This window comes from Salvelinus alpinus, chromosome 6 (genome assembly GCF_045679555.1).
Source record: "Salvelinus alpinus chromosome 6, SLU_Salpinus.1, whole genome shotgun sequence".
NCBI lineage: Eukaryota > Metazoa > Chordata > Actinopteri > Salmoniformes > Salmonidae > Salvelinus > Salvelinus alpinus.
In genome coordinates this window covers 36,107,947-36,180,035 of record NC_092091.1, presented here as the reverse complement: position 1 = coordinate 36,180,035, position 72,089 = coordinate 36,107,947, and the positions used below count along the sequence as shown (strand labels likewise).

At 42.5% G+C, this 72,089-nt stretch overlaps 2 protein-coding genes across 2 annotated transcripts; one reads left to right on the top strand and one right to left on the bottom strand.

The window, feature by feature from the left end:
• Positions 1-37,265: 37,265 nt before the first annotated feature.
• LOC139578639 (regulator of G-protein signaling protein-like) lies at positions 37,266-51,539 on the bottom strand. The gene is made up of 18 exons (XM_071406508.1): positions 51,447-51,539; positions 51,155-51,316; positions 50,046-50,928; positions 49,591-49,780; positions 49,419-49,481; positions 49,025-49,244; positions 46,982-47,195; positions 46,527-46,717; positions 46,161-46,278; positions 45,797-45,884; positions 45,516-45,645; positions 45,144-45,273; positions 38,827-38,965; positions 38,527-38,651; positions 38,112-38,257; positions 37,760-37,919; positions 37,571-37,612; positions 37,266-37,373 (listed from the first exon to the last, which is right to left on the bottom strand). Exons 1-18 carry the CDS (start codon positions 51,481-51,483, stop codon positions 37,319-37,321), a joined length of 3,093 nt encoding a protein of 1,030 aa, XP_071262609.1. The 5' UTR covers positions 51,484-51,539; the 3' UTR covers positions 37,266-37,318.
• Positions 51,540-61,339: 9,800 nt separating this feature from the next.
• On the top strand, positions 61,340-66,196 carry LOC139578642 (glutamine synthetase-like). Its single transcript, XM_071406512.1, has 7 exons — positions 61,340-61,504; positions 62,127-62,315; positions 62,974-63,135; positions 63,344-63,490; positions 63,637-63,764; positions 64,948-65,147; positions 65,371-66,196. The coding sequence occupies exons 2-7, from the start codon at positions 62,150-62,152 to the stop codon at positions 65,687-65,689; spliced, it is 1,122 nt and encodes a 373-aa protein (XP_071262613.1). The 5' UTR covers positions 61,340-61,504; positions 62,127-62,149; the 3' UTR covers positions 65,690-66,196.
• Positions 66,197-72,089: the final 5,893 nt, after the last annotated feature.

Genomic DNA, 72,089 nt, shown 5'->3' with positions numbered 1-72,089 from the left:
TGTTTTTAACACGTATATCGAATAAAATCAGAGCCGGATATATCTAGCGCCTATAACAACAGCTTTTCAGAACGCTATCCTGAGGTCTGTCTCGCGTCATGACGAACGTAGAAAAGATTGCACCCCCGGTTCCAAGAGCTCTTATACGGCCTCAGATCTACCCAGACACCCCATTCCAATTCTCACTGCCTACTGACATCTAGGGGAAGGCGTATGCAGTGCATGTCGACCCATAGATTACATGCAAATCTATAAACTGACCCTGGAACAGAGCCCCCGATTTGAGATTTTTCAGTTCCTGACAGGAAGTTTGCTGCAAAATGAGTTCTGTTTTACTCACAGATATAATTCAAACGGTTTTAGAAACGAGAGTGTTTTCTATCCAATAGTAATAATAATATGCATATTGTACGAGCAAGAATTGAGTACGAGGCAGTTTAATTTGGGAACGAATTTTTACAAAGTCGAAATGGCGCCCCCCTATTGAGAAAAGGATAACCTAACAAATGAAGAACTCTTAGAGATAAAGTACAAATACTTTTGATTGTCCACCTCTATATCAAATTTCAGTCAGTCCGCCCAGCCAGCCCGAGCCGCCTGCATGCCCGACCCCCACCAGTCTAGTCAATACCTCAACACAACTTCTTTACCATCTTTTTATGTCTCAAGGAAAACAAAAGTTTAATAAAAGCACCCATACACCTACACATTAACACACAGAAACAGTACACCCTTCATATAATTCATATCATAGGCCTAATAGTACTGCTCTTTTTACTTGCACACAATATAGCTGGGTCACCCCGTCCTGCCCCTAGGGGTCCACAGCCCTGCAACACCCCAACCCAACACACCCCACTCAGCTTTAGGATCTTAGTTAAACATTCATTATTTGTTTCAGGTGTGTTAAGCCAAGGCTGGAGTGACAACCAACAGTACGACAGACCCCCAGGGCCAGGACTGATTAGCCCAGCAGCTAGGGATTGCCTAAATAGGTATCTCCCCTGACATGGGCATGTTTTCAATACAGACTCCTTTTGTTGTACAGTATTCCATATAAGACATCCAGGCCTTATGAAAGTTGCACAGTGTACCCTTAATCTTGTAATAAATCAAATCTAGTGATACATTACTTCACATTTCTTCCATCCATTGTGGGAGGATAACCAACCTTCCAATTAATAGCAATGCATTTCTTAGCCGCTATAAATGCTAGTTTCTTCTGATAACGGTCTCCAGTGTCAACATTTACAAGCAAACAAAAACAGGGAGAAGGGAGAATCTGCAGACATGCTGAGATAAAATAACATACTCTGCCATAATTCAGCCAGTCTTCACAAGACCATAACATATGCAAATATGTCCCCTTTTGTGTTTTACATCTCCAGCAGAAAAACTACATTTCTGAGTGCATGATATTGAGTTCCACTGGAATATAGTACATTCTATGAATGGTCTTAAAATGCAGTAATTTATGTCTGAAATGTTATGAACATAAATGGGCATTCTAACATATCTGTATTCATTCATCATCATCAATAAACTTGCCCAGATCTTCCTCACATTTTTGTTTGACATGTTTTGCGTCATAGGGATACAGTTTGGAAATCAACTTTTAAGATTTGTCAGTCTCCCTTAAAATAATTTCAGTCTTTGAAGCTTCTTGCTTGTCCAGTGTTTGCTGCACAGAGAGAATAAAGTGTTGTATCTGCAAAAGTTCACCTCTGCGCCGTCACAGACTGGTCTCCCCCGGGTTGCCTGATCCTGTTGAGACCCCTGTCACCATCTGATCCTGCTCAGATGAGGCATGACAAAGAATTACCTTGGTGTACATTATACATTATATAATCCATGAATAGAAACATTGGTTCAATAATTGAAATGGCCATTATTCCCAGATCCCAAACTGTAGCCTACCCATCAACCCAAGATGGAACTTTGTATCCATTCACTGATTTTTATAATATACTGCAAAATTCACCTGAGCTCCGTAGACTGGCTGTCTGACCCTGCAGAGACATCTGTCACCATCTGATCCTGCTAAGACATGATGAGCATAGTGTTGTGTACTGACCATGACAGTGAAGCCTGTAGAGATGTTTATACTGTGTCAGTGTGAAAAATAAGTAATTAGCTAGGGAAACTGACAGATAATGTTACATTGGCATACTGACTAATAAAGACTCACATTGCGCTGAAAAAACAACTGAATATCAATCTTCAATTGTTTGGCTGCTGGTTTCATTGCTTGATTCAGGTCTAGTCTGATTGAGGAAAAATAATAGCTAAAGTTAGTGAGCTAGCTAGCTAACATTAGCCAACTTTTGGCTAGTTCCAGCTAATGGTACAATGGTACATAATAACATTTACTTCTGTTGAAACGGAACAAAAGAAAGGAATATGTTCTGGGATTCTTCCGATGGCATTGAGGAGTACACCACATCAGTCACATGCTTCATCAATAAGTGCATCGATTACATTTACATTTTACATTTAAGTCATTTAGCAGACGCTCTTATCCAGAGCGACTTACAAATTGGAAAGTTCATACATATTCATCCATATTCATCCATCGATGACGTTGTCCCCACAGTGACTGTACGTACTGTACATACCCCAACCAGAAGCCATGGATTACAGGCAACATCCGCACTGAGCTAAAGGGTAGAGCTGCCGCTTTCAAGGAGCAAGACTCTAACCCGGAAGCTTATAAAAAATCAAATCAAATCAAATGTATTTATATAGCCCTTCTTTCATCAGCTGATATCTCAAAGTGCTGTACAGAAACCCAGCCTAAAACCACAAACAGCAAGCAATGCAGGTTTAGAAGCACGGTGACTAGGAAAAACTCCCTAGAAAGGCCGAAACCTAGGAAGAAACCTAGAGAGGAACCAGGCTATGAGGGGTGGCCAGTCCTCTTCTGGCTGTGCCGGGTGGAGATTATAACAGAACATGGCCAAGATGTTAAAATGTTCATAAATGACCAGCATGGTCAAATAATAATAATCACAGTAGTTGTCGAGGGTGCAGCAAGTCAGCACCTCAGGAGTAAATGTTAGTTGGCTTTTCATAGCCGATCATTAACTTCACTAGGGTAGGGGGCAGCATTCGGAATTTTGGATGAAATGCATAACCAAATTAAACTGCCTGCTTCTCGGGCCCAGAAGATATGATATGCATGTAACTGGTAGATTTGGATAGAAAACACTCTAAAGTTTCCAAAACTGTTAAAGTAGTGTCTGTGAGTATAACAGAACTGATTTGGCAGGCGAAAACCTGAGAAAAATCCATTCAGGAGTTTTGTTTTTGGGGGGGGGGTTGTAGTTTTCCATTCAATGCCATTACAGTATCCATTGACTTAGGACTCAAATTGCAGTTTCTATGCCTTCCACTAGATGTCAACAGTCTTTAGAAATTGTTTCAGGCTTGTATTCTGAAAAATGAAGAAGAGCAGTCTGAATGAGTGGACCCTAAAGTGTCACAGAGCTTTTTCATGCGCGCGACCGAGAGAGTGCGTTTCTTGTTTACCTTTTAAATTGACAACGTTATTGTCCGGTTGAAATATTATCGATTATTTAGGCTAAAAACAACCTGAGGTTTGAATATAAACATCGTTTGACATGTATCTATGAACTTTACGGATACAATTTGGATTTTTTAGTCTTCCTGTTTTGACTGCGTTTGAGCCTGTGGATTACTGAAGAAAACGCGCGAACAAAACTGAGGTTTTAGGATATAAAGGTGGACTGTGGACAGCAAGGAGTCATCATGCCAGGTAGTCCTGAGGCATGGTCCTAGGGCTCAGGTCCTCCGAGAGAGAGAAAGAAAGAGAGAAAGAGAGAATTAGAGAGAGCATACTTAAATTCACACAGGACACCGGATAAGACAGGAGAAGTACTCCAGATATAACAAACTGACCCTAGCCCCCCGACACATAAACTACTGCAGCATAAATACTGGAGGCTGAGACAGGAGGGGTCAGGAGACACTGTGGCCCCATCCGATGATACCCACGGACAGGGCCAAACAGAAAGGATATAACCCCACCCACTTTGCCAAAGCACAGCCCCCACACCACTAGAGGGAACGCTTCAACCACCAACTTACCATCCTGAGACAAGGCCAAGTATAGCCCACAAAGATCTCCACCACGGCACAACCCAAGGGGGGGCGCCAACCCAGACAGGAAGATCACGTCAGTGACTCAACCCACTCAAGTGACGCACCCCTCCTAGGGACGGCATGAAAGAGCACCAGTAAGCCAGTGACTCAGCCCCTGTAATAGGGTTAGAGGCAGAGAATCCCAGTGGAGAGAGGGGAACCGGCCAGGCAGAGACAGCAAGGGCGGTTCGTTGCTCCAGAGCCTTTCCGTTCACCTTCACACTCCCGGGCCAGACTACACTCAATCATATGACCCACTGAAGAGATGAGTCTTCAGTAAAGACTTAAAGGTTGAGTCCGAGTCTGCGTCTCTCACATGCGTAGGCAGACCATTCCATAAAAATTGAGCTTTATAGGAGAAAGCCCTGCCTCCAGCTGTTTGCTTAGAAATTTTAGGGACAACTAGGAGGCCTGCGTCTTGTGACCGTAGCGTACGTGTAGGTATGTACGACAGGACCAAATCGGAAAGATAGGTAGGAGCAAGCCCATGTAATGCTTTGTAGGTTAGCAGTAAAACCTTGAAATCTTAACAGGAAGCCAGTGTAGGGAGGCTAGCACTGGAGTAATATGATCAAATTTTTGGGTTCTAGTCAGGATTCTAGCAGCCGTATTTAGCACTAACTGAAGTTTATTTAGTGCTTTATCCAGGTAGCCTGAAAGTAGAGCATTGCAGTAGTCTAACCTTCTCACGCCCTGACCGTAGATTGCTTTGTATGTTTCTATTTTTAGTTTGGTCAGGGTGTGATGTGGGTGGGTATTCTATGTCTGGGTATTCTATAATGTAGGTGTAGGTTTTCTGTTTCTGTGTGTTTGGCCTGGTGTGGTTCCCAATCAGAGGCAGCTGTCTATCGTTGTCTCTGATTGGGAGCCATATTTAGGTAGCCTGTTTTCCCACTTTTGTTTGTGGGTGGTTGTTTCCTGTTTAGTGTTTTGTTTCACCTTTCAGGACTGTTCGTTTGTCGTTTTTGTTGTTTGTCAAGTGTTGTCGTATTTTATTTAAAAAATATGACCACGCTGCATCTTGGTCCTCCTCTCCTTCTCCAGATGACAATCGCTACAAACCTAGAAGTAACAAAAGCATAGATACATTTTTCTGCATCATTTTTGGACAGAAAGTTTCTGATTTTTGCAATGTTACGTAGATGGAAAAAAGCTGTCCTTGAAACAGTCTTGATATGTTCGTCAAAAGAGAGATCAGGGTCCAGAGTAACGCCGAGGTCCTTCACAGTTTTATTTGAGACGACTGTACAACTATCAAGATTAATTGTCAGATTCAACAGAAGATCTCTTTGTTTCTTGGACCTAGAACAAGCATCTCTGTTTTGTCCGAGTTTAAAAGTAGAACGTTTGCAGCCATCCACTTCCTTATGTCTGAAACACAGGCTTCTAGCGAGGGCAAATCCTGCTATGCCCTCCGACGAACCATCAAACCGGCAAAGCGTCAATACAGGACTATGATCGAATTGTACTACACCGGTCCTGACGCTCATCGGATGTGGCAGAGCTTGCCAACTATTACAGATTACACAGGGAAGCACAGCCGAGAGCTGCCCAGTGACACAAGCCTACCAGACGAGCTAAATTACTTCTATGCTCGCTTCGAGGCAAGTAACACTGAAACATACATGAGAGCATCAGCTGTTCCAGACGACTGTGTGATCGCGCGCTCCGCAGCCGATGTGAGTAAGACCTTTAAACAGGTCAACATTCACAAGACCACAGGGCCAGACGGATTACCAGGACGTGTACTCCGAGCATGCAATGATTAACCGGCAAATGTCTTCACCGTCATTTTCAACATCTCCCTGTCTGAGTCTGTAATACTAACATGTTTTAAGCAGACCACCATAGTCCCTGTGCCCAAGAACACTAAGGTAACCTGCCTAAATGACTACCGACCTGTAGCACTCACGTCTGTAGCCATGAAGTGCTTTGAAAGGCTGGTCATGGCTCACATCAACACCATTATCCCAGAAACCCTAGACCCACACCAATTTGCATACCGCCCCAATTTATATTACACTCCACACTGCCCTTTCCCACCTGGACAAAAGGAACACCTATGTGAGAATGCTATTAATTGCCTACAACTCAGCGTTCAACACCATAGTGCCCTCAAAGCTCATAACTAAGTTAAGGACCATGGGACTAAACACCTCCCTCTGCAACTGGATCCTGGACTTCCTGATGGGCCAACCCCAGGTGGTAAGGGTAGGTAAGAACACATCCGCTGCACTGATCCTCAACACAGGGGCCCCTCCTGTACTCCCTGTCCACTCATGACTGCACGGCCAGGCACGACTCCAACACCATCATTAAATTTGACCATGACACAACAGTAGTAGGCCTGATCACCGACAACGACGAGACAGCCTATAGGGAGGAGGTCGGAGACCTGACCGGCATGGGTCCTGTGATCCTCAAAAGGTTCTACAGCTGCACCATCGAGAGCATCCTGACAGGTTGCATCACTGCCTGGTATGGCAACTGCTCGGCCTCCGACCACAAGGACTATAGGTGGTAGTGCGTACGGCCCAGTACATCACTGGGGGCCAAGCTTCCTGCCATACCAGGTGGTGTCAGAGGAAGTCCCTAAAGGTTGTCAAAGATTCCAGCCACCCTAGTCATAGACTGTTCTCTCTGCTACCGCACGGCAAGCGGTACTGGAGCGCCAAATCTAGGTCCAAGAGGCTTCTAAACAGCTTCTACCCCCAAGCCATAAGACTCCTGAACATCTAATCAAATGGCTACCCAGACTATTTGCACTACCCCCCCCCTTACACTGCTGCTACTCTGCTATTATCCATGCATAGTCACTTTACATTGACTCTGTACCGGTGCCCCCTGTATATAGCCTCGCTATTGTTACTTTACTGCTGCTCTTTAATTATTGGTTACTTTTATTTCTTATTTTTGGGAGATGGGGGTATTTTTCTTAAACTGCAATGTTGGTTAAGGGCTTGTAAGTAAGCATTTCACTGTAAGGTCTACCTACACCTGTTGTATTCGGCACGTGACAAATAAAATGTGATTTAATTGGATTTTTTAGAGCTGAACTGTCTGTGGTAGCTACTAGCTAGCTAACTAGCTGCTAACAGTAGTAGTTCATTCACTTCAGTTGAGAGGAGATGAAACATGAGCTAACGTAACATGTCAGTTACACTACTAGCTCAGCACTGGGAATAAATACTTTTTTGTCTGTCAAACAACAGTTACTTTGCCAGCTAGATCAGTCAACTAAAGAGTAGCCAGTTTCTGCTCTGCTTGCTTTTAAAACTCAGAGAAAAAGCATTACACAGACAGCAGCTGCCTCTGTTCATCTCTCCAGTGCTGGTCCTATAATGTAGCCTTTCAGAAGCATTGCCTTCACACAGCCTGTCAACACCCTCTGCTCTGTGATGTCCATGCTGTCCTGAATCCAGCAGTCTGAAACTAGAAGACAGCCTACGACATGGTCCTAAAGCACACTGGAGCCGGGTTTTGTATAACAGTGCAATGATAAAACTTGAAGGACAAAAATGCAATTTCAGAATGTGTGGGGGGGCTCATGTCCCCACCGGTCCCCATTGAAAGTTGTACCCCTGGGCCTGTTATACAGATAGTAAAGTGGGTGCATGATTTAATATTAGTGTAGGATGCACAAACTGTCCCCACATTATGGTTAATTTTCAGTATCCCCGCCCACTCGGAGTTTGGCATGTCTTAAATTACTATATGGTTCGCACGCTGAGAGGAGTATGTTCATGGTTTGCTTGGGGGAGATAGGTGTACGTTGTAGAGGTAAGTGGCAGAATGCAGCCTATGAATGAATGACTAAGCTTTCTAGTGAGAAAGAGATGCGCATTTATTTTGACAGTTTATGATAGACAGGCTATAGCGTACAGCCTATAGGCGCCGAGACTCTTATTGAATAGGCATCTCATTATAGTGATTTTAAGGATCATCAGGCATTTGACTGCTGTCATGATAGTCGTTTATTTTAGTGGCGTGTAAGCAAACATTATTATTGGGAAATATTAGATACAGAATACATTTAGCCTACAATGGAGTAAAATCGGATGAAACATTTCGATAAACATGCATTATAGAGTCTGTGTTATAAAGTGTGTCATAAAGTTTGTCGCAGGGTTTCACTACAAACTAAGAGTTGGGCAACCTGTTGGGTAGACCCGACGCAAAGTTCCTATGTTGTCCGTATGTATTGATGAAAACCATACGTCACCTGTCTGTCGCGAATGTTGAAAGAAATTCAATTTGAACCTACTCTGCAGATTGTCAGCCGTTCGTAAATTCACTCTGTCCATCTACTCCTATATCAGAGCACTGAATGTGCCAGAGCGCGGAATAATTGATGAATTTACGAACGTGCATTACCGGTAGAATCTGACCGGTGTCAGTAGCCTAAAGGTCTGCAGAAAAAACGTCATTAAATTATTGCCAGCAGCACAGATAGTCACTAACGTTCTAGATAACATCAAAACAGCCTTACCAACTCTGCTAGAGCAAGTGAAATGGTCAGAGTTACGTTATCTCTCATTTGTGTCTGGAAGTAGCTACTGTAACAAGCTAGCCAACTTTAGCCAGTTAGCTTGGGTGCTTGACTGCTGTTGAGGTCAGAACGCTCGAATCAACCCTACTCCTCGGCCAGACTGAATTTACGAACAGACAATCTTGATAACGCTCTGAATGTAACGCTCTGAATTTGCAAGACCCAGAGCACTCTCTGATACACTGTAGGCAATTTACGAATGCAGACACCGCTGGAATGCGGTTTTGAAATTATAAACTGGGTGGTTCGAGCCCTGAATTCTGATTGTCTGACAGCCATGGTATATCAGACTGTATACCCTGGAATGTAATGAAATTCCAAAGATCTGGAAATCAGCATTTGTCCTACGACTTTTAAAAGGCGGAGATCCAACTCTTAAATAATTATAGGCCAATCTCAAAGCTGTCACCCCTGGTGAAAATACTTCAAACCCTTGTGAGTGAACAGCTAAAATAGTTTTTATTTACTAACTATTTTATCAATCTACCAATCGGGCTTCAGGAAGAAGCATAGCACAATTACAGCAGCTATGAAGGTTTTAAATGATATCATTGAAGCCCTTGACAAAAAACAGCACTGTGTCTCACTTTTTATTGATCTCTCTAAGGCTTGTGATACAGTTGATCATGCTATAATAAGGCAGAGATTGTCGAGTTGGTCTTTCGGAGCATGCAGTTGCATGGTTTGCTAACTATCTGTCTGATAGAACTCAGTGCACTCAATTTGATGGGCTCATGTCTGTTAAATTGTCTGTCTGTAATGGTGTGCCCCAAGGCTCTGTACTTGGTCCTCTCTTATTCACTATTTATATGAATAATTTAGACAAAAATGTCCAAAATGCGCAACTTCATTTTTATACTGGTGATAATGTTATTTACTGTTGTGCCTCGTCTCTTACAAAAGCTTTCCAGAACTTGTAAACTGCTTTTTATACTGTTCAACATACCTTGTGTCAATTGAAGCTTATCCTCAATACTGACAAAACTAAACTAATGGTATTTTCTAAAGCAAGAAATAGACCTCTGAACTTTTCACCTATTATTACCTGTCAGGGCAATGCGATTGAGACTGTAACCTCATATAAATATCTTGACATTTTAATTGACGACGGCCTCTCTTTTAAATTGCATATTCAACAACTTACAAAAACATTGAAGCTGAAATCGGGATTTTATTGTAGGAATAAGGCCTGTTTTTCTTTTGAAGCCAGAAGGAGGCTAGTATCAGCTACATTTATGCCTTTACTAGACTACGGGGATATTTTATATATGAATGCTTCCGCTCAGTGTTTAAGATCAATTGACACCCTTCACCATGGCACTTTGAGATTTATTTTAAACTGCAAAACCCTTACGCACCACTGCACTTTGTATACCAGGGTTGGCTGGCCTTCTCTAGTCACTCGTAGGCTCAGTCACTGGTATACTTTTATTTACAAAGCCATTTTGGGTTTACTACCTTTTTATTTGGGCATTTTTATTGTTCAGAAATGTGGTGGGTACTCTCTTCGTTCGCTGGACTTCATCCTGCTAACTGTTCCAAATGTCCGAACTGAATTTGGTAAAAGGGCTTTCATGTACTCTGTATCATCATCTTGGAACGCCTTACAAAATACTTTTAAACTGGAAGAACTTGTCCCGATTGGTATTTTTAAATCACTGATGAATGATGTTGAGACTGATTCCCTGACCTGTCAATGTTTTTAATTAGCTGTTTTTGATTTTGTTATACTCTTGTGAATTCTAGGGTTTTTACTGGATTACTTGTAGTTTTTCATGTTGTTTGTCTGTAATTTTTGTAATGACTATCTTGGCCAGGATGCTCTTGAAAAATAGATTTTAAATCTCAATGAGCCCTTCCTGGTTAAATAAAGGTTTCATTTTTTATTTTATTTTTATTTTTAAATACCACGGGTATGACAAAACAATAACGTTGTTGCTCTAATAACGTTGGTAACCAGTTTATAATAGCAATAAGGCACCTCAGGGGTTTGTGGAATATGGCCAATATACCACGGCTAAGGGCTGTATCCAGGCACTCCGCATTCCGTCATGCTTAAGAAAAGCCCTTAGCCGTGTTATATTGGCCATATACCACACCCCCTCCTGCCTTGTTGCTTAATTATAAATTGGGTGGTTCGAGCCATGAATGCTGATTGGCTGACAGCCATGGTATATCAGACCGTATACCACGGGTATGACAAAACATTTATTTTTACTGCTCTAATAACTTGTGGGGATCGTTTTTTTTTTACAGAGAGGAAGAGGGTATGCTGCAGACCCACATTTGGAAGTCTGTTTATTAATATCAGGTGTGTCATTTCAGCTAAATTTAGGTTATGGCAAAGTGACAGCCCCCCCTCCCCTCCCTATTTTGAATAGGCTACGTAAGGTGTAGTCTCCCATCTGCATTCCCATGTTATTTCCAACAATTGGGATTTGAAGGTCAAGGTTAGTAGGTCAATTCCCACTATGATAATGCTATAATTGGATGTAGAATATTTTGAGGTGTTCAGAGATCTGTTCATTTTGTTTCTGTTGACCATATTCTTTACATTCGAGGATTTTTATGTGGTGATTTTAGGACGCTAGTGAGTGCTGTGTGTTAAGACATATTTTGGTAGGGTATTTCTATAACTCACGTCTAACTCATTATAATAGCCTTTTTTTTCTTCTAAAATAAATGTAGATATCCTTTGGGCCTACAGAATTAGCCAATACAGCCTGAGATTGGTTTGGATGCGGGTTTGATAGACGTCATCCATGACACAATTGTAGCTTACCATCCGGATAGTTAATAAAAGATGCATACTTGAAGAGAGAAGTTCTCCTGATATTTTTTAGACCTATCCTTGCCAGTCACAATCAATAAATCGGAAGCCTTTCAACATTAGGCTACAATATTTTCTGCAGATTGTCTTTGGCTATCAGTCTACTGCACATGCACATACACACACAACATGAGAAGATTAACTTGGTCAAACATTTTATTTATAAAAGGTGATCAGAAAGAATGTGTCGGTAACTCTGCATTATAGTATAACTTATTTATTTTGAACGAAAGCCACAACTAGTACACGAATGAGTCACTTTATGCTGACAAATATCACACTTGACTCGAGCCTGGGGAATTCCTGATTCTACCTGGATTATGTTGGATAGGCTTCCATTAAAGAACACCCTCTGTTCTGTTAGACAGGTAACTCTTTATCCACAAATTTAGCAAGGGGTGTAAAGCCATAACACATACGTTTTTCTAGCATTAGACTATGATCAATAATGTCAAAAGCCGCACTGAAGTCTAACAAAACAGCCCCCACAATCTTTTTATTATCAATTTCTCTCAGCCAATCATCAGTCATTTGTTTAAGTGCTTGTCCTTGCCTTTAAGTGCTGTGAGTGTCCTTGCCTATAAGCGTACTGAAAGTCTGTTGTCAATTTGTTTACTATAAAATAGCATTGTATCTGGTCAAACACCATAAAAAAAAAAAAAAGTTTACTAAGGGTTGATAACAGGCTGATTAGTTGGCTATTTAAGCCAGTAAAGGGGGCTTTACTATTCTTAGGTAGGGAAATTACTTTTGCTTCCCTCCATGCCTGAGGGCACACACTTTCTAGTAGGCTTAAATTGAAGGTATGGCAAATAGGAGTGGTAATATCGTCCGCTATTACCCTCAGTAATTTTCCATCCAAGTTGTCAGACTCCGGTGGCTTGTCATTGTTGATAGACAACAATACTTTTTTCACCCTCTTCCACACTCACTTTAGGGAATTCAAAATTACAACGCTTGTGTTTCATAATTTGGTTTGATATACTTTGATGTGTAGTATCAGCGTTTGATGCTGGCATGTCATGCCTAAATTTGATAATCTTGCCAATGTGATGAATGAGCAATCTGATTCAATGAATGATGGAGCGGAGTTTACCTTTTTGCCCAAAATTTAATTTAAGGTGCTCCAAAGCTTTTACTATCATTGTTTATGTCATTTATATTTGTTTCATTGTGTAGTTTCTTCTTTTTATTCAGTTTAGTCACATGATTTCTCAATTTGCAGTACGTTTACCAATCGGTTGTGCAGCCAGACTTATTTGCCATTTATTTTGCCCAATGCCTCTCAACCATACAATTTTTCAATTCCCCATCAATCCACGGGGATTTAACAGTTTTTATAGTCATTCTTATTAGTAACTGGAATAAACAATTTCATTAAATGTGTCAAGTGCAACATCTGGTTGCTTCTCATTACACAACACGGACCAACAAATATTCAACAACATAGGAATCACTACAAAACGTATTGTATAACCTCTTATACACAATATTAGGCGCAGCCTTTGGAACTTTGGTTTTCCAAGATATGGCTACTATATTGTGATCACTACAACCGATGGGTTTGGATACTGCTTTCAAGCACATTTCTGCAGCATCAGTAAAGATGTCATCAATACATGTTGATGATTTCATTCCTGTGCTGTTTGTAACTACCCTGGTAGGTTGACAGTCAGATCAGAGGCAGTAGGGATGACCACGTGTTCTGTTGATAAGTGCGTGAATTTCACAATTTTCCTGTCGTGCCAAGCATTTAAAGTGTAACGAGTACTTTTGGTTGTCAGGGAAAACGTATGGAGTAAAAAGTACATTATCTTCTTTAGGCATGTAGTGAAGTAAAAGTAATAAAAAGTAATAAAAAGTAAAGTACAGACACCCCAAAAAAACTCTTAAGTAGTACATTAAAAGTATTTTTACTTAAGTACTTTACACACCACTGGTTACAGTTTGAAGCTTTCTCTTGAGGGGGCAGCCTGATGAAAGCCAGTCAATATTTAAATCATCCAGAAAATATACCTCTCTGTTGATATCACATTCATTATCAAGCATTTCAAAAATGTTATCCAGATACTGACTGTTAGCACTTTGTGGTCTATAGCAGCTTCCCACCAGAATTGGCTTTAGCTGAGGCAGATGAACCTGTAGCCATATTACTTCAACAGTATTTAACATTAAATCCTCTCTAAGCTTTATAGGAATGTGGTTCTGAATATAAACGACCACACCTCCACCTTTAGCATTTCTGTCTTTTCTGTAGATCTTATAACCATGTATTGCTACAACTGTATCATCAAATATATTATCTAAGTATGTTTCAAAGATTGTCAGAATATGAATGTCATCTGTTACTAGCAAATTATGGATTTCATTAACCTTGTTTCTTAAACTACATATATTAACATGGGCTATTTTTAGCACTTTTCTGGGATGCTTTATTATTATCGTGACAGTCTACAGAGGTAGACTGTCACGACTTCTGCCGAAGTCGATGCCTCTCCTTGTTCGGGTGGTGCTCGGCGGTCGTCTTCGCCGGTCTTCTAGCCATCGCCGATCCATTTTCCATTTGTCTTGTCTTGTTTTCCCACACACCTGGTTCTCGTTTCCCTCATTATGTGTTGTGTATTTAACCCTCTGTTTCCCTCATGTCTTTGTGTGGTATTGTTTATTCTGTTTCATGTATTGCGCACGTTAGTCTGTTGTACTGGGTTATGTTAACCCGTATTGTTATTTCGTGTTCACTTTGCCGTGTGTTTTTGGTTCGCCAAAATAAAAGGCTCCGTTGGCTACGCCATATCTGCTCTCCTGCACCCGACTCCTTTACAACCATTTACGCATACCTGACAGAATACCACACCCATTATGGAGTCAGCAGGAGCAGGTACCTATGGTAGCAGATGAACGTCTGTTCCACCTGAGGCAGGGGACGAGGAGCGCCCAGGAGTTTGCACTGGATTTCCGCACCTTCGCCGCCAGAGCGGGATGGAGCGACAGGGCCCTCATCGACCACTACCGTTGCAGCCGGCGTGAGGATGTCCGTCGGGAGTTGGCCTGCAGGGATACCACTCTTATCCTCGACCAGCTGGTGGACATGTCCTTTCGGCTGGATAACCTGCTGGTCACCCACGGACGTCCAGAGAGGGCACTGTCGATTCCATTTCCCAGCACCACCGCTCGGGTGCCTATGGAGCTGGGAGGTGCTGCGCACAGGGAGACCGGAGGAGGGGCTGTCACGTGTACCATCTGTGGCCGCAGAGGTCACACTGCTGGTCGGTGCCGTGTTGGCTCCTCTAGGGTTCGAGGAGACAGGTTTCATTCGCTCCTCTATATCCCCAGCTGGTGCAGGCTTCTTCTTCTTCACCAAACTGGACCTCTGCAACACTTACAATCTGGTGAGAATCAGGGATTGCCAGACTCCAGCCACCCTCGTCATAGACTGTTCTCTCTGCTACCGCACGGCAAACGGTACCGGAGTGCCAAGTCTAGGTCCAAAAAGCTTCTTAATAGCTTCTACCCCCAAGCCATACGACTCCTGAACAGCTAATCAAATTTGCATTGACCCCCCATCCCCAAATTGATTTTGACACACTCACTCACTCATCCCTGTCGCATAGGGCAGCAACAAAGGCTCTCTATTTCTGTCTGTCTCTGGCCGTCTTCTCCACCATGCCCCAGCTCTAGTGATGTTGTTGGAGCTCTGTCTCGATTGTTTTTCGCCACAATGTCTTGGGCCTCCCCCTTTTACGTCTGCCCTCTGGATCCCCGACACACAACACAGGTTATTCGGATTCAGATGCTTCAGAGCCTGTTATGAGGCGCATACAAACTGCTTGCCTCTTCTCCTTTGTATTGTGGCAGTTTTTCCAGGAGCACTAAAACTTTAATAAACCCTTCATAGATGCTTTATAGGCATTTTATAACACTTACTATACTCACATTTTGCATGTGATGCACTCAATTACAATATTGTGAAAGCTTAGGAAATATAGCGTTATTGTTTGAAAAGTACATTTGTCTTCACTGTGATGAATAGAACACTGTATTTGTTTTTGTGTTTTTCTTCCAGGCACTTCCAAGAAGGTGAGCTCAACCTCAAACCACATTCACCACCTCTATAATATCCAATATGGCTGAAGGAATGCCTTCATGGACCTCCGACAGGTTTGTTGATAAAATGTACATTTCAAAGAGAAGTATCAGGAAAAACGTAATGAACAAAATGCATTACGTTTCCCACGTGCCCTCAGAGAATGTAACAGTCAGCACTGCTTACAAAGTGGAAAGTGACTCTAACCCATCTGATACTGACGATACCGACTCCCTCTCAGGTAGTAGCTTCACTGGGATGATTTATTTAAACCCACAAACACCTACCTGGACTCTAGCTGAGAAGTTTACTGAACTCAACTCTGGAGAAGACAAGAGACTGTCTACCTATCAGGACCTCTGTGGTCCTCCAGGTTCACCCACGGCCATTGAACATAATATTCCCAATAGGAGAGGCTCTACTGGCGTGTATGGGGTCTACTCAGACTCATCACAACAAGAGGAAGGCAACATCAAGAAGGTTTCTAAAAGGAGACTGCAGAGGAAAGTGTCTAGCGGGAATCCTTCCGATCTGAAGCTGCGTCTGGTGAGAGAGATCAGTCCCAAACCCAACGAGGCTCCGTCTGATGTGCGTTGTGATGTGCGTGAGATGTTTGATGTGTGTGGGAAAAAGGGAAATGGGAAGAGTGGAGTATCACTAGTAATTCCCCCTCCATTAAACAAGGCTGTGGCCATGATTGATGCCTGTGAGAAGAATAAGGTGCCTATAGTGTTTACTGCCATGAAGAAACGTGGTGTAGAGGGAGACACAGAGAACCGGCCCTATAAGTGCACTCACTGCAACTGGGCCTTTAAGAAATCCAGCAATCTGCAGAGTCATCTGGATACTCATAGTGGCCTGAAGGCTCATGTGTGTGACTTATGCGGCAAGGCCTATTCCCACCAGGGCACACTGCAGCAGCACAAGCGCCTGCACACCGGAGAGAGACCGTACCACTGCCCCTTCTGTGACAAGCCCTACATCTGGTCCTCCGATTACCGCAAGCACATCCGCACGCACACCGGAGAGAAGCCATACGTGTGCGAGACCTGTGGCAAGGACTTTGTGCGCTCCTCGGACCTGCGGAAGCACGAGCGTAACATGCACACCAACAACAAACCCTTTCCATGTACGCAGTGCGGCAAGACCTTCAACAAGCCGCTGTCCCTGCTCCGCCACGAGCGGACCCATCTAGGCGAGCGGCCCTTCTGCTGTTCCGTTTGCGGGAAAGCCTTTGCCGTGGCCAGCCGCATGGCAGAGCACCAGATGGTGCACACCGGGGTGAGACCCTACACCTGCCTGGTCTGTTCCAAATCCTTCACCAAGTCCTCCAACCTGCTGGAGCACCAGGCCGTGCATAGTGGCATCCACCCCCACAAATGCTCCCAGTGCAGGGTGGTGTTCACCATGGTGTCTCGCTTGGTCCGTCACCAGTGTGTCCATACCGGAGAGAGGCCCTTCAACTGCACAGGCTGCAGCATGTCCTTCAGCCGCACAGCTGCTCTGAAGCGCCACCAGGAGGATCTTTGTGTGCCGGGAGGATCTTTGTATGTGTGAAGTGTGACAAGGCTTTTCAGTGTTCCTCTCAGCTCACTGAGCACATGCTGAGCCATGACTCTACTGTTGCTGATTCTGCTGTCGGAAACACAGACGACTGATTGATGCTATTGATGTTTGGGAGCTACCCGCTCATGTAGTACACACTGTTGGTTTAGTCAACCTTATTGATCTTTACATGCTAGGGCAACATCCTGCTAGTCTGCTAACCTTTAAGGATCCTCTGACAATGCATTCAAATGCATTCAAAAAAAATATTATATTTAATTGTTCTAATGTGAAGCCTGAGTTTGGCTGGGGAAAAAAGTACAATTGTTTAGGCAGATGTATGACGCTCAGAAATTATATGTAGCAAATTTAGAAAAATGTTTGATGTTTTTGCATGTACATTGATTAATGAATCTTATGCTAGTCAAATACACAGTTGAAGTCGGAAGTTTACATACACCTTAGCCAAATACATTTAAACTCAGTTTTTCACAATTCCTGACATTTAATCCCAGTAAAATATCCATGTTTTAGGTCATTTAGGATCACCACTTTATTTTAAGAATGTGAAATGTCAGAATAATAGTAGAGAGAATGATTTACTTCATCTTTTATTTCTTTCATCACATTCCCAGTGGGTCAGATGTTTACATACACTCAATTAGTATTTGGTAGATTGCCTTTAAATTGTTTAACTTGGGTCAAACGTTTCGGGTAGCCTTCCACAAGCTTCCCACAATAAGTTGGGTGAATTTTGGCCCATTCCTGCTGACAGAGCTGGTGTAACTGAGTCAGGTTTGTAGGCCTTCTTGCTCACACACACTTTTTCAGTTCTGCCCACACAGTTTCTATGGGATTGAGGTCAGGGCTTTGTGATGGCCACTCACAAATACCTTGACTTTGTTGTCCTTACGCCATTTTGCCACAACTTTGGAAGTATGCTTGGGGTCATTGTCCATTTGGAAGATCCATTTGCGACCAAGCTTCCTGACTGATGTCTTGAGATGTTGCTTCAATATATCCACATAATTTTCCTTCTTCATGATGCTGTCACCCCTGTGCTTCACGGTTGGGATGGTGTTCTTCGGCTTGCAAGCCTCCCCCTTTTTCCTCCAAACATAACAATGGTCATTATAGCCAAACAGTTGTATTTTTGTTTCATCAGACCAGAGGACATTTCTCCAAAAAGTACCATCTTTCTCCCCATGTGCAGTTGCAAACTGTAGTCTGGCTTTTTTATGGCAGTTTTGGAGCAGTGGCTTCTTCCTAGCTGAGCAGCCTTTCAGGTTATGTCGATATAGGACTCGCTTTACTGTGGATATAGATACTTTTGTACCTATCTCCTCCAGCATCTTCACAAGGTCCTTTGCTGCTGTTCTGGGATTGATTTGCACTTTTCGCGCCAAAGTACGTTCATCTCTAGGAGACAGAACGCGTCTCCTTCCTGAGCGGTAGGATGGCTGCGTGGTCCCATGGTGTTTATACTTGCTTACTATTGTTTGTACAGATGAACGTGGTACCTTCAGGCGTTTGGAAATTGCTCCCAAGGATGAACCAGACTTGTGGAGGTCTACAATTTTTTTCTGAGGTCTTGGCTGATTTCGTTTGATTTTCTCATGATGTCAAGCAAAGAGTCACTGAGTTTCAAGGTAGGCCTTGAAATACATCCACAGGTACACCTCCAATTGACTCAAATTATGTCAATTAGCCTTTCAGAAGCTTCTAAAGCCATGACATCTTTTTCTGGAATTTTCTAAGCTGTTTAAAGGCACAGTCAATTTAGTGTATGTAAACTTCTGACCCACTGGAATTGTGATACAGTGAAATAATCTGTCTGTAAACAATTGTTGGGAAAAATGAATAGTGTGATGCAGAAAGTAGATGTCCTAACCGACTTTCCAAAACTATAGTTTGTTAACAAGAAATGTGTGGAGTGGTTGAAAAACGAGTTTTAATGACTCCAACCTAAGTGTATGTAAACTTCAGACTTCAACTGTAAATAACATACATATTTCAAACCTATTCCAATCTGTTACATGGACTTATTGCACCTGTTACTGAAATGGTTGTTCCAGTTTAGATGTTTAAGGTAGTCTCAAATCATAGTCTTACCTAGCAGTAATTCATAATGCAGGCTGCGGGTGGATACAAATGCCAAATGTTGGATATGCCCAATCTGGCTGGATTCCAATAGCAATTACACATCACTTTGCAAGCCAGTATAATGTGACGTGGAGGCCTGGTGTAGCATGTAAACTATGAGCTTTAGGCCACTGAAATACATATTATCTTAAAGAATAACTTTAATGACTACATGTTCACTTACAAACTCACTTGGTGAAGGCCACAGGATTGAAAAAACAAATGAATGCAACAAACATGTCTCTGTCACTAGCAAACAAAGTCATGGGTGGTACTGGTAACTCTAAAATTGACTCAAAAGGCCCTCTGGGAATTATGCAAATAAGGCTTTAAACCCTACAGCAGGGCCGAAACATTTCTGGTTTTGGAATTTTGTATGGTTCTTCAAAGAACCATCTCCTTTATGGATCTTCAGAGACTCTAAAATCGTTCCCCTATGGTATCGCTCTCAAGAACCTTATTTGGTTCAAATTTATGCCTTTATTTTTGAGTGTAGGTACGCGAAGGCTAATCTGTTCGGGAGTGACTGTACACAAGAGCGCCACTGAGACGCACACCTACAGATGTAGAAACTTAATTTGATCACCCTGTTGCAGTGCAGGAAATGTAAAACGTGTAGAGTATTTGAGTTTAAAAAGGCTTCTGAAGTTTGTAATTTCCACTTAGAAATTTTCCATAAAGAAAGATTTCTTTCAGAAGATCAACCCCTACATAAATGTCTGTTAATTCTAATTCACATTTCCTGTTGCTGCAGGACTATTGTCCTGCTGTAGCAAACTATCTCAAATGAAGATCCTACATCTGTGTACATCCCAAATGACACCCTATTCCTTATACAGCTTACTACTTTTGACCACAGCCTTATGGTTCTTGGTCAAAAGTAATGCACTATATAGGGAATAGGGTGCCATTTGGGATGCACACATAATGTATGAGGTGGAGATCAGTCCCGGGGGTGCAGTTCTGAGATTACCTAATCATATGGTAACAATCTGAATCTTTGAAAGTACAGTATTGAACATTATTTATTGAATTTGTGTTTGTTACAAAAAATAAAATAAAAAATCTTTGTTTTTGTACTTTTACCTGTGTGTTTTGGTGTTCTTTTGATGGACAGTTTGGACACCTAAATTGCCAAGGGGAGAATAACATCAGAATAACATTATTATTATATACAATTCTTGCCACCAACAGAATGATATATATATATATGTATATATGGGGCATAGATGCAGAGAGCCCCATACCTTTTCTGAAAATCTAGACCAGCAAGATTGAATGAGATGGACCTCCTTTAAGCAGTTTACAATACTGATGGGCTTTGAGCTCTCAGCAGGGACTTTCATTGTGGAATACTATGCCAGTAGTTTGACTTACTTAGACCATGGTATCTGTTGTGAACAATGGTCCCCCAATACCTCTGTAGTTAGCTGGTTCTCTTCATCTTATGTCATCTTATCCACAATTTACTCAATTATACAGTTTTGATACCATCTGATACAATCAGTACCATCAAGTCACCTGAGAACCTTTAGTAAGCGACTCACTCATTATTTCTACACATAATCATGAGATTGAGTTGAATGAAAACTAGAGCAGAGTCATTGTGTGACAGACAGGCTACAGGTTAGTTCATTGGGAGTTCATGTGATACTACAAAAGTAGTATCACTGGGCCCCATTTATGCCCAGTGCTAACAAGCACCATTCGTCTATTGTGTCCACATTCTGATTGTAACCACATTTGTAGACAGGTGTAGATGATCAAAAGACACATTGTGATCCGATCTTCCTTACCTAATCCGGAGGTCGACAGATCTGGACAGTGGAAACATTTAAATCTTCATTATCCCTCCTTCTAAAATCATTGACAGGCAGCACCATTGATTTATGACATCAATATGTGTTTTACAGTGGCGGTCGCTGCCGTTTAAAAAAAAAATCATGAGCATGGCCTTATTTCTATTACAGCATATTCAAAGGTTTTTATTCATATTCCATTCACCCAGCTCAATGTAACATCAATAGGTTTAGGCTACTACATAATACTTGAATTTGCCCTATACCCATCACGATGTTGCTGCAACCTAGCCTACAAATGAAAGTTTATAACGTAGGTGCACAGGTCGAGAACCAAACTGGAGTAATCAAGGTTGCAGACAGTGACACATTCAATACGGCCTTGCACACTCTTGCCTGCATCTAGCTGATCTGGGGTGTAATCATTAGTCCAAACAGTTGCAAAACCACAACTTAAATGAGTTTATATTGGACAAATTCAGGTCAGTCCATCCCTGTTTCATTCTGTTTGCTTCCGTTTAAAAAAAAAAAATGTTTTGCAACAGAATCGGCGGAATGAATACACGGCTTGATCACCCGCACACACAGTTCACTTTTATAGCAGCCACATACAGCATCATCACTTTACTCATTGTATTATTCCTTCTCGCATCTACGTGCTCTCCTCCTCTCACCTTTTCCCTTCGCTTGTGGACTTCTATGCACAACACAACAGCTGTCTGTGACCAGGCGTAAAAACCTCTCCAAGCCAGACCTTCATCATACCTTAACCACTGACTGCACCTCAGTCTACATCGTTATCACCATATTAGCTAACATCACAGTCAACAAACTAGAACTAATGCGTTAGACTTGCCGCGTTCAAAACAACTGGTAACTCGGGAAAACTCTGGCTTCCAGCTTCAGTGTGTTCAAGACAACTGGGAACTATCTCCGACTGGGAAAAAACAGTTTTGAACGGTCATCCAACTCGGAATTCCAAGCTGGAAACTCTGACATCTTTTTAGAGCTCTCACTTTCCGACCTGAAGATCACTGACGTTCTGATTTCACCTCGTTCTTTTCCGAGTTCCCAGTGGTCTTGAAAGCACCATAAATCCACAATCCAATCCATGTGTACAATCACGCAGTACAGTGTACCACAAGCAATTTAGCAGTTACACCGGCAGGCCCTGGTAGCAATAAATTAATAAAACCGAAAGCTTACCTTGACTTGGAAGAGTTGCAGTGTTGGATAGCCTTAGACAGCTAGCTAACATGAATAACATTCCTCTCTGTTGAGTCAGATTGTTGAGTGAAAGGTAAACTAAGAAAAAAAGACAAAAAATGTATCTTTCTCTCTGCTGCTTCTCCTTAATTTTTGAAGAAATTAATTTGTTCAAAACTGTTCAACAATTGTCTTTCTCTCACTTTGAGTCAACTATTTACCAAACTTTATGCACTGCAGTGCTAGCTAGCTGTAGTATATACTTTCAGTGCTAGATTAATTATCTGATCCTTTGATGATTGGATGGACAACATGTCAGTTGGTGCAAGAGCTCTGTCCTCTACAAGTTGTCATAATTACTGTGTAAGTCTATGGAAGGGGTGAGAACAATGAGCCTCCTAGGTTTTGTATTGAAGTCAATGTACCCAGAGAAGGATGTCCTCCGGCTACACCATGATGCTACCCTAGAGGGTGCTGTTGAGGGTACTGTAGACTTTCGTTTCAAAACAGTGTGTTTTAATCAGTTATTTGGTGAAGTGGATATATTTTGTGTAGTTTTATCTAAAAAGGATAGCTTTTTTAATGTGTCACTATTTAATTTTTTTCCCGAAATTCACTGAGTAGGATGGTCCTCCCCTTCCTCCTCTGAGGAGCCAGCACTGGTGTCTGAAAATAAATAAATAAATGTTATTTTGAAAGAATATCCGTCAAATAATTTAGCATACAGGGAGGGACCAGAAAATCTGGTACCAATGCTGACACAGTGGACAATTAAGAGACACCTTTTAATGTGTCGGTGCATATCTGAAAATGTGGACGCAATCATAATGTGGACAAGATCAGGACAAAGGATTCATGTTAGCACCAGGTATAAATGAGGCTTTTATTTTTTCTATTTTTTTATTTTACCACTATTTAACCAGGTAAGTTGACTGAGAAAACATTGTCATTTACAGCAACGACCTGGGGAATAGGCTCTAATCACGTCCTAGTGTGTTGATACATTAGTGAGAAGAAATAACATCGACACCTGACGCCCTTGCACTCTTGCCCAGGGTTGCACTTTTTATGTTTGTGTCTGTGGGTCAAGAAATGTTGTGTGAATATTTGCTAGATGTCAGAAGAATGCAGAATGTTATTTTAGTTGTCAAGCTGCCCCCACCCCCCCACCATCCTCCCTTAGGGTCTTCTTGACATTTTAAAAAGCTTTACACACCAATTTATTGAAACAAACCTTTTTAAATGTAATATTTTATATACTATTTGAAGACCAAAGGTCTAATGAATATTGTGGGTATGATAAAAAATGTCTAGAATTGGTACTGTACAAGCTGCAATGGACCTGATTTCTGTAGCAGATGTTGCAGTATGTGTATAATTGGATTTGAATAAAATAGGAGAATTTAAATAAAAGAGAATAAAACAAGTTTTCATTAATTTAAAAAAATATATATAATGTAAACATTATAGACCATTTTATTTAAATAGCATTTACATTTTTACCATACAGACTGAAATCATGAAGAATAAAATATGATAAAACACGTTTTCATTTAGTGGAATAATTTTTTGGTTCTGAGAAGTCTGGTTCAACTATGACACAGAGTTACATAGGCAATGGGGCTTGTATTATATAATGTCTACAGTAATCCTATAATTGCTTATAAGATATATTGTAAAATATTTCTGACAGGAGCTGGACATTTTAACCTGGCAACACACCAGTATCAGATAGCAAATAAGTCATCTTAATTTAGTTTTTTCTCTTGCTGATGATCAATGTTAGTGGCAGGTTTAATTTCTCAATCGACATTACAACATATACATTACCACCAACATACTTTCAATGTACACACGTGCATTTACAGTTTAAGGGTCACAGAACAGAATCTATTGATCTGGTGATGGGCAGAAGACCCTGAAAATAAAGATGTCAAATAAAAAAGAAATAAAGACTCATAGTTATTTGCATTTTGTTTATAAGGGTTTTGTGGAACCTACTTTAGAATTATCAGCACCGTACCCATCTTATTTGTTTACCTGTAAAATACTCTCATGCTGCAACACAGGATTTAGGTGTAGTCAGTGTTCACCCCTTAACACTTGTAGAAAAGCCCAAATGGAACACTATCTCCTATATAGTGCACTACTAAAGTAAGTGAAATATAGGGAAGTGTGTTCATTTGGGACAGTGTAACAGGTGGGGGATACGTTGGCTGGAAACTGGATTTGGGACAGTGTAACAGGTGGGGGATACGTTGGCTGGAAACTGGATTTGGGACAGTGTAACAGGTGGGGGATACGTTGGCTGGAAACTGGATTTGGGACAGTGTAACAGGTGAGGGACACGCTGGCTGGAAACCGGGGCACTATTCCCAGTCCTAGAGCCAGAGAGACAGGAGAGTTGACTAATGGTAAAAGGATATGTCACCAGGCGTGTTGAGAAATGCTTCACCCATGCTTAAAGTGCACCATGTGGCATTTCAATTATGGGCGGGCTTGTCCAATGTAAATTACAATTTTCATAAGATTCAATTTCACTGGGCCTTAACCTTATTTCTGTAAAACACAGTGGCAAATAATTGTCTATCATAAATATATATAATAACATGATTGAATAACACTTAGAAGTATTGGTTGACACCAATATCGATAATTTAATATGATATCGATATTGTTTGATATCGATTTGAGCAAGGCATCTCGTGATATCGGTTTAGTCTTCCTGTTAAGGCCCAGTACAATCAATAATGTGATTTTCCTGTGTTTTATATACATTACCACAATATGAGGTTGGAATAATATTGTGACATTGTGAAAAGAATGATAATGCCCTTTTAGTGCCTGAAATTTCTACCTGTTTTGGTCAGCCTATGGTCAGCCTATTAATTAATTTACCAGACGGTAAATTAGTTAATAGACCAATAAGAAAGAGAGTTCCAAACAAGACTATTCCTGCATGTGCAACACCCTCTCACAGACATTCTCACAGGCTGTCAACTTGGCAACAGTTGGGTAGGTTTTGGCTGCCACAACATTCACACCTGGCTCAATAGACAACCAGCAAGCAGTTGTCTGGACTGGAGTGGTGGAAGTGAACAGAAAAGTCTACATTCACACAGTTGCAATATATTAAAAAACAATATAATCTCGATATCAAATGAAAAAAATGCAACTGATATTGACCCCCTGGAGTCGATTGACGCATTGGTGCATCACTCTGAGTAACCTAATAAAGAAAATCCCCATCAACATCCGTCAGTTTAAGTTAGATATAGTTTTCTTTGCATTGGATGCATCTCAATCCACTGTATCCGCAGATGTTGTACTTCCACATCTGTGGTGAAAGGTGGCAGAGCTAGAGCGTTGTTCGTCAGACAATGAGATCTCCAGAAAATCGGTCTTCTCGTGAAAACATCTGTAGCGTCCGAACTAATGTCACCCTACTGTGGAAAGGGGATATTCTCACAAACACAATGGTGTTCCCCGTTTTGTTCTATGACCCCTACACGTGTCACAGGACTCGTCTGAAGGTAACCGGTACCGGTTTAAAATAATCAATGGAAATATGAAGGAACACTGTAGTTTTGTGCCTACCCGAAAAACTGGTTAAAAATGTGTAATATACATATATATATAAAATATATTACATAAAATATATATATACGTATATAAATAACTACCAGGAAGTTTGAAAAGAGAGGCTGAGTGGGTGGGGAGCTTATATTAATGAGCTTGGCTTTACTGACAACTCTTTGAAATGCCTATCCAAGCAACTTGGATGCAGTGAGCAGTAAAATCATCTCAAGGAAATGTGGTGATACACAAAGCACCTCAAACAACATTTAAATGAAATCAACAATACAGTTGAAGTTAGAAGTTTACATACACCAAATACATTTAAACTCAGTTTTTCACAATTCCTGACATTTAATCCGAGTAAAAATTCCCTGTCTTAGGTCAGTTAGGATCACCACTTTATGTTAAGAATGTGAAATGTCAGAATAATAGTAGAGAGAATGATTTATTTCAGCTTTTGTTTATTTCATCACATTCCCAGTTGGTCAGAAGTTTACATACACTCAATTAGTATTTGGTAGCATTGCCTTTAAATTGTTGTCACGTTCCTGACCTTATTTTCCCTTATTTTGTATGTATTTAGTATGGTCAGGGCGTGAGTTGGGGTGGGTTGTCTATGTGTGTTTTCTATGTTGGGATTTTGGGTTCGGCCTGGTATGATTCTCAATCAGAGGCAGCTGTCAATCGTTGTCCCTGATTGAGAATCATACTTAGGCAGCTGGGGTTTCACGTTTGGTTTGTGGGTGTTTGTCTACCGTGTTAGTGTTTTCACCACACAGTACTGTTTCGGTTTTCTGCACTTCGTTTATTGTTTTGTATTTCAGTGTTCAGTTTCGGTTTTAATAAATTATCATGAGCACGAACCACTCTGCATATTGGTAAAGATCCTTCTCGCCTCTCCTCGTCAGATAAGGAGGACGAAATAGACAATCGTTACAGAAACACCCACCAACAAAGGACCAAGCAGAGTGGAAAAGGGCAGCGACAGCAGCAGCAGCAGCGGAAAAAAATCCAGGACTCATGGACGTGGGAGGAGATTCTGGACGGCAAGGGACCCTGGGCTCAGCGAAGGCAGAGAGGCGCTGGTATGAGGAGGCAGCGCGGCGACGCGGTTGGGAGCCCGAGAGTCAGACCCAAACATTTCTTGGGGAGCCAGGAGACCTGAGCCAACTCCCCGTGCTTACCGTGGAGTGAGAGGGCGTCGTACTGGTCAGACACCGTGTTATGCGGTGGAGCGCACGGTGTCCCCAGTACGCGTGCTTAGCCCAGTGCGGGCTATTCCACCTCGCCGCACTGGTAGGGCTAGGTTGGGCATCGAGCCGGGTGTCATGAAGCCGGCCCAACGCATCTGGTCTCCAGTGCGTCTCCTCTGGCCGGCGTACATGGCACCAGCCTTACAAACGGTGTCCCCGGTTCGCCAGCATAGCCCAGTGCGGGCTATTCCACCTCGCCACACTGGCAGGGCTACGGGGACCATTCAACCTGGTAAGGTTGGGCAGGCTAGGTCCTCAAGAGCGCGTGTACTCCTTCACGGTCCGGTAAATCCGGTGCCACCTCCACGTACCAGTCCTCCGGTGGCAGCCCCCTGCACCAGGCTGTCTCTCCGTCTCCTCCCTACAGGTGTACCCGTCTGCTCAGCGCCGCCTGTACTGCCTGCCTGCCCAGCGCTCTCTGAGCTGCCTGCCTGCCCAGCGCCGTCTGAGCTGCCTGCCTGCCCAGCACCGTCTGAGCTGCCTGCCTGCCCAGCGCCGTCTGAGCTGCCTGCCTGCCCAGAGCCGTCAGAGCCGTCCGTCTGTCCCGAGCCAGTAGAGCCGTCCGGCAGCCAGGAGCTGCCAGAGCCAGCCAGCCAGGAGCTGCCAGAGCCAGCCAGCCAGGAGCTGCCAGCCAGCCAGCAGCTACCAGAGCCAGCCAGGAGCTGCCAGAGACAGCCAGCCAGCAGCTGCCAGAGCCAGCCAGGAGCTGCCAGAGACAGCCAGCCAGCAGCTGCCAGAGCCAGCCAGGAGCTGCCAGAGCCAGCCAGCCAGGAGCTGCCAGAGCCAGCCAGCCAGGAGCTGCCAGAGCCAGCCAGCCAGGAGCTGCCAGAGCCGCCAGCCAGCCAGGAGCTGCCAGAGCCGCCAGCCAGCCAGGAGCTGCCAGAGCCGCCAGCCAGCCAGGAGCTGCCAGAGCCGCCAGCCAGCCAGGAGCTTCCAGAGCCGCCAGCCAGCCAGGAGCTTCCAGAGCCGCCAGCCAGCCAGGAGCTGCCAGAGCCGCCAGCCAGCCAGGAGCTGCCAGAGCCGCCAGCCAGCCAGGAGCTGCCAGAGCCGCCAGCCAGCCAGGACCAGCCAGGAGCTGCCAGAGCCACCAGCCAGCCAGGACCAGCCAGAGCCGTCAGCCAGCCAGGACCAGCCAGAGCCGTCAGCCAGCCAGGACCAGCCAGAGCCGTCAGCCAGCCAGGACCAGCCAGAGCCGTCAGCCAGCCAGGACCAGCCAGAGCTCTGCATATTGGTCCGATCCTTCTCGCCTCTCCTCGTCCGATGAGGAGGACGAAATAGACAATCGTTACAATTGTTTAACTTGGGTCAAACGTTTCGGGTAGCCTTCCATAAGCTTCCCACAATAAGTTGGGTGAATTTTGGCCCATTCCTCCTGACAGAGCTGGTGTAACTGAGTCAGGATTGTAGGCCTCCTTGCTCGCACACACTTTTTCAGTTCTGCCCACAAATGTTCTATAGGATTGAGATCAGGGCTTTGTGATGGCCACTCCAATACCTTGACTTTGTTGTCCTTAAGCCATTTTGCCATAGCTTTCAAAGTATGCTTGGGGTCATTGTCCATTTGGAAGATGCAAGCTTTAACTTCCTGGCTGATGTCTTGAGATGTTGCTTCAATATATCCACATAATATTCCTTCCTCATGAAGCCATCTATTTTGTGAAGTGCACCAGTTCCTCCTGCAGCAAAGCATCCCCACAACATGATGCTGCCATCCCCGTGCTTCACGGTTGGAATTGTGTTCTTCGGCTTGCAAGCCTCCCCCTTTATCCTCCAAACATAACGATGGTCATTATGGCCAAACAGTTCTATTTTTGTTTCATCAGACCAGAGGACATTTCTCCAAAAAGTACGATCTTTGTCCCCATGTGCAGTCGCAAACCGTAGTCCGTTTTTTTATAGCGGTTTTGGAGCAGTGGCTTCTTCCTTGCTGAGCAGCCTTTCAGGTTATGTCGATATAGGACTCGCTATACTGTGGATATAGACTTGTGTACCTTTTCCTCCAGCATCTTAACAAGGTCCTTTGCTGTTGTTCTGGGATTTTGCACTTTTTGCACCAAAGTACTTTCATCTCTAGGAGACAGAACGCGTCTCCTTCCTGAGCGGTATGACGGCTGCGTGGTCCCATGGTGTTTATACTTGCGTACTGTTGTTTGTACAGATGAACATGGTACCTTCAGGCGTTTGGAAATTGCTCCCAAGGATGAACCAGACTTGTGGAGGTCTCCAATTTGTTTTCTGAGGTCTTGGCTGATTTCTTTTGATTTTCACATGATGTCAAGCAAAGAGTCACTGTGTTTGAAGGTAGGCCTTGAAATACATCCACAGGTACACCTCCAATTGACTCAAATTATGTCAATTAGCCTATCAGAAGCTTCTAAAGCCATGACATCATTTTCTGGAATTTTCCAAGCTGTTTAAAGTCACAGTCACGTAAACTTCTGACCCACTGGAATTGTGATACAGTCAATTATAAGTGAAATAATCTGTCTGTAAACAATTGTTGGAAAAATTAATTGTGTCATGTACAAAGTAGATGTCCTAACCGACTTTCCAAAATTATAGTTTGTTAACAAGAAATGTGTGGAGTGGTTGAAAAACGAGTTTTAATGACTCCAACATAAGTTTATGTAAACTTCCGACTTCAACTGTATCAATTTGTTGTATACATCTACCATTTTGCCTGTCACTTGTAATGCAGTTTATGGCAGCACTGAGTGATTTGTTGACATGACAACTGTGTCAGAGTTTGAACGACCCTTCCCCCCTTCTGTTCCATGCTAACTGAAGACATAGCTAGCCAGTAACTTGCTAACACCAGACACACATATGTATCTTTGCTATAGATGAATATGGTAAACTTTTTATTATACTTGCTGACACACTACAGTCAAATTTTGGCACCAGCAGAGTAGCTATCTAGCTATATAAACCACGCCCCTTTGCAAACACGCCTTCTCCGATGTTGGCTACAAGGTGATACTTATTTAAAATAGGTGTAGAAAATATCATGTTACCATTGGTGTATTAAGCTTAGAATGAAGGTGATGTCAACTTGTCCCCTTAATAATAAATCAGTAACTTTATGATAAAACTTTATCAATGTAGAAGCAACAGCCATTTTTCATGCTTTGGTCATCATAATTTGATCTGGTTTCCTTCAAATATCATCCAATTATTAAAAACATGATTTTGACTGTTCATGTCCTTTCATTAAAACCTCTTAATCTCTACAGATCGGTGTTCCACCCACGGGACGGTGGAGCTAATGTAGAATAAGTATTTAGACCCGTTGCTATGTGACTCAAAATAGAGCTCAGGTGCATCCTGTTTCTATTGATCATCCTTGAGATATTTCTACAACCTGATTGGAGTCCACCGGTAGTAAATTCAATTGATTGGACATGATGTGGAAAGGCACACACCTGTCTATAAGGTCCCACAGTTGACAGTGCATGTCAGAGCAAAACCCAAGATCCCGATGGTCACTCTGACAGAGCTCCAGAGTTCCTCTGTGAAAATGGGAGAACCTTCCAGAAGGACAACCATCTCTGCAGCACTCCACCAATCAGGCCTTTATGGTAGAGTGGCCAGACGGAAACCACTCCTCAGCAAAAGGCACATGACAGCCCACTTAGAGTTTGCCAAAAGGCACCTAAAGGACTCTCAGACCATGAGAAACAATTCTCTGGTCTGATGAAACCAAGATTGAACTCTTTGGCCTGAATGCCAATCGTCACATCTGGAGGAAACATGGCACCATCCCTACGGTGAAGCATGGTGGTGGCAGCATCATGCTGCGGGGATGTTTTTCAGCGGCAGGGACTGGAAGACTAGTCATGATCGAGCGAAAGATGAACACAGAAAAATGCAGAGAAATCCTTGATGAGGTCCTGAGCACTCTGGAGCAGGTTCTCAGACTTGGGCGAAGGTTCAACTTCCAACAGGACAACGACCCTAAGTACACAGCCAAGACAACGCAGGAGTGGCTTTGGGACAAGTCTCTGAATGTCCTTGAGTGGGCCAGCCAGGGCCCGGACTTGAACCCGATCAAACATCTCTGGAGAGACCTGAAAATAGCTGTGCAGCGACGCTCCCCATCCAACCTGACAGAGCTTGAGAGAATGGGAGAAACTCCCCAAATACAGATGTGCTAAGCTTGTAGCGTCATACCCAAGAAGACTCGAGGCTGTAATCACTGCCAAAGGTGCTTCAACAAAGTACTGAATAAAGGGTCTGAATAATTATGTAAATGTGATATTTCAGTTTATTTTATAAATTAGCAAACATTTCTAAACACCTGTTTTTGCTTTGTCATTATGAGGTATTGTGTGTAGATTGATGAGAATTATAATTATTTAAATCAGTTTTAGAATAAGGCTGTAACTTAACAAAATGTGGAAAAGGTTAAGGGGCCTGAATACTTTCCGAATGCACTGTATCTTCTGTATCTTCATAGAGTTGATGAGGCTGTTGTGGCTTGTGGAATGTTGTCCCACTCCTCTTCAATGGCTGTGCGAAGTTGCTGGATATTGGTGGGAACTGGAACACGCTGCCATACACATTGATCCAGAGCATCCCAAACATGTCTGGTGGTAAGTATGAAGGCCATGGAAGAACTGGGACATTTTCAGCTTCCAGGAATTGTGTACAGATCCTTGCGACATGGGGCCATGCATTACCATGCTGAAATATGAGATGATGGCGGCGGTTGAATGACACGACAATCGGCCCAGAGGATCTCATCACGGTATCTCTGTGTATTCAAATTTTCATTGATAAAATGCAATTGTGTTTGTTGTCCGTAGCTTATGCCTGCCCATACACTAACCCCACCGTTACCATGCAGCACTCTGTTCACAATGTTGACGTCAGCAAACCACTCCCCACACAACACCATTGTCATGACATTGCCCTCTTTGGGTACAGCGAGCACCACCCCCCCCTCTCTGTCTCCTACACTCAGGCTTCTGCGACCTCAGGTCGTAAATTCCTGGAGGAGATTATCTCCTCGTGGCCACAGTATAGAGAGAGAGGGAATTTTCATAGAGAACAAAGGAATTTCTTCCATCTCACAGAACTGGAGGTCCGAACAGTATTTATGTTCTGTAGAACGTATAAAAGATTGGTGAAGAATCCAGCTATGAACTGGTCCGTTTGGTACAATTTTGTGAAACTCATGAGAGACAATACGGCCACATTACCATAATGCTGTTTATACAATAGCCTCAGATATGAGGCTTACATCTAATTGTTGTATAAGATGAATGAGTGAGGATGATACTGTTTGTGAAATTGTGTAATGTGATTTTGGACTGTTTAATGAAGGAAACTCCAATTGCCTTTGGAGTTTAACTAAATCAGTGGACCGCCCATGAGCACAGTTATGGTCTGGCGCCATGGGACAGGCCCTTTTCTGCTCTCCCGAATAAAACCCCCACCAGGGTTTTCTATCACCAGACCAGCTTACCTCAATAACGAGAGGGCCAAGGTTTGAGAGGTAGACCAGCTTACCTCGATAACGAGAGGGCCAAGGTTTGAGAGGAGACCAGCTTATAGGTAAATAATTACCTTGATAACGAGAAGGCCAAGGTTTGGATTTACGACGTTTGGAATGAGACTAACGTGAGGTAAATAATAATTAATTAATCAGAAGACTATTTGATCAGATATTAAGATATCTGAAAGTTATATTAGGATAATTATAGCTTTGTAATCTGAATATTTTCCTTGGTGCCCTGACTTCGTAGTTAATTACAGTTACATGATTAATCAGTTTAATCGCGTAATAATAATTACAGAGCATTATTTGATAAATAAGTCTTCAGTTTAATGATGCCAAAGACGACACCATACACACTGTCTGCCATCTTCCTCATACAGTTGAAACTGGGATTCATCCGTGAAGAGCACACTTCTCCAGCATGCCAGTGGCCATCGAAGGTGAGCATTTGACCACTGAAGTCGGATTCGACGCTGAACTGCAGTCAGCTCAAGACCCTGGTGAGGACGAGCAGCACGCAGATGAGCTTCCCTGAGACATTCTTTTACCGTTTGTGCAGAAATTATTAGGTTGAACTTGAGACATCTGTGCAGTTGTGTTGTGTGGCACTTCACATTTTAGAGTGGCCTCTTATTGTCCCCAGCACCAGGTGCACCTGTGTAGTGATCATGCTGTTTAATCAGCTTCTTGATATGCCACACCTTTCAGGTGGATGGATTATCTTGGCAAAGGAGAAATGCTCACAAACATGGATGTAAACAAAATTGTGCACTAAATTTGAGAGAAATAAGCTTTTTGTGTGTATGGAACATTTCTGGGATCTTTTATTTCAGCTCATGAAACATGGGAAACACTTTACATGTTGTGTTTATATTTTTGTTGAGTATATTTGATATTTGCCGTGCGAGCTGCCCAAATTGCGGGCCTTTCCAACTGTAGACAATGCGATTTAAAACTATCTACAGATAGTTAGGCCATATCATTTTGGCAATTAAATTACATTTACTTTAGGGGGAAGCTTTATGGACATCCCACCTATGCTAGCTCGTTCATCTTGGACAATTTCAGTTGAAACTTTACAGGGTGAGGTCTACGTACATTTCAATAAATATATATACACTGACTGCCACACAATGTTCATACACTGAGTCTACCAAACATTAGGAACACCTTCCTAATATTGAGTTACACCCCCCAAGTATACAATGTATAGTGTATATCATAAATATCAATGATGTCAAGAAGTTTGTATAAATCACCTGTTTGGCATGTCTCTTGATGTAATGACATGAAAACTGTGTAAGAGTTTGGGGAAACCCTTCACGTGCTTTTGTTCTGGTTTCATCCAAATACCATCCAATTTCATGAAAAACATGATTTTGACTGTTCAGAACCTTTATAATGTAAAGGGCAACTTAAAATTTGGTTCATTACGAAATGCTAGCAGCCATGACTGAATTCAAACGCGAATTGGTATCAGGGTGTGGTTTGATGTGTGTGTTCGCAAGTGGGAAGAGTTAGACAAATTATTTTGCCAATTAGCTTCAGCCGGCTGGTGTGAAACCGTGGCAAAGTTGGTTTAACTTCAGATAGCCCATCTCCAGGGCTAATTAGTGACAGTAAATAAATGACACAATGTAAATGAGACAATATCTTCATGTTGCACACCTTTTGGTTCTCATTAAATGCTTTCAATATTTGTATATTAAGTTAAAAAATGTATAGTTAATTTGAGGTTTTTAAGTCATTGAAATTTGGAACAGTTGGAAATGTACATTCTGTAATTTACTGACGGTCCCTAATTATATCCAAAGTCAACCCAAATTTACCATGACATTATGATTGGGTCACATGGAGCTGGACTCCAAATTGATGATTACTTGTGTGCTGCCAGCTGTGGATATGTGGGCAGGACTGAAACAAACCCAACCTTCATTTACATTGTGAGGCGGTCACAACCACGAGTCTCACAAAACTCTGTTTTGGACGAGACTGACTTCATGGCCAAAATTATCATATTTACACTTTGTAGTCAATTTTGACAGTAGAATAAATGTTTCTGACTCATATGGATGCCACATAGGCTGTTGTTTAAATGATAAGTTGTGTTTTAGGGGGCAGTTGCTCTTTAAACACTGAGGTAAACACTCATGCTCAGGCACTATTTAAAAGAAGAAAAAAAACATTCAGAAGAGTTCTATGTGGAATCATTGCCTTCCAATGAATCCTTCTTGCATTCCAAATAATCATCAGCACCATTTCTTTAAAAACTTAGGATGAAAAAAGTTCTAGGTAGAACTCTTTGCCTTACAAAGAACATTCGGCTTCCAAAAAGGGTTCTTCAGATGAAAACAATTCTTGTTAGAACCCTATCCCCTCAACAAATAACCTTTTTGGAACCCCTTTTTCTAAAAGTGTATTCACTGCCTTGTAACTCTAGTCCACAGAACACAATTAAGACATTTTGCGTGTGTGTGTGTGTGTGTGTAGCGTGCCTCCTGCACCTTGCATCCTAATGTGTTTAATGAAGCATATGACTGGGTCTGAAGAGAGACAAACTCAAGGCAGCCTCAAAGCCACATCTTACATTTTAAACACAACAGATTGGATTTGACACTCAATCTAATCAGGTAATAGCTGAACACGACAGAATGAGTTAAACAGGTGCTACCTAGTATCTTGGTCCTGCGCATGTCAGCATCACCACCACCATTTACAAGGGTCAAGTAGGCCGAAATTGTGACCAGGTCTATACCAGTAGCCCCTGCTACTGTGTAACCATTCCACAGAGGCCACAGCACACTCATTACTGTTAGTACTAAAGACCATAACAGTCTGGTTTCTGGTAGTGCTGGTGAGTGGAACCAGAGACAATGGACACATTCCAAATGGCACCCTATTCCGTTGTAGTGCACTACTTTTGACCAGGACTCATATGGCTCCGGTCAAAAGTAGTGCACTATATAGAGAACACAGTGCAATTTGGGACGCCGCCAATAATAAGGACTGGAAACACCACAGGGTCTGTAAATATGAATGAACTCCTCCTCACACAGGAAATTCTACGACAGTCTCTCACCATTTATATTTTCCTCTCCCCTCTTCATGGCCATTTGTTTAATTAAAAGTGTGTTTTAGGGAAATTAGCCGTTCGTTGTCTAATGCCTCTGGCAGGTCTCCTTCTCTCCTACTCTCTACCTCCTTCCCCCCTTTCACCAAGACTACAAACTAGAGACTTGACATTTAGCTGAGAAGAGGAGAGGAAATAAAAGGGGGTTGCATGGCATACTGCCTGAGTTGAGGCAAGAGATCGCACAGGAAACACTCATGAGTGTAGAGATCTTTATAGAAATATACTGTATTGTGTACTCATTCTAAACATTTCAGTATTACTAAGGTTTAAGTCCACATTTGTAATGATAGTGTTAACCTTTGATGATTTACATTCTCAGTTAAAACCACAAGTGGCACTAATCAATTCCAAATGTTAAATGTATTTATCAGAATAAATTCAACATTTTAATGCTCTCATATTCTAAGCAGAGAACAAACAAACAAACTGAACAATGACAGCAGCAGCGCCACTTGAAAGTGTAATGTGAGGGAGTTGAAAGAACGTGTAATGTTCTTTCAAGGGGGAGTTAACTTCACAATACATAATAAAAACAGGGCCTAAGGCAGCATTCAGATTCACACTGTGCAGACCGTCATTTTTAATAACTTTGACAAGGTTTCAGATAGACTCATATTCTCTGTCACAATAACATGCAGAAACAGGATTTCCGTCGCCAAGAATTAGCGCAGGCAGTGCCTTTGTTCGCCCTCAGCCGAACATTTTCCTCCTCTCAGACCTTCATTCACGCCAAGCCACAATGTAAATTAGCCTGCCCTAATATTTAAGCAGAGTGGGCATGAGGATTTTTTAAATTGTTTTTATTAAGACAGCGGAGCTGACAGTTTCTTTAGGAATAGAAACACACAAATCTCCCGTTTTTAATTGCTTTTCTACAGTGGTAACAAAGGAGGCAATATACAACGAGCCCAGACCCCATAAAATAACACTTTTCTACTGGCCTGCCCTAGTTATTCCCTGTTGGAAACTTTTAAATTCAAACTACTGTGTAGATCAATTTTCTGATATGTACAGCATTGTTCTACATACTGATTTGACACAGTTTTTAATGTTGCAAAGCAAGGCTTTTCACTGAGGCTTAATTAAAAGGGATAGTAAGGGCTTTTATGGCGCACGTTAGAGCTGAAATTAGCCAATTACTGTACCCTTTCTGTTAGCGGGAGGAATACCAATGTTGAGACTCGATTCCCATTTAAGTGCCTGACTTAATGGCCTTGAGCTAAGCCCAAAATATATATATATATATTAGAAACACAGCCTAGGAGGAGAGCAGAGCAAACAATTTACTAGTTATTTATTCTGCCTTTAAAAATAAGCTTTAGAACCACATACTTACGATCTTACAAGGGTTACAGAAACATTGTATTGGTTGCTCTGTTGTTTTCTTCATAAAAATGATGTGTAACAAATTAGAAAAAAATAAGTGCCACCTTTGTGATTTTAGCTTTTTGGGAAAAAATCAATAAGAAGATCTAACGCATGAGTAAATTAGTATTGTTTATTCAATGCAACTGGCCGCTCTAGTTGTCCTCACTGATCAGAAAGAGGATCCGTCTTGGCCTATGCTGCTCTCTGCTGGTGGTGGGTGGAAACTACAACAACAACAACGGCAACGAATTTGACTAATCATTTTGGCATTCTCGAAAACAAATCAGACAAGTAACTCATTTTGAGGTCTAAAGAATCATCTCCCTCCTGCTGATGTATGGTATAGGTCTGGGTTGTGAGTGGAGCGATTGCATCCCCTGGTGCTATGCATAAGATGAGACACAAACAAGAAAGCACTCACCTGTGTCGCTGGGGTTTGTGATGTGCGTCCAACACTGGGTGGCTGGAAAAAGACAGATCACACATATAACCCATATATATTTACATACTGTACATGCTCAGGTGTCTGTCTCCAAATAGTGGAACAACCGTTTGACATCAATCAAGCACATTTTTCCCCCACTTAATACAGAAAAACAGAAATACATACTCAGCGTGTGGCCCGCTGTAGGATGGCACAAATCTCTGGGGACTGGGGGCCTTGTGTGGCAGTGGCATATTATTGTGTGACCGCTTCAGATCCAGTATGGCTTGAGGCAGGATCAGTTTGAGTCCATGGTGGACTGTAAACCTCAGAGTGGTGTGGTCCTCTGTTGAAAGAGAGGTGTCACTTCTCAAACAACCAACCGGAGAGTCTTTAGCCAAACTGTTTGTACTCCATGTCTTGTATCATCTATATGTACAGTACACTTATTTACTCCGAGCCGTGCACCATATTGCTTGTCTGGGCTTATAAAGATTCCCTACTCTGCTCTCTAACTGTCTTGGACAGTGGAACTGACCTGTCATGGACATGATGGTTTTGACCTTGCTGTACCAGTCGTTGTCTATGAGCAGCGGGCCCATGTAGTCTGGGATGGAGGAGACCTCCTGCTTCTTAGTAGCCTTGACTCCATCCAGGTTCTTTGTCAACTTCTGATTACAGAACCTAAAGCAGGGAAGGGATCAGTTTACTCAGCAATGTCCGTTCAACTAGCCAGTGTACCAGTCTGTTGCTGCTCTCTTACTGACTGGTATACAGGCTATAATTCAACCATTATGGGGGAAAGTAATATCAGATTGTTTCCTCGTGAAATGTTGTATTACATAAACTCACAGATAAAGAGGTCTCCCTAAATACCAAAATGTGTAACAAGCATGTACTGTAATATCATTGCAACATTAGTGAAAGTAATAATAACACTAGCTATAGGTCACTTTTTCCAGCAGAAGACAAGGTTGGGGAAGATGGTTATGATAGCTGGGTGGAACAGTCCTCTGTCTACTTTCCCTGTGGAGCACAGCTGCAGTATGGCATCCCTCTGGGTCTCAGCTATGTTTATCTACGAACAAAGCAGCACAGAGTTACCATATGATATTAACCATAACACAATATGGGATATAAAAAGACAGCCAATGGGACTGCAGATGAAAATATATATTTTTTAAGTATCATATAAAACGTGATATCATATAAAACCATAGTACCGTATAGACATCTGAACTAAGTAGTCCTACCCTGAGTTTGGGAGAGATCTCTGACTTGAGGAAAATCTTAATGATCATGTCAGCCTTCTGGTGTAGCATAGCATGGTCATTCTCTCCATACATCCCTGCAGACGCCATCACTGTGCCTGAATCTGCCAGGTTCCTGAACCTGCAGCACAACAACAACAAACACAACAGGTTAGCGGTATCAGGACACAGGGACAACAGGCACAGAAACCCACAATAAAGAGTCGATGTCCACACCCCCGCGGATTGCTAATTTGCATAATAACAACATCCCAAGAAAAATCTGTCTTAAAGCTAGAGACATCATGGGGTGTGTCTCAATGCACCACATCCGCCGATGTCAGCCTTCCCCATCTACGGTGGAAAGTGGCAGAACTACAGCTGTGTTTTTCAGATCAGGAGACATAAGCGCAGTAAAGAGGTCAATGGGACACAGACCGCGGGGGATAGAAGAAAGCTGCCGGATTGGCGCACATTTAAAAAATCTGATCTAAAGCGTAAATTTGTCAAATCCGTCACGCTTGACAGATTGTAACAGGCCCACAACGTGGTTACTACACTCCGATTTGGATATATTTGGCTGTTTTCACTGCATAACATTTAGAAGTAGTCCCTTTTCAGGTTTAGAAGAAGTGACTGTTAAATACTAACTCCCGTTCGTATAAGCTGGTAGCATAGATAACATACAGAAATCGGTGGTGGTAGGCAGTCGTTTAACTGATTGGGGTTGACATCCATACAAATCAAATCAAATGTTATTAGTCACACGCGCCGAATCCAACAACAGGTGTAGACCTTACAGTGAAATGCTTACTTACGAGCCCCTAACCAACAATGCATTTTTTTTAAATACGGAAAAGAATAAGAAATAAAAGTAACAAGTAATTAAAGAGCAGCAGTAAAATAACAATAGAGAGACTAAATACAGGGGGGTACCAGTACAGAGTCAATGTGGGTGGGGCACCGCGGGTTAGTTGAGGTAATATGTGTAAAGGGGGAGGGGGGTGGGGTCAATGCAAATAGTCTGGGTAGCCATTTGATTAGGTGTTCAGGAGTCTTATGGCTGTTTAGAAGCCTCTTGAACCTAGACTTGGCTCTCCGGTACCGCTTGCCGTGTGGTATCAGAGAGAATAGTCTATGACTAGGGTGGCTGGAGTCTTGACAAGTTTTAGGGCCTTCCTCTGACACCGCCTGGTATAGAGGTCCTGGATGGCAGGAAGCTTGGCCCCAGTGATGTACTGGGCCGGTCGCATTACCCTCTGTAGTGCCTTGCGGTCGGAGGCCGAGCAGTTGCCATACCAGGCAGTGATGCAACCAGTTAGGATGCTCTCGATGGTGCAGCTGTAGAACCTTTTGAGGATCTGAGGACCCATGCCAAATCTTTTCAGTCTTCTGAGGGGGAATAGGTTTTGTCGTGCCCTCTTCATGATTGTCTCGGTGTGCTTGAACCATGTTAGTTTGTTGGTGATGTGGACATCAAGGATCTTGAAGCTCTCAACCTGCTCCACTGCAGCCCTGTCGATGAGAATGGGGGTGTGCTCGGTCCTCTTTTTCCTGTAGTCCACAATCATCTCCTTTGTCTTGATCACGTTGAGGGAGAGGTTGTTGTTCTGGCACCACACGGCCAGGTCTCTGACCTCCTCCCTACAGGCTGTTTCGTCGTTGTCAGTGATCAGGCCTACCACTGTTGTGTCATCAGCAAACTTAATGATGGTGTTGGAATCGTGCCTGGCCGTGCAGTCATGAGTGAACAGGGAGTACAGGAGGGGACTGAGCATGCCCCCCTGAGGGGCCCCTGTGTTGAGGATCAGCGCAGCGGATGTGTTGTTACCTACCCTTACCACCTGGGGTTGGCTCATCAGGAAGTCCTGGATCCAGTTGCAGAGGGAGGTGTTCAGTCCCAGGGTCCTTAGCTTATTGATGAGCTTTGAGGGCACTATGGTGTTGAACACTGAGCTGTAGTCAATTAATAGCATTCTCACATAGGTGTTCCTTTTGTCCAGGTGGGAAAGGGCTGTGTGGAGTGCAATAGAGATTGCATCAGCTGTGGATCTGTTGGGGCGCTATGCAAATTGGAGTGGGTCTAGGGTTTCTAAGATAATGGTGTTGATGTGAGCCATGACCAGCCTTTTGAAGCACTTCATGGCTACAGACGTGAGTGCTATGGGGTTGGTAGTCATTTAGGCATGTTACCTTAGTGTTCTTGGGCACACGCACTATGGTGGTCTGCTTAAAACATGCTGGTATTACAGACTCGGACAGGGAGAGGTTGAAAATGTCAGTGAAGACACTTGCCAGTTGGTCAGCGCATGCTCGCAGTACATGTCCTGGTAATCCGTCTGGTCCTGCGGCCTTGTGAATGTTGACCTGTTTTAAGGTCTTACTCACATCAGCTGTGGAAAGCGTGATCACACAGTCTTCCAGAACAGCTGGTGCTCTCATGCATGTTTCAGTGATATTTGCCTCGAAGCGAGCATAGAAGAAGGACAGCTCGTCTGGTAGGCTCGTGTCACTGGGCAGCTCTCGGCTGTGCTTCCCTTAGTAGTCTGTAATGGTTTGCAAGCCCTGCCACATCCGACGAGCGTCAGAGCCGGTGTAGTACGATTCGATCTTAGTCCTGTACTGAAGTTTTAACTGTTTGATGGTTCATCAGAGGGCATAGCGGGATTTCTTATAAGCTTTAGGGTTAGAATCCCGCTCCTTGAAAGCGGCAGCTCTAGCCTTTAGCTCAGTGCGGATGTTGCCTGTAATCCATGGATTCTGGTTGGGGTATGTACATACGGTCACTGTGGAGACAACGTCATCCATGCACTTATTGATGAAGCCAAGGACTGATGTGGTGTACTCCTCAATGCCATCGGAGGAATCCCCGGAACATATTCCAGTCTGTGCTAGCAAAACAGTCCTGTAGCTTAGCATTTGCTTCATCTGACCACTTTTTTTTTTAATCTAGTCACTGGTGCTTCATCCTTTAATTTTGGCTTGTAAGCCGGAATCAGGAGGATAGAATTAATGTCAGATTTGCCAAATGGAGGGCGAGGGAGTGCTTTGTATGCATCTCCGTGTGTGGAGTAAAGGTGGTCCAGAGTTTTTTTTCTTTTGTTTGCACAATTAACATGGTGATAGAAATTTGGTAAAACGGATTTAACTTTCCCTGCATTAAAGTCCCCGGCAACTAGGAGCGCCGCCTCTGGATGAGCAATTTCTTGTTTGCTTATGGTGGAATACAGCTCATTCAACGCTGTCTTAGTCCCAGCCTCTGACTGTGGTGGTATGTAAACAGCTATGAAAAATACAGATGAAAACTCTAGGTAGAACTCTAGGTAGATAGTGTGGTCTACAGTTTAACATGAGATACTCTACCTCAGGCGAGCAATAGCTCGAGACTTCCTTAGATATCATGCAACAGCTGTTATTTACAAAAATACATATTCTGCCGCCCCTTGTTTTACCAGACGCCGTTGTTCTATCCTGCTGGTGCAGCGTATAACCAGCCAGCTGTATGTTGATAGTGTCGTCGTTCAGCCACGTCTCCGTGAAGCATAAGATATTACAGTTTTGAATGTCCCGTTGGTAGTTTAATCTTCCGCATAGGTCATCTATTTTATTGTCCAAAGATTGCACGTTTTCTATTAGAATGGAAGGAAGCATTATACCCCGATTTTTATCTCAACATAGTGTTAAATACACATATAAACAATAGCCTAAATGTAGGCTCTCTCAGGATCTTTTCCCCACGCATTTCCATGGCATTTCCATTGTCTGGGTCGAGTTCCATGGACCTCTTTACCGCATCTATCCCGAAAATTCGTCTTCTCACAAAAATGTCTGTAGCGTCCTGTTTGGGGTCCAAAAAGATGAGACTCTCACGAACATGACGGAGTTCACCGTTTTGCTCTACAACCTCCACAAGCATCACAGGACTCATCTGAACTCGGTACCGTCGATGTGCCAACTTCTGTCTGTAGAGTCCAAACGGTTTGGGCTACACACTAATCGAAAGGTGAGATATGTAACTCAATATTAGGAAGGTGTTCTCAATGTTTTGTACACTCAGTGTATATCCTGTATATATTTTCACACTATGAGTTTGGAATGAAACTGTGAAATTGTGAAAATTATGATAATGCCCCTTTAGTGTAAGACAGCGGATCCCAAACTAGGGGTCGCTGACATGAAATAGGGGTTGCGGGAGAATTTCCAAAATCCTGACAACATAAAATTTACAAAAATATAAAAAGAATATAAAAACAGTATAACATTGTCTTTGTATCTCAAAATCAAGTTTGCTTAAAAATCTAAATGAAAATTGTTCAAATCTAAAAGATAAAATTCAACAAGATAGCGCCCTTAGATCATGGGAAAAGGCCACACTTGACCGTTGCACTTGAATCATACCCACGGTCAATGGCTATGCCCACTACGCTATCAAACCACACACTATTGCAGAGACTTTGATATTACCATCCACAACTGATATGGTGAAAACAATGTGTGGGGGGGCAGAGGTAGAGAAACTCACATCAATAGCTTTGTCAGATAACACTTAAAGAATTTATGCTATTACTAGCAATCAAGATGAAACTCTAAACGACTCAAAAACTCCCCAACTTATGCTCTCCAAATGGACGTTATCTGAGAGGGCCGAGATGCCCATGCATTGACTTTTGTTCGCTTTACATGTCTGGGGATGCTATTCACAAGGACACATTGTTCTGTCTCACGATTCCCGAGCATGAAATAGCACAGGGGATGTTCAGTCTGCTGCGTGGCTATATTGATGAAAAACAGACTCCATGAGATCGAATGGTGGGCTTTTGCACAGATGGGGCTCCATCTACAGTATGGCGGGACAGCGGGCAGGGGCCTCTGCACTCTAGTTATGAATGTGTCTCCCTCTGCCATATGGGCGCATTGTTTGACACACTGAGAAACTGGCATCAAAAGAGCTGAGCACAGAACTCGGAGATATACTGCAGCAGGTAACTTAATTTGTAAACTACATCAAAACACACCAACTGTGCGCACGCCTGTTCCCAAAACTTTGTGGAGATATGGAATCAGAGCATGACAATGTTCTATTTCACACTGAGGCTTGGTGGTTATTGAGGGGGAGTGTTGAGTTTTGAGAGAGGAACTGTTGTCATTCACAATGGATGTAAAAAAAAATATATATTTTAAAGACTTGGTTGACTTTCTGTGTAATGAAGAGAAAATATCTCCTTGCCTATGTAACAGACATATTTGGGATCTGAACGAACTGAATGCAACCATGCAGGGGAAATACAAAAACATTCTACAGATGACTGACCAAATCAGTGGATTCAGAGGAAAAAATTCTTATTGGAGAGAGAGTCTTTCAAAATTGAACCATGTCCCCTTCCCTCAGCTGTGTATGTTTCTAACAGAAAACAGCATCAGTAAGTATCCCACACGAGTGATGACTGCTCACCTCCAACGCTTGGAAGAGCACTTTGGGATCTACTTCCCAATCCGTTTGACTTTGATCCTGTCTCAGTTGACATGCCGGTATGTGAAATCGAACAGCTGATCGAGCTGTCATGTGACCGAATGCATTCACTGGTCACTACGGAGGAGTTTTGGTTCCTGAATAAAAAAGGAATACCCTGCCGTCTCCCTTAAAACTCATCGTACCCTTCGCCAGCTCATATCTGTGTGATTCGGTGCTCTCGTCTTCATTAAAACCAAATATCGATCCAGGTTGGATATGACAGAAGGGATGAGGTGCGTACTGTCGACCACACCCTCTGACTTTGAGAATCTCCGATGTGACATCAAGCACACCCATCTCATTAGTGGTGCTGAGATACGATGCATTATGTCAGACTCATTTGCAATTGACTGTCATTAGCCCCACATAAAAATGATGTCATGGTGAGTTGAGAATACAGTCATAAATGCTGTTAGAATTTCAATTGACTGCCATAGCCCCAAATAAAAAAGTAAACATTTGCTGTTAATTACATAATTTTTTCCACATGGTTTGGATCGTGAGAATTTTCAGATATCAAAATGGGGTCTAGGGCCCAAAAAGTTTGGGAACCCATGGTGTAAGAGCTGTTTGAAAATATTGCCTGGAAGTTCAGCCTATTTTGATGGGATGGAATTTTGGCTAGTAAATTTGTTTATAGACCAATAAGAAAGAGAGTTCCAAATCTCTGTCAATAACAGCTAATTTTCAGTTTTCCCCACTCAGACAGTCGTAATTGTAATTGAAAACAATCACAGCAAAGTACTTCTGTCAACAGAAGTGAATGTCAATAATGTAAGAAGGAAAACATATTTATGACCAATCTTACCTCTCACTCTCCAGGTAAAAAGATAGGTCGTTGATGAGGAAGTCAATGATGATGACTTTACCGTTAATGACCCTTCTCTTCATGTGGGAGGTATCCCCCTCTTCTTTAGGAGGGGCACGGGAGTCACATGCTATAGGAGACAAGGTCAACTTAGTGGTGTGTACTGCTAGCACCAGAGCTAGATTTAAAACCCTAACGAAGGTCTAACACCGAAACATTGGTTTGTGGAACATCCAAGATCAGTGTAAGATCAGTGTAATGGAGTTTTGTCCTTTTAATTAAATGTTTTCTTCTGTAGCACCTGTCAAACTATACTTTGTTCAGCACCAGAACCAGGAACAGAATGAAGAGAGGGGACTGAGGACAGCTTACATTCGGAGAAGTGGCGGTAGCTCATTCTCAGGTACAGCTCAAACTCAGTCCTCGTGCGAGGATCCTTCATGGCGGTTTGAAACTTACAGACTGTCTTGATGAATCGGCAAAACACCAGCCAGACATTTTTCTTCAGGGTGAGGTGCATAAGGAGTGAGTGAGTGAGTGAATGAATGACAGAACATTTTAGATACCATTGCCCAAGAGGGTTATACAGTGATTGTACAACTGTCTAGTGTCTAACAGTATATAGAGGATGAGAGGCTGGGTGTTGTTCCTACCAGTTTGGTCTTCAGTATGGCTCCTCTCAGGCAGGTGTCTGAGCCCACAGCAGGACCGGGTGGGAATGTGTCTTGGTACTGCTTGAACCTGCAAGGAATCATCCAAACACACACATCGGATTAACACACACTGTTTCGTCTGCATCCAAACACACACACACACATCACATCAATCACACAGTTCTGTCAAGTAGCATCAATCATCCATAGCCTGGTCCCAGATCTGTTCGTTCCGTCTTGACAACTTCTAAGGTTATTGTCATGTTTAGCATAACAACGACCATAGGAGTTGGCTATACAGCACAAACAAATATAGGACCAGGCTAAATCAACTCATGTCCACAAGGATAAATAATCCTAATACCATGTTCCTTCCAGTGACTTGGTGACCAGGTCCTGGATGGTGTAGAGAACCTCACAGGAAACGGTTCTCATCTGTGCCGCCTGGGAGATGATGTCAGCATTGCACTGCAGGTAGCCCACTGTGGGACGATGCTAGTTAGCGTTTAAACTTCACTGTAGCTCCAATATATTACTGTAGAGGCATACTAGTCGTGTTAGCCTTTTCAATACAATACATCTCTTTCAGTGTCATACAAACAGTCCTTTAAGACTATTAGCAGCAAAGTGAATAATGCCACCATTGATGTCAGCTTGGCTAAAGGTCACCAAGGACCCTACTCTAGACAGAATCTGACAGGAATAATGAATAAGGATTTGAGGACTGTACTGGGGTCCTCCCGGCGTAAGAACTTATTCACGATGGCGAGGATTTTGATCTTCTGAGGTTTGGGCCGGTCGATGGCTCTCAGCTTCTCTACTTCCAGTGTGAAGAGCAGCGCTCCTTGGGCATAGTGGAAACGCAGAAAGCGCTTGAAGTAGTCCAGACTCACCGGGTTCCGGAACACATCTCCAAAAGACCTGTAGCAAAGAGACAAACAATACAGCCATATACAAATGAACATTTGAGTCATTTAGAAGGTGCTCATAGAACTCTTATTTCATTAAAGTAGGTAAAACAACCACTTATCACAATCATTGCAAGTAAACCCTTCTACAAAACAGCCGGCTTCTGCAAAATCAGCGGGAGCTGAAGAATCTAACTTATGCTAGATTAGATAGCCTCATTAGATAAACAATGACTCAATGAACAAGGACGCATTTAAGGTGGTGTCCCAACAGTACCTTGGCCTCATAGACGGCGCGCGAACAAAACTGTTGTCTTTCTTCAACATCAGAGGGGCTTTCTTCATCAAGGAACCAGCGGACACTGGCTTAGAGCTTTCGCCGTCTGAGAAAGGCTTCTTCTTCTGATACAGCAAATAGTTAACACTCAGATTCTCCAGTGCCAGCTTTGGGTACCTCACCGCCAGCAAGTCAAACGGCAGATCAAGTGGCTCTAGAGACAGACACAATGACAGTATTCACAGGGCCTAGAGTCCTTATAAGTCTGCTCTCCACATACAGTTGAAGTCGGAAGTTTACATTCACTTAGGTTTGAGTCATTAAAACTCGTTTTTCAACCACTCAACAAATTTCTTGTTTACAAACTATAGTTTTGGCAAGTCGGTTAGGACATCTACTTTGTGCATGACAAGTCATTTTTCCAACAATTGTTTACAGACAGATTATTTCACTTTTACCTCACTGTATCACAATTCCAGTGGGTCAGAAGTTTACATACACTAAGTTGACTGTGACTTTAAAAAGTTTGGAAAATTCCAGAAAATGATGTCACGGCTTTAGAAGCTTCTGATAGGCTAATTGACATAATTTCAGTCAATTGGAGGTGTACCTGTGGATGTATTTCAAGGCCTACCTTCAAACTCAGTGCCTCTTTGCTTGACATCATGGGAAATCAAAAGAAATCAGCCAAGACCTCAGAAAAAAATTGGATACCTCCACCAGTCTGGTTCATCCTCGGGAGCAATTCCCAATCGCCTGAAGGTACCATGTTCATCTGTACAAACAATAGTACGGGAGGAATAAACACCATGGGACCCCGCAGCCGTCATACCGCTCAGGAAGGAGACACGTTCTGTCTCCTAGAGATTAATGTACTTTGGTGCGAAATGTGCAAATCAATCCCAGAACAACATCAAAGGACCTTGTGAAGATGCTGGAGGAAACGGGTACAAAAGTATCTATATCCACAGTAAAACGAGTCCTATATCGACATAACCTGAAAGGCCGCTCAGCAACTGCTCCAAAACCGCCATACAAAAGCCCGACTACGGTTTGCAACTGCACATGGGGACAAAGATCATACTTTTTGGAGAAATGTCCTCTGGTCTGATGAAACAAAAATAGAACTGTTTGGCCATAATGACCATTGTTATGTTTGGAGGAAAAAGGGGGATGCTTGCAAGCCGAAGAACACCATCGCAAGCGTGAAGCACGGGGGTGGCAGCATCATGTTGTGGGGGTGCTTTGCTGCAGGAGGGACTGGTGCACTTCACAAAAAGGAACATTTTGTGGATATTTTGAAGCAACATCTCAAGACATCAGTCAGGAAGTTAAAGCTTGGTCTTCCAAATGGACAATGACCCCAAGCATACTTCCAAAGTTGTGGCAAAATGGATTAAGGACAACAAAGTCAAGGAATTGGAGTGGCCATCACAAAGCCCTGACCTCAATCCTATAGAAAATGTGTGGGCAGAACTGAAAAAGCGTGTGCGAGCAAGGAGGCCAACAAACCTGACTCAGTTACACCAGCTCTGTCAGGAGGAATGGGCCAAAATTCACCCAACTTATTGTGGGAAGCTTGTGGAAGGCTACCCGAAACATTTGACCCAAGTTAAACAATTTAAAGGCAATGCTACCAAATACTAATTGAGTGTATGTAAACGTCTGACCCACTGGGAATGTGATGAAAGAAATAAAAGCTGAAATAAATTATTCTCTCTACCATTTTTCTGACATTTCACATTCTTAAAATAAAGTGGTGATCCTAACTGACCTAAAACTATAATTTATATTAGGATTAAATGTCAGGAATTGTGAAAAACTGAGTTTAAATGTATTTGGCTGAGGTGTACTTCCGACTTCAACTGTAATACAAATGTTGCAATGCAACTATAAATGGATTTTAAACTTATCATTGAGCTTTCATTGTTCACGCTGTAGTAACACCAGCATTGCTCTCTCGTAGCCTTAGCTACAACTGAATCTGCACATTCCCCTTATTCTCATTAACTCCTCTGTGTTAACCCTTGGTTATGTTCCTACCAGTCTTTTTGTAGTGCAGTTGGACAGACCCTCCTCTCTTCACGTCCTCTAGAGCCATCAGGGCCCAGTTCTCCTGCCAATCAGAGGGCTGCTCTGTGGCTCCATGGCTACAACAGGACTGACAAAGGGCCAGAGCCTCCCTCATCCTCCTGACCTGCTGCTCTTTTGTGTTCTGGCCACTAGCAGATAACCTCTGACCACAGTTCACACCGGCACTCTCCTGGCAGTCAAATCAGAAGGGAAAATGTGATAACATAACCATCAACAGAGTTAAAGGGGAGATGGACAGATTTGTGCATGTAAAAGGAGGGGGGGTACACATTTCCGTTGTAGCTATGGACAATACAGTTATAATGTATAATCAATTTGCATAAAACAAAATCAAATCAGTTACCAGACAGGAACAGAAATGTTTGTCTTCTTCGTCCAAAAATGAATCGTAAGATGCACAAAGCACCTACAAAAAAAATGCCCATTACCAAGATATTGACTCAAGACATTTTCAAAGATTCACAAGATTTCAAAAACATTAAAACATTAACTGTATGACAACATGCTGACTTTACCTTACAGATCTCATGTTTGGCTGTGTATATCCACGGTATGACTGCTCCAGAGGGCAGGAGTCTACGGAGCTGCCTGCTGGTGTCGCTCTCCAGGAGGCCTACTCTCTCTGCGTTCTCCCCCAGGTAGGTGTGTGTGATCCTTCTGGCCACAGCCTGTCTCTGGCTGTGGAGGGAGTCATCTCCCTGGGCCCTGAGTATGGAGGATATATTAGTCAAAACAAAGATAGTTTACAAAAGTGAACGAGTCATCAATACCAAAAACAAATCATTATTAGCACATCAATACAACAATGTTCATTTCTGTTAAACACAGCACATTTTCCAAATATATTTCTCACTTTGGGCATTTTCACAGACCTTTCATTTTTAAAGTTGCATTCAGTATTTTCACAACAACACATTTGTTCGTGATTCATTTTTCAATAATTTACATTATTTTGTAAATATATCCATACCTGAGCACCAGGCTAAGGACCAGCTCCAGGTCCTGCCAGAGCCCCAGATGCTGCAGCTCTCTCTCCAGTCCCCTGGTCCTCAGGAAGGCAGCTAAGGGCCCACCAGCCAAGCTGTCAGCCGACAGGGCAGGCTGAAGGTAGTTGTAGCGGTGGGACTCTGGAGTTGCTGGTGCAGGGGGAACTGGTAAAACAGACGGCTGGTAGTAGGCAGGAGTCTCCATACAGGTGTGTGGAATAAGTACTTCTCCCTCCTGGACCCCTTCAACATCAATGTTTGGGAGAAAGTTACCACTTCTGTGGCTGGACTTGAGGTTATCCACTTTGCTGGTTTGTTTGCTGCAGGTTTGGGATTTTGCATTGTCAGGCATGTTGCGGTATGGTTCAGTTGTGGCATCAATCTGGTATTTGGTTTGACTTCTATGCACAACATTAGTGCACCGTTCCTGGTCTGTTTCACCCCCAAGACGAAGCCACTGGCAACAGAGACGTCCATCTTGGATCTTCTCAGCCTCCCGGGCTGCCATTACGGATCTGTTCTGTGGTTCCTCATGGCGCATCCAGAGGAGTCTCTTGGTGTTTTTGGAGCAGTAGGTCCCAGTTGCACTCCCAGTCAGCTCTGCTTCCTTCACCTGTCCCAGGCCTGGGTCCAGTCGAGCAGGTATACCAGGCACATCCTCAGGAGCAGAGTGGGATGCGATGGCGCTGTACTCCTGAACGATGTGGCTGCACTCTGCAGCTCTCCAGAGTGAGTCCTTGCAGTATCTTAGAAACTGAGGAAGCCAATAGTGCTGCAGCCGATGTAAAGCTTTGTTATACATCTGACCGATGATCTGCTTTCTGGCACTGTCGGGTAGCTCACCGGATAGAATGCTAATCATTGTATCTACCAGACAGACACAGAAGAGCACAGACAAAGGGATTTAAATGAAGAAAATACATCAACATAGCACAAAGAGTATGTAGACCTATAGGTCAGAGAAGGGGCAGGTGAGTAGTTTCAGGACAGGTAACGGTGATGTGGCCTGGCCATCTCTTGAATTAATCATCTTTATTCATGGTGACTATCGATCCCAGGGTAATGTACTTTGTCACCAGTTTAGTCTCTTTACCTCGTGGTATGTGACAGATAGCCATGATGCTGGATCCCTCTGTGAGATGGATGGCTCTGATGACAGTCAGCAGGGCCAGGTATCTGTGTTTCTGACCTGCGTCCTCACAGTCCATGTTGAACAACCTGGACACTCTCACACAGAATGACACCAGCTCCTTCCCTGCACACACACAGGAAGCATGAGTCGATGAATGACCACAAGTGGAAAATACACAGTAGCATACAAAATAAATGAGTAATGCCACTTCATAGACCAGGAACACACACACACACCAACACCAGTCACCTACCACAAGTGCCCTTGATGAAAGTGCTGAATCGTCTCATCCCTCTCCCGCTCCCAATGCATCTCCTCAGTAGCCACTGGTCTGCTGTTGTCCATTTCAACACTTTAACCAACAAGAATCTCAAATTAGCATTGTACAGCAGTGACCTTACTCTGAATCTGTCAGCAGGGTTTTCACACAGACCTTCATGGAATTGACAGTAAACACATATGCCATAAAGACACGGCGGATAGGGCAGGGAAGCGAACTCGTCCCCCCCCACACCGGCCCATTTTTTCCCCTCGAGGCCTCCACACTGGCCCATTTTTTTCCATTGAGGCCCCCATTATTAGCCAGATAATGATCATTTTGCACACACAAAAAAAAAAAGTTAGACGGGCCCACTTGGCTAAAAATAGACCAGCCCATCTTGCATTTGCCTGAAATGCCAGATGGCCAGTCCACCCATGGTGGGAGGCAGATATAAAAAACAACAAAGTTTATTAAATGACTCAGGTTTTCTTGTTTGTAAAAGGTTAAAAGAAAGGTTTACCCAAAATCCTGGAATTCCCAAGTGATTCCATACATTGAAACTAATTCAGTGGAGTTTGCCCTCTCCTCTCTCTCTCCCTGCAGTGCTGTACTGAAACAGCTGTAAAAATGGGTCACGTGACTCATGACATTGCTGGATGCAGGTCTCGCTCTGCTCCATTGCCAGTTCATGATTCATGATTCAGAAATCTGTGAAGTGTGGACAAATTTGTTGTTTTATTGAAAGCGTACGGCCGAATGAGCTATTTTTTTTAAATAAAAGTACTATTGGTTTTAAGTCAGTAAATGTGTACTTTTCTTTTATAATTTTATATAGTTATTTTATGTAGCTGACTGCCACAGCAGCGGAGATGGGTAACAACTGTGCATGTGCGCTATATATCGTTTATTTTATTTTATGTAGTTGTCACGCCCTGACCTTAGAGATCCTTTTTATGTCTCTATTTTGGTTTGGTCAGGGCGTGAGTTGGGGTGGGTATTCTATGTTCTATGATTTGTATGTCTATGTTGTTGGCACTATAGCCTTTAGCTTCACGGTTGTTTTCTCATTTGTTGTTTTGTTGGCGTCATTTTTGTAAATAAAAGAAAATGTACGCTTACCACGCTGCACCTTGGTCCTCTTCTTTTAACGGCCGTGACAGTAGTGTTTTGTGGAGGCTACTGTAGTATTTACTACAGTGTTTCTTTGCGGATAATACTGTAGTATTTACTATAGTGTTCTACAGTTTACTACAAATGTATTGAATAAGTACTACAAATGATCGAGGGATACTACAGTGTGTAGTATAGTATTCCACAGTATACTACAATTTACTACAGAATTCTATAGTAAGTACTGGAGTATTTATTCTATAGTAAACTACCATTTTTGGCAGAGAAGTGAAGACCACCTTACACATTAGTTAAACAAAGTAAACAACAACCTACGAACATGTCTGACGATGAAATACTTGTGAGTGATGAAGAAAACTACTGGAGGGCAGTGGCGATTTTAGCATGTAAATCTTGGTGGGGCAAACAAACAAAAAGTGGGACGCCTGCCAACAAAGCCACTACACAATACATTAATTGCACTATAACGGTGACAAACGGTGCCCACAAACTGTTAGGGCCTACATAAAGCTGTCCCAACAGCAGTCTCAACACCTTACCACTGCTACACCTGGCTATCAGCAGAGCCTTGTCTTGCAGCAAAACAGTTCATTCAGCCTCATTTACTGCCTTTTTAAAAAACATAGCAGATTTGGCTGAGTTGCTTAAACAAATGTTTTCTACTGACAATTGAGATGCACAAACTATGGCATAAGGGGACGACAAGTGGATAAGAGGCCATCCGTAATTTCGATTAAGACATTAATGAGCGAGCGACGACAGACATAGTCAATATAGCTATTTGTTCAGCACTTTTGAAATGTACAGTGACAGAATTCAGAACAGCTTACTACACAACATACACTTAGTATTACATTCTTAGCTACAGTATACATATCTCCCTTGCATATTACATCGTTTATGCAGCAGCATAACGTTACACAACATTTTTGGACTCACTTGGTGCTGTACTCACTTAAACAGGAAGGTGGCGCTGATGTCCTTTGTGGGTAAATTTTGTCCTCAAACTTTGTCATAAAAGTCTGGCATTCACTGGATTTATGGTGGGAACTCGGGGGGGGGGGGGGGGGAACACAGCCACTCCACTGAATAGCAGGCTAGTGGTTTGCTTGTAGTTAGCCACTGATTCCATCCAAACCACTCATTGTTGAATTTGCGATTTCCAACGTGTTATGTAATGTTTATGTCCAATGGTCGATGAGCACCGATACGTTTTATCTATAATTTCTCTTCATTATTTCTCTTCATATGACACAAATTAAAAAGGATTTGCCAGTAGATTGTCGACTTGATTCATGATGATGACTGCTAGCTAAGATTTTGAACGTATGATGTTGACATCATGTTGACGTCCAATCAAAGCTACTGTACATATGTGATTTGATGTCATTTTATCTGTGGCCAATGACCTTGAGCTTTCTTGGAAGGGCTCTTCTAATGTAACTCTATGGCAGGACCCAAAGGGCTTAAATATTCAATGTCTACCCTTACTAAGGACTTAGCCTTGGCCTGTGATGTAATGTCCCCATGAGTGACAGAACACTGCGCCAATCACAGCACAGTGCTCCTATTTTCTGCTGGCTTGCCCCACCACCACAGAAATCACTGAGCTAGGCTGAAACACCAGCATTTTTGAGCTACCTTAATCAAGAAAACAAAAAAAAGAGACCTTGTTTGTATGCGGCTTTATTAACTCAATGACATACAGTGGGGCAAAAAAGTATTTAGTCAGCCACCAATTGTGCAAGTTCTCCCACTTAAAAAGATGAGAGGCCTGTAATTTTCATCATAGGTACACTTCAACTATGACAGACAAAATGAGAAAAAAAATCCAGAAAATCACATTGTAGGATTTTAAATGAATTTATTTGCAAATTATGGTGGAAAATAAGTATTTGGTCAATAACAAAGGTTTCTCTCAATACTTTGTTATATACCCTTTGTTGGCAATGACAGAGGTCAAACGTTTTCTGTAAGTCTTCACAAGGTTTTCACACACTGTTGCTGGTATTTTGGCCCATTCCTCCATGCAGATCTCCTCTAGAGCAGTGATGTTTTGGGGCTGTTGCTGGGCAACACGGACTTTCAACTCCCTCCAAAGATTTTCTATGGGGTTGAGATCTGGAGACTGGCTAGGCCACTCCAGGACCTTGAAATGCTTCTTACGAAGCCACTCCTTCGTTGCCCGGGCGGTATGTTTGTGATCATTGTCATGCTGAAAGACCCAGCCACGTTTCATCTTCAATGCCCTTGCTGATGGAAGGAGGTTTTCACTCAAAATCTCACGATACATGGCCCCATTCATTCTTTCCTTTACACGGATCAGTCGTCCTGGTCCCTTTGCAGAAAAACAGCCCCAAAGCATGATGTTTCCACCCCCATGCTTCACAGTAGGTATGGTGTTCTTTGGATGCAACTCAGCATTCTTTGTCCTCCAAACACGACGAGTTGAGTTTACCAAAAAGTTATATTTTGGTTTCATCTGACCATATGACATTCTCCCAATCTTCTTCTGGATCATCCAAATGCTCTCTGGCAAACTTCAGACGGGCCTGGACATGTACTGGCTTAAGCAGGGGGACACGTCTGGCACTGCAGGATTTGAGTCCCTGGCGGCGTAGTGTGTTACTGATGGTAGGCTTTGTTACTTTGGTCCCAGCTCTCTGCAGGTCATTCACTAGGTCCCCCCGTGTGGTTCTGGGATTTTTGCTCACCGTTCTTGTGATCATTTTGACCCCACGGGGTGAGATCTTGCGTGGAGCCCCAGATCGAGGGAGATTATCAGTGGTCTTGTATGTCTTCCATTTCCTAATAATTGCTCCCACAGTTGATTTCTTCAAACCAAGCTGCTTACCTATTGCAGATTCAGTCTTCCCAGCCTGGTGCAGGTCTACAATTTTGTTTCTGGTGTCCTTTGACAGCTCTTTGGTCTTGGCCATAGTGGAGTTTGGAGTGTGACTGTTTGAGGTTGTGGACAGGTGTCTTTTATACTGATAACAAGTTCAAACAGGTGCCATTAATACAGGTAACGAGTGGAGGACAGAGGAGCCTCTTAAAGAAGAAGTTACAAGTCTGTGAGAGCCAGAAATCTTGCTTGTTTGTAGGTGACCAAATACTTATTTTCCACCATAATTTGCAAATAAATTCATTAAAAATCCTACAATGTGATTTTCTGGATTTTTTCCCCTAATTTTGTCTGTCATAGTTGAAGTGTACCTATGATTACAGGCCTCTCTCATCTTTTTAAGTGGGAGAACTTGCACAATTGGTGTCTGACTAAATACTTTTTTGCCCCACTGTATATATATATTTTTTTTTTTACATTGTTTGCAAACTGATATGTGACACATATTAATGCCAAAATAACATGCAAAATAGGCAAGCCCCCCCCCCAAAAAAAAATATATATATACATTTTTATTAGATTTGTTTTTGTTGCTAAAAATGTGGATCTCAAAACAGAGCCCCACCTGCACTGAATGACGGGTCGCCACTACTGGAGGGGCACCGATGGTGTCTTCGAAACATATTTATTTGAGCCTGAGTATTCAGACGAAGAATTTAGGAAAATTGAGCTTTAGATGGCCACTGCGGCCACTCTAGCCACCGAAGCTGTAGCAACAGCTAGACCACAGCCCCAACCCATCCCCAGGATCAACATAGACTGGTGGTGCAGTTGAGGCAATTGCGCTCCAATGCCGACAGATGAGGAATGTTTGTGTTGCAGATAATTTGAATGTGTGACTACAATTCTTACAAAAATGGATCAACGCAATGATGATGATGTGCAGTCAGATTGCTTTTGATATGGTGCAAAGGTAATAACACAATAAGAACACCTCAAACTTCAAAGATCAGGCTAAGCTACATACTGTACCTACGCACCCTTGCTTCGTTGCTTTCTCTTTTTAAGCGTGCCTTTGTATATCGGCACTGCGCCAGATCAAGTCTTTGGAAAAGTACAGTAGCAATAGCTGTATATTTTAGTATCCTTCGGTTTTCTGCCCCCATAATTTCCGACTGCATATCTCGCTCATATGCATCGTCGCTGAAGTGGTTGCTACACACATGCAGCGATGCAAGGTCGGCTGCTATCATATTTACTATTTCAAATTACTACTAACCATCTTCTGCATCTCTATCTTTTATCGGAAAACAGTTACATTTGGGGCCTTCTTCCATTGTTTTCCTGTATATAGTGCAGCCAGGGACCGAACACCAACTTGCTCTTGCTGTCATGTCTTTTTCCACTTTTCATAACAAATTTTACCTGAGCCTAACTCTATCAACTTTCGCCTACCCCCCCAATGTGCAGTTGCTATCTCCGCTGCTGTGGCAGTAGGCTACATAGAGTAATAATATAAAATAATAGCAAATATTTTAGGTGGAAAAGTACACATTTTCTGACTCAAAACCATTTGTAAAAAGATTGCTAATTCAGCTGTACGCTTCCAATAAAACAACTAATTTGTCAACACTTTGCGGATTTTTTAATCATAAATTCACCGGCAACAGAGCAGAGAGGCTTGCATCCAGCAACGTCACGTGACCCGTTTTTACAGCTGTTTCAGTACAGCACTAGAGAGAGGGCGAACTCCACTGAATTAGTTTAAATGATTGGAATCACTCAGGAGTTTCTGTATTTTGGGTAAACTTCTCCTTTAATGTAAGGGGCTCAATACAGTTGTATTCCAGCCACTAGGGGGCATTCGGGCAAAGCCCATGGGAAATAACAAAAAAGTTTGAGTTTGAGTGTGTTAGAATAAAAAAATACTGCAAACTGCTGTTAACCTGACAGTTAATCATGTCAGCACGAGTTAACAAATGGGTTACTCTTTCTATGAGTTTATAATGTAAGCTTAAACGCCAGCGGGATGGTACTGTTTACTTAACTTTTAATCATGTCAGCATGAGGTAACAGCAGTTTACCGCATTTTTTGTTATTTTCTTATTCTAACACATTGAACTCACATTTACAGCTGTAATGAGCCCCTTACATTAACAGTACACAACATTAACAGGATTACATTAAAGGCGTCTTTGATCTTACTTTCACTAAATAGGACTGACAATCCTAAAGTATTACAGTGCTTTCACAGCCTCAGATGACTATAATTTTTGATGACTGAGTTACACAAAACAACCCTGAAGCCAAACACATGGAATAATCTGCAACCAACTTCCCTGAAAACTCTCGACCACACCCCAAAAACGTTGTCAGAACTGCACGGTCACAAAGTAGTTGCTCTCACACAAATAGACTACAGTAACAACACAAACTCCACACAGGGCCTTCAAGACAAATACTTTCTTCTTCTTCTATGATATAATGGCGGTCAGCAAACAAACGTTAAAGGTGCATGCCGCCACCTACTGCGGTGGAGTGTGTGGTCAATCGCAGTTTACAACATTTCTAAATCCTCCTACCTAACTCCGTACTACTGAGAAAATAAAAACGAGCCCTACTAACTTCTAATAGACCCTCCCCCAAATCCCTTCTGAACACCCCCAACCCCATCCAACCTCAATGACCATACACTTCCATCCTTCCCTCTCTTCAACATACTTACAACAATATAACACATGCTCCACTGTTTCCTCAACCATACACTTCAGACACAAACCATTCACATGCTTGCCAACCAGATATAATGATGAATTCAATGTACAATGTCCTAAGCGCAATCAAGAAAACACCACCTCTTCCTTCCTAATCTGACCCTTGAATCTTGGTCCACCAACCTTTCTTTGGAGGGCATCATATCAATTATATCTTGTTTCAAAGCTTTTGGCTAACTCGTCTACATTTTCCTTCCCTTTCACACCCGGAAGTGCTGCGACCCAGCCTAATCTCCCTACTACACCCAGTCTCTCAATTATCCATCATAACATGAATACTTCCAATAGTAGGTCACTCCTATTCGATTTACCAGATGATAAACTATTCAATACAGACAGAGAATCTGAGCATACTATAATTCAAACAGGTTGTATGTCCTTCACCCACTGGAGGGCAACTACTATCGCCAACAATTCAAACTGAATATATCTTTTAGTCTTCTACATATTTGCACATCAAATTCAGGAATGTAAACACCTGCTCCTGTGCGCCCACTATCTGGGTCTTTGGATGCATTGTGAAAAGTGGTAAAAAAAAAAAGGATAAAAACTTCTACCAATGTAATTGTCAACCAGTGACTTCTGACCAATCTTTCCTTTTTGCTACCAAGGTTAGATCAACAGGATCTGGGAGTAACCATGGAGGAACATCCTCTATCACCACAGAAGGGCCAACCTCCAACCACTCTCATCAACAAGCTTCCAACTGTCCAACCAAAACCACTGCCCACTAGTATTCCCAACAGTCATCTAGAACAGTAGCAGTGGGATGGTCAACCTCACAGCCTTTCAACCTAACCGAACAAGCTAATGACCATCTTTTACGTCGTATATCCAAAGGCATCTCACCTGCCTCCACTAGTAAGTCACATACATATGTTGATTTAAATCCCCCAATACATATCCTTAAAGCTATATACTGGATTCTGTCCAGCCTCTGAAGCCAAGTCTTCGCCGCTTCCATAAACTATACACCCGTAATCAAGTGTCATCCTAAGCAGAGCTCTATAAATATCCATCAACGATTGTCTGTCAGCACCCCATTCATAACCAGAGACCGAGCGCATATGATTCACCACCTTCTTACGCTTTGTTTCAACATTTATGAAATGATCTTTCCATGTATATCGCTCATTGTACCCTTAACCCAAATATTTGTACTTAGAAACCCTCCCCATACTTTGTCACTTTCAACAGGTAAAGGGTGCTTTTATACCATTTAGATGTTCATCACTAATAAGAGTCAACAGGGAAACACTGACCAAAACTATGGTTCCTTCCCTTTCACGTTTCTCTATGCTTTAGTTTTACAGTGCCGCTATCATACTGCAAAATATATATATATATAACTAATCGGATTACCTTCTGAATGATGGTTTGAGAACTCCAAGAATTCTTTACAGAGAGTGTAGTAATGGAACAACTCTGTTTCCTTGAACAAGGTGAAGCGATGAGCAGTCAACCACTTCTGAAATCCTCCTCTGTTCACCTCCTGTTATGTCAAAAATAAGAATAGCATATAAATCATAAAATTTTAACAAGGTATAACAAATTCAGGGGGTAGCCCTGACCAGGACTCGAACACAGGTCTAGCAACTATTAAGCCAACACCTTAACCTTTGTGACAAGTGGTCTGAACCTCTCGCTGAGGTTGATAGGTGTTCAGTTAAGGTCGCTACAATATTAAATAAAAAATACCCAGGCCTATTGACTTTTTTTTTTAAATGAAGAAATTCATTTGTATTGTCTTTCTCATTGTTATGTGATTAAAAGTTCTGTTTTGAACTCTATTTGAACCCTATGGTTCAAATTTAAAAAATAATAGCAGCGAGTCCTGTTTCATAAATGAACCACAGGGGGGCGCCATTGGTTAGGTTTTGGATTATCTACCTGGCCTTGAAGTAGCTCAGGACAAGTTAACCATTTGTTGTCCAACAGAAAGAAGAGAGGAGTTTGACCAAACACCTAGGCAGAAAACAGATTGAAATGTGACATACATTCTGTGACAGTTATTTTATTCTACTCAGTTATGTTCTAGTATAAATTCTGTGAAAGATATATTCTGTTCAGTTATATTCTATTCTAAATTCTGTGAAAGAGATGTGTTCTATTTTATATCGCAGAAGGGGCTCACCGGTAGGTTCAGAAACGTGTTAAAGAAATCCACGAAAACGTCATTTTTCAGAAGATCTGACAGTTGGTCATCATCTCCACCTTAAATAGATACAAATGTGAACAAGTTGTGGTGTTGATGAAAAAAAACATAGGCCTACATTTTATCATGTTAAGTGGGTCATGTTAGGCTTCAGCAAATAATGTAGGCCTAAGGAATGGCATTGTGCAGGCCTACCGGTATTATAGTATTTTGTCTACTGTATTATTATGCAGAACATACCAGATGGTTTCAGTATTGATGAGTTGTTGGTCATTTTTATTCGTTCATTCTACAATACCTCAAAAACGCAGGTTGTCTACTAGGCAGACTGTGCCTTTATTCAGCTATGTCGTTTCACATACAGACACTCTATATCACCAATGACGTAATAATTTAATCACAAAATCGTAACGTAAACCTAAATGAATTGTTACAATTCATTACGTTGTTGATTAATTGGCTTGTAAATCGGTAGGCTGTATTTTTTTCACTCTCGTTTCTTCATCATAACAATAACAATAAAATAGTACAGAACGTCCATATTTTAGTCAATAGAAGGCAAAGAACAGTCAAAGAGCATCATGGTCTTATTTTTAATCATTTAGGAACATTTGTTCTTTAGAGCCACCACAACATAATTGATTCTAGGAATATGCAGCTTTCATTTCGTCAGGGGGCGTATTTTACTTCATCGTCGTTCTTTATAATTACCATATTATAGAAATTATCCCATGCATAATCTTTTTCCCCGTTTCATATTTTTTAAACAAATTATCATACTGTTCAAATAAAGAAACGTATTTTAGGTTTTGGTAAGGATAGTTATCATTCATTTAGCAAACAAAGAGTAGAGTCTTGAAATAAATACTTGTTTGGAAGGATTTTAGCCAGGCTATTGAATGAAACTCCACATTTTTCCAGACGACCAATGAACGCAAACCATGAACTCCCCATCACCTGATCACGAAGGGATCACGTTCCTTTCTAGCCAATCTGGGGCGAGTGGGTCATATCTCCCTTTTATAAATGGAACCGTTAGGACAAATTTTGTGGTAGAGAATGAAACAAAAACATTTGGAATTATACAGAACATTTACAGAAGGCTGTACCAGGCTTTTGATCCTAATTCCTTACTTGATATAAGGTAATTATTCCTAAATTATTTTAAAAGTTCTAGGAGCTACTACGACAATTACATTGTGTATTTTCATCATATTGACTAATTGGTGTGCCGTTTCTCTTTGTAGTTTCGCACCTCTTAGCCGAATTGTGGTGAATTGCATTTCTATGAGTTATTTATTATTGTTGTTGATTATGTGCCATGTATGGATAGTGCATGCCAGACGTGTTTGACTATCATAACCTGGTGACAGAAACCATTGCGCTTTTATTTTCCATAATCGTAACCAGGCGTAAACAGGCATCAGTATTGTAACCTATTGTAAACTGTCATAGCAGCATGCTCGCGTACGTGCTTTATTGTAACCCGGACTGTTTTCTCTTGTGGAAAACGTTCATAGATTTAAGTCTATATTGCAGGATGTTGATTGCGTTCTCATATCACACGTTTGTGCAATAGTAATTAGGCAAACTTACAAAACATTAGTTTTGAAATATTTTCGTTTTTTGTTACGACGTTTTGAGTAGAGCAACTATTACTATAAATCACTGGGTGGGCATAATACAATAGTTGTAGACCTCAAATGGCTCAATTCTAAGAATCAAATGCTTCAAGTGGATTCCAAATGATTGCTCTTTGTTCCAAGGTTTTCCAGGCGCTCATTGAAAAATGGCCACGTCAGAGAGTGCCAGTTTGAGTAAAACTGTGAAGCAGCAGTTTATGGACCTTCCTCAGGGAGACAAGGTCCAGGCCATGTACATCTGGATAGATGGGACTGGAGAGGGGCTCCGCTGCAAGACCAGAACCCTGGATTCTGAACCCAAGACCATTGATGGTAAGATCTGACACTTGATTTACATTGATCTATGCCTGGAGAAATGGGTAGTAAACTTTTGTGCTACACCCAGTGTTTCCCCTAATGTTTTTTCAGCTGTGGGGGGGATTATTTTTGTTGAGTGAGAAGGTCCTTTCTGATTTACTTGTGGACACTTCTCCAAAATGCACAACATTTTATTACATTCTCTTCTGAAACTCATCTGACAATTGTGGACAGTTTAATTTTCTCTTGATCTCAATGGCATCACCAGCCAATTCTATATTAACCCAAACAATGATTAAATGCTTATATTAATAGGGTTGGCTACACTTCAAGGATTGCAAGAAAACTAGTTACCTTGGTGTTTTCTCTCTCAATCTGATGAGAAGCTGAGGAAGATTTGGAACTTGTTGCGCTGATCTTAAAGGCGCATCTCGACAGAAATTACTATTTTGGGGGGCGAGGGGTTCGGAGTGGCGGAAACTATTTTCTAAATGAATATAGATGAGACTGGTTACACCCTTGTAACACATTGCTCAAAAAGCGCCAACAGTTGCTTTTCTAATACAGCATAAATTCAAAAATACGGGTTGCTTTGACTAAAAACCCTGAACCTAATGGGTACTTGAATCCCTGAGTTGCTCTTATCGCACGGATCCCTCCCTCTCTCCTTCAGATCTCCCAGAGTGGAACTTTGATGGTTCCAGTACGTACCAATCGGAGGGCTCCAACAGCGATATGTACCTTATCCCTGCTGCCATGTTCAGAGACCCCTTCAGGAAAGACCCCAACAAACTGGTCCTGTGTGAAGTGCTCAAATACAACCGCAAGCCTACAGGTAAGCCTAAGCAGTAAAGTGACATTGGGGGTCATATTCATAGGAGCTCAAACATTTTAACTTAATTGGATACATTTGGATAATCCCACCCTGTTTTCTTCCTTTTCATGCCTGCTGAACATGGCCCAGCCTTATTGAACCCAGGCCCCATTGGCTCAGTGTAGCAGAAATGGTTTGAATGACCAATACAATGTTTGTTGCCCTCCAGAAACTAACCTCAGGCTGATGTGTAAGAAGATCATGGAGATGGTAGAGAACCAGGTGCCGTGGTTTGGCATGGAACAGGAGTACACCATCCTGGGAACAGACGGACATCCCTTTGGCTGGCCTTCCAATGGCTTCCCTGGTCCACAAGGTTAGTTTGAGATGTTAAGTTTAAATATAAAATGACATTCATTAGCAGATTTTATCCATGGCAACTTTCGGTCGGTATATTCAATTAGAGTATTAAATGTTTAGCGTTTAAACTGTTGAGCCTGATGATGCAGCGTTTTTGAGCAGGGCCCTACTACTGTGGTGTGGGAGCAGACAAGGCGTATGGTAGAGACGTCGTAGAAGCCCACTATAGAGCTTGTCTTTATGCTGGGGTTATGATCTGTGGCACCAACGCTGAAGTCATGCCAGCTCAGGTAAGAACCACTTTTGACTATTATACCGAACAAAAATATAAATGCAACGTTTTAGTTCATATAAGGAAATCGGTCAATTTAAATAAACGAGGCCCTAATCTATGGATTTCACATGAGCGGGAATACAGATACCTTTATAAAAAAAAAAGTGTGTGGATCAGAAAACATGTCAGTATCTTGTGACCACCATTTGCCTCATGCAGAGCGACACTTCTTCGCATAGTTGATCAGGCTGTTGATTGTGGAATGTTGTCCCACTCCTCTTCAATGGCTGTGTGAAGTTGCTGTATATTGGCGGTAAGTGGAACATGCTGTCGTACACCTCCATCCAGAGCATCCTAAAAATGCACAATGGGTGACATGTCTGACTATGCAGGTCCTGGAAGAAATGGGATATTTTCAGCTTCCAGGAATTGTGTACAGATCCTTTCAACAAGGGACCGTGCATTATCATGCTGAAACATGAGATGATGGCGGCGGATGAATGGCATGAGAATGAGCCTTGGGATAGGTATCTGTGCATTCAAATTTCCATCGATAAAATGCAATTGTGTTCGTAGCTTATGCCTGCCCGTACCATAATCTCACTGTCACCATGGGGCACTGTTCACAACGTTGACATCAGCAAACTGCTCGCCAACACGACGCCGTACAAGCGGTCTGCGGTTGGACGTACTGCCAAATCTCTAAAACGATGGTGGTGACTTATGGTAGAAAAATTAACATTAAATTATCTGGCAACAGCTCTGGTTGGCATTCCTGCAGTTACCATGCCAATTGCACGTTCCCACAAAACTTGAGACATCTGTGGCATTGTTGTGACAACTGCACATTTTAGTGGCCTTTTATTGTCACCAGCACAAGGTTGCACCTGTGTAATGATCATGCTGTTTAATCAGCTTCTTAACCCATCCACCTGACAAGTGTGGCATATTATCTTGGCAAAAGAGAAATGCTCACTAACAGGGATGTAAACAAATGTGCACAATTTGAGAAATAAGCTTTTTCTGCAAATTGGAAGTTCTTGGATCATTTTTTACATGTTGCATTTATATTTTTGTTCAGTATACACATTAAGCATAGTCCTAGAATTAGATTCTTCGTGCAGGATTAGGCTAAATATGTGTCCATGAAACTCTGTAAATATTCAAAACCATCATCTCTAACTCCTATTGTCTTCCAGTGGGAGTTCCAGGTTGGGCCATGTGAAGGTATCAACATGGGTGACCACCTCTGGGCTGCTCGGTTTATCCTCCACCGGGTGTGTGAAGACTTTGGCGTGGTGGCCTCATTCGACCCCAAGCCCATCCCTGGGAATTGGAACGGCGCTGGCTGCCATACAAACTTCAGCACCAAGGAGATGAGAGAAGATGGTGGATTGAGGTAGACATGGATTCAATTGTGCTGTAAACCCACTGCTCTATTTTTAGGGCTGGTTTTCCTCTACCCATAGTAAGCCTAGGCCTAGACAAATGGCAATTCTCCATTGATAATGGTTCTTAGTTGAAGACTAAGCTTAATCCAACCTGGGAAACCAGCCTCATAAGGTTAAGTCTCAAGTCTCTTTAGCAGTGGATTAAAACCCTTCTGTCTTCTATCCACACAGGGGCATCGAAGATTCGATTGAGAAGTTGGGAAGGAGACACCGCTACCACATCCGTGCCTACGACCCCAAAGGGGGGCTGGACAACGCCCGGCGCTTGACCGGTCACCACGAAACGTCCAACATCCACGAGTTCTCAGCCGGCGTGGCAAACCGCGGCGCCAGCATCCGCATACCCCGCTCGGTGGGTCAGGACAAGAAGGGCTACTTCGAGGACCGCCGCCCATCTGCTAACTGCGACCCATATGCAGTCACGGAAGCTCTGATACGCACATGTTTGCTCAGTGAAGAGGGGGAGGAGCCTAAAGAATACAGCAAATGAACTAGATACTCTTTTGGTCTGAAATAATCCCCCTCCTGTCCTATTGAGCTACATCTCAAGTGTCATTCCAAGTACTGTTTTGTCTGTGGCTTTGTAAACCCCTTGCATATTGCAAGTCTTGACCATCCATGTATGGCTTGCTTTTTAACCCTTTTCATGGGAGAATCTTCAGTACATTCTGCAGTCTGTGTTCAGGGTAGAGTAGACCCCTACCTTTTGATCACTTCCAACATTGCCCTTTTTAATTGATGCTATGGACTTAACAATTCCAGACAGATGTCTGTTGGAGGGAGAAAACATTTATATGTATAGGTCTACTTCTAGTTATGTGTATCAATTTGCTACTCATAATATTGTTTAACATGATTTACTAACCAAGATGCTGTAGATTTTGTGGGGGGCGCGTCTCTTAAGGATTTGTATACTGTTCTAGTGGCCAGCTATGGAACTTATATTGCAAGTGACCGGTTCTGTCTTTTTTGTAACATAAAAAAAAATCTAATTTTACCATAATCTTTCTTGTTTGACTTTAATAGTATATTTTATATCACATTTATGGATGCAATAACTGGCCATCCATGATATCAAAATGATAGTTTACAATATTGAGGCAATTTTACTGAGTAAAACAAGCTTATTTTGGGTTCTGATGGGGTATGACAGTTGAACTAATCTCATGAGGCCTTTTAATTTAATCTTCAATAATCAATGGGTACAAATTAAGTACAAAAACAGCTGTAGCAACAGCTGATTGCCCTTTAAACGTTGCTTTACTGTAACCTGGACTAGATCCCCAAAGACCAGGCAAAGCAGAAGCGAGGGCACAGAGCTACATTTTGGTTTATGCGCAATATTCTGTAAGACTTTACTGTAAAGGTAACCTTGTCAGATCAACACTGAGGACATGTACTTCTCAATTTAGACTTAATCAGGAGCATAACCTTGGATCAATCAATGACGTGATGAAAGTACGAGTATATCATTTCCCTCCTGTCCTCTTCACTCAGCTGGTCAGATCTTTTAGGGCATCTTGAATTTACTAGTTTCATGAGACTGAATGAAATTGGCCTAATAACTTACTGTAGGAAAACTTGTATATTGAGTGTTTAACAATTGAATTGAGATTGATGCATACTGAATACTCATGATGGCACAGACCAGACTTAATTTTCACTTGAATAGGTATCAATTTAACTTTATCTGTATTTCAAACGGTGAAGATTCAGTGAGGGAGGAAGTATCTGAAGACAATAGCCTGACCACACATTCTTCTCAGGTTTTTGCATATTTCCAGAGAAGCTTTGGCACAAATCACAATAGCCACACAAGGAATTGCACAACCAATTATTAGTATACTGAGAGAGCTTCCAACATCCATCCAATCACGTTCTGCTCTTGTAGATGACGACACACTTGGCAAGTACGTGTCTGTTTTGGGACCTTTAGCCTAGTTCTGCAGACAGGCAGTCACAAAGGGAGGTGTGCCTGCCTGTTCCTGAGCCACCCTAAAGGCTGCAAGGCAAGGAAACCTGGAAACCAGCCACAGTGGAAACCTCTTTCAAACTGTCTCTCCCTTGGTTTAGATTTAAAGATACTTATCCAGGTGCAAGTGTTTTAATCATATTTGTAAGTTTAGACATTACATAGGGCTGATGTGAATATTTCCAGTATGCTATTTATCACTATACCTACTGGAAGGTTGTTGATATGTTTGTCATACATCTGATATAAGACAACTGGGAAATCGAGGTCGGATAATGACGTCACTGATCTTCAGGTCGGAAAGTTGGAATTCTAGAAAGATAACCGAGTTTCCGACTTCGAATACCGAGTTGGATTATCGTTCAAATTTGTCATGTTGAACGCAGCATCTATACCTACAGTGCATTCGGAAAGTATTCTGACCCCTTCCCTTTTTCCACATTTTGTTACGTTACAGCCTTATCCTAAAGTTGATTAAATAACAATTCTCATCAATCTACACACTACCGCATAATGACAAAGCAAAAACAGGTTTTTAGAAATCTTTGCAAATGTAAATATTAAAATAAATCCTTATTTGCATAAGTATTCAGACTCAAAATTGAGCTCAGGTGCATCCTGTTCCCATTGATCATCCTTGAAATGTTTCTACAACTTGATTGGAGTCCAACTGCAGTAAATTCAATTGTTTGGACATGATTTGGAAAGGTACAATTTTTTTATTTTACCATTATTTTAGCAAGTAACTTGACTGAACACATTCTCATTTACAGCAACAACTTGGGGAATAGTTACAGGGGAGAGGGATGAGTGAGCCAATTGTAAGCTGGGGATGATTTGGTGACTGATGGTATGAGGGACAGCTTGGGAATTTTAGCTAGGACACTAGGGTTAACACCCCTACGATAAGTGCCATATAATCTTTAATGACATCAGAGAGTCAGGACACCTGTTTAATGTCCCATTTGAAATATGGCACCCTACACAGGGCAGTGTCAGGGCAGTGACACCCTACCCTGGGGCATTGGGATCTTTTTTAGACCAGAGGAAAGAGTGCCTCCTACTGGCCCTCCAACACCACTTCCATCTGGTCTACCATCCAGGGACTGACCAGGACCAACCCTGGTTAGCTTCAGTAGCAAGCCAGCAGTGGGATGCAGGGTGGTACACTGCTGGCATACAAACCTGTCAATAGAGTTCTCACATGTGACAGTGCATGTCAGAGAAAAACCAAGCCATGAGGTCGAAGGAATTGTCTGTAGAGCTCCAAGACAGGATTGTGTTGAGGCACAGATCTGGGGAAGGGTACCAAAACAATTCTGCAGCATTGGAGGTCCCCAGGAACACAGTGGCCTCCATCATTCTTAAATGGAAGAAGTTTGGAACCACCAAGACTCTTCCTAGAGCTGGCCGCCTGGTGAAACTGAGCAATCGGGAGAAAAGGGCCTAGGTCAGGGAGGTGACAAAGAACCCGATGGTCACTGACAGAGCTCTAGAGTTCCCATGTGGAGATGGGAGAAACTTCCAGAAGGACAACCATCTCTGTAGCACTCCACCAATCAGTCCTTTCCAGACGGAAGCCACTCCCCAGTAAAAGGCACATGACAGCTCACTTGGAGATTGCCAAAAGACAACTAAAGGACTCTCAGACTAGAGGTCGACCGATTATTTTTATTTAAAAAAAATATATATATATATTTCACCTTTATTTAAACAGGTAGGCTAATTGAGAACAAGTTCTCATTTGCAACTGCGACCTGGCCAAGATAAATCAAAGCAGTGCGACACAAACAACAACAGAGTTACACATGGAATAAACAAACATACAGTCAATAATACAATAGAAAAAGTCTATATACAGTGTGTGCGAATGAGGTAGGGTAAGGGAGGTAAGGCAATAAATAGGCCATAGTGGCAAAATAATTACAATATATGATCTGTGAGCTGCTCTGACAGCTGGTGCTTAAAGTTAGTGAGGGAGATATGAGTCTCCAGCTTCAGTGATGTTTGCAGTTCATTCCAGTCATTGGCAGCAGAAAACTGGAAGGGAAGGCGGCCAAACGAGGAATTGGCTTTGGGGGTGACCAGTGAAATATACCTGCTGGAGCGCATGCTACGGGTGGGTGCTGCTATGGTGACCAGTGAGCTGAGATAAGGTGGGGCTTATAGAGCTCCAAGACTTATAGATGACCTGGAGCCAGTGGGTGGGTTTGGCGATGAATATGAAGCGAGGGCTAGCCAACGAGAGCATACAGGTCGCAGTGGTGGGTAGTATATGGGGCTTTTGGTGACAAAACGTATGGCACTGTGATAGACTGCATCCAATTTGCTGAGTAGAGTGTTGGAGGCTATTTTGTAAATGACATCGCCGAAGTCAAGGATCGGTAGGATAGTCAGTTTTACGAGGGTATGTTTGGCAGCATGAGTGAAGGATGCTTTGTTGCGAAGAAGGAAGCTGATTCTAGATTTAATTTTGGATTGGAGATGCTTAATGTGAGTCTGAAAGGAGAGTTTACAGTCTAACCAGACACCTAGGTATGGGCAGCGATCGGTTGAAGAGCATCCATTTAGTTTTACTTGCATTTAAGAGCAGTTGGAGGCCACGGAAGGAGTGTTGTATGGCATTGAAGCTCGTCTGGAGGTTAGTTAACACAGTGTCCAAAGAAGGGCCAGAAGTATACAGAATGGTGTTGTCTGCGTAGAGGTGGAACAGAGAATCACCAGCAACAAGAGCGACATCATTGATGTATACAGAGAAGAGAGTCGGCTCGAGAATTGAACCCTGTGGCACCCCCATACAGACCGCCAGAGGTCCGGACAACAGGCTCTCCGATTTCGACAGAGTCGAAAGCCTTGGCCAGGTCGATGAATACAACTGCACAGTATTGTCTCTTATCAATGGCGGTTATGATATCGTTTAGGACCCTGAGGTGCACCCATGACCAGCTCTGAAATCAGATTGCATAGTGGAGAAGGTACGGTGGGATTCGAAATGGTCAGTGATCTGTTTGTTAACTTGGCTTTCGAAGACCTTAGAAATGCAGGGTAGGATAGATATAGGTCTGTAGCAGTTTGGGTCTAGAGTGTCACCCCCTTTGAAGACGGTGATGACCGCGGCAGCATTCCAATCTTTGGGGATCTCAGACGATACGAAAGAGAGGTTGAACAGGCTAGTAATAGGGGTTGCAACAATTTCTGCGGATAATTTTAGAAAGAGAGGGTCCAGATTGTCTAGCCCGGCTGATTTGTAGGGGTCCAGATTTTGCAGCTCTTTCAGAACATCAGCTATCTGGATTTGGGTGAAGGAGAAATGGGGGAGGCTTGGGCAAGTTACTGTGGGGGGTGCAGGGCTGTTGACCGGGGTAGGGGTAGCCAGGTGGAAAGCATGGCCAGCCGTAGAAAAATGCTTATTGAAATTCTCAATCATCGTGGATTTATCGGTGGTGACAGTGTTTCTTAGCCTCAGTGCAGTGGGCAGCTGGGAGGAGGTGCTCTTATTCTCCATGGACTTTACAGTGTCCCAGAACTTTTTGGAGTTTGTGCTACAGGATGCAAATTTCTGTTTGAAAAAGCTAGCCTTTGCTTTCCTAACTGCCTGTGTGTATTGGTTCCTAACTTCCCTGAAAAGTTGCATATCGTGGGGGCTATTCGATGCTAATGCAGTACACCACAGGATGTTTTTGTGCTGGTCGAGGGCAGTCAGGTCTGGAGTGAAACAAGGGCTATATCTGTTCCTGGTTCTACAATTTTTCGTATGGGGCATGCTTATTAAAAATGGTGAGGAAAGCACTTTTAAAGAATAACCAGGCATCCTCTACTGACGGGATGAGGCCAATATCCTTCCAGGATACCCGGGCCAGGTCGACTAGAAAGGCCTGCTCGCTGAAGTGTTTTAGGGAGCGTTTGACAGTGATGAGGGGTGGTCGTTTGACCGCGGACCGCGGATGAGGCAGTGATCACGGAGATCCTGGTTGAAGACAGCAGAGGTGTATTTGGAGGGCAGGTTGGTTCGGATGATATCTATGAGGGTGCCCATGTTTACGGATTTGGGGTTGTACCTGGTAGGTTCATTGATAATTTGTCTGAGATTGAGGGCATCAAGCTTAGATTGTAGGATGGCCGGGGAGTTAAGCCTGTCCCAGTTTAGGTCACCTAACAGCACGAGCTCTGAAGATAGATGGGGGGCAATTAATTCACATATGGTGTTCAAGGCACAGATGGGGGCAGAAGGTGGTCTATAGCAAACGGCAACAGTGAGAGACTTGTTTCTGGATTATGATTTTTCAACGCCGGTACTGATACCGATTATTGGAGGACCAAAAAAATCTATTCAGTCTCAAATAAATAATGAAACATGTTCAATTTGGTTTAAATAATGCAAAAACACAGTGTTGGAGAAGAAAGTGAATGTGCAATATATGCCTTGTAAAAAGCTAACGTTTAAGTTCCTTGCTCAAAACATGAGAACATATGAAAGCTGGTGGTTCAATATTCCCAGTTAAGACGTTTTAGGTTGTAGTTATTATAGGAATTATGACGTGTTGACTATTTCTCTATACCATTTAGTAGTTCATATACCTTTCACTATTGGATGTTCTTATAGGCACTTTAGTATTGCCAGCCTAATCTCGAGAGTTGATAGGCTTGAAGTTATAAACAGCGCTGTGGTTCAAGCATTGCTAAGAGCTGCTGGCAAACACAGTAAAGTACTGTTTGAATGAATGCTTACAAATCTGCTGCTGCCTACCACCGCTCAGTCAGACTGCTCTATCAAATTATAGACTTAATTATAATATAATAAATACGAGCCTTTGGTCATTAATTTGGTAAAATCCGGAAACTATCATTTCGAAAAACAAAATGTTTATTCTTTCAGTGAAATACAGAACCGTTACGTATTTTATCGAACCCTAAATCT

Excerpts from the sequence above, each read along its gene's own strand:
- LOC139578642 (XM_071406512.1), top strand. The coding sequence starts at position 62,150 with ATGGCCACGTCAGAGAGTGCCAGTTTGAGTAAAACTGTGAAGCAGCAG. Across the intron at positions 63,765-64,947 it reads CTGAAGTCATGCCAGCTCAG|TGGGAGTTCCAGGTTGGGCC; the intron begins GTAAGAACCACT and ends ATTGTCTTCCAG. Across the intron at positions 65,148-65,370 it reads AGAGAAGATGGTGGATTGAG|GGGCATCGAAGATTCGATTG; the intron begins GTAGACATGGAT and ends CTATCCACACAG.
- LOC139578639 (XM_071406508.1), bottom strand. The coding sequence starts at position 51,483 with ATGAGACGATTCAGCACTTTCATCAAGGGCACTTGTG. Across the intron at positions 50,929-51,154 it reads TATCTGTCACATACCACGAG|ATACAATGATTAGCATTCTA; the intron begins GTAAAGAGACTA and ends TCTGTCTGGTAG. Across the intron at positions 38,652-38,826 it reads AGATCTCTCCCAAACTCAGG|ATAAACATAGCTGAGACCCA; the intron begins GTAGGACTACTT and ends CTTTGTTCGTAG.